Below are 72,089 nucleotides of genomic sequence, written 5' to 3' on the forward strand. Positions count from 1 at the left end.
CTAGGTAACGCGGAGGGCAAGTGAAAATGGTAGGAAGAGTGCAGCACCTCCCAAACAAGCCACTCAACCATCTGCACCATTATGCATTCCTTGCTTAAGATGGGGGCAGTCTGTGGATCCCATTTTTGCTTTGTCAGGCCACTCAAAACCCACTAAACGAGTGGGAGCAAGTCATCCTTGATCCTAAAAAGGCGCATTCCCAATGCAAGGGGTATATACTTGTGTGTTTTGTGGCACCTTATGTGATAAACTTTTCTTTGATGCTTTCAGGAGACACGTGCAACTTTCAGCTGCCTACCTTCGAATGCAAGTGCTCACTGTTCCATTTACCGACCTGTCTGGTGCAACAGCATGGCCCTCACTGTGCACCTACTGGCTTGTATATTTGGCATGGGCTCATGGATTGCCATCAATGGACTTTGGGTGGAGCTGCCGCTCATTGTGAACGTGCTCCCCGAAGGCTGGGACCTCCCCTCGTACCTCACTGTCATCATCCAGTTGGCCAATGTGGGACCTCTGTCAGTCACCCTCATGCACAAGTTTGCACCAGGGAAGATGAAAGAGATTATTGCCATATATGTCATTATCAGCATCGGGATACTGGCCAGCTTATTGCTGGTGTTCTTTTGGAAGGAAACTACACTCCTGGCAGGTAAATTACACAGCACAGCATTTCTGATCTTGACGTTTTTCTTATCGTTGGTGGACTGCACGTCTTCTGTGACCTTTCTCCCTTTCATGATGAGACTCCAGACAATGTACATCACCACTTACTTCATTGGAGAAGGTCTAAGTGGCTTTGTCCCTGGCATTGTGGCCATAGGCCAGGGCGCTGGGATGATCAAGTGTGTGAATGTCTCGAAGGCAGCCAACATGACCATGGAGAACCTCACCGATGGAGCGAGTCTCTACCAGACTGAAGCCCATTACTTGCCTGCTAACTTCTCCACTGAAACGTTCTTGATTTTCCTCATGGTCATGATGATTTTTTGCCTGGTGGCTTTTGTTTTCCTCACTCGGGTCGCCTGTATATCTCACAAGAGTCCCAGTGAAGAGCAAGTCTCAAATCAAGCAGTTCATGTCTCCACCACTGAACCAGAACTGAGTAAATACTTCTCCAAGCGACCAGCGGATGCCCAAGGCCCCAGTCTAACAAGTCTTCAGAAACAGGTGGCCAATTCTAAGTTTGCAACTGAAGCACAAAATTTGACAATCTGTGTGCTCACGGGGTATTCCAGACATCAGCTCCTGTTCCTTTACCTTCTGGTAGTCTGGGTGAATTCATTGACCAATGGCTTTCTACCATCAGTGCAGAGCTACTCATGCTTGCCTTATGGGAACACCGCCTACCACCTTTCGGCTGCCTTGAGCTCCATGGCTAATCCTGGTGCCTGTATCATTGCTTTAGTCCTGCCCAACAGGTAGGTCACAAAGAATAGTATGGTTAGACCATTGTTGTGATCCATTCTAATGGGTTTTACTGAAATGACTTGAAATATACTGTGAGTAACATAGTGATGTCTAAAAACTTATTCCCAGTTTATTGGGGCATTCTTTATTTAATTTATATGTTCACAGGATGCCCATAAATTGAGGAGATAGTTAAGAGTCAACCAGCATGATGGGTCCAGACTGAATGAGCTGGGAAGATTACCTTCCCTGAAGGGCATTAGTGAACCCAGATGGGCTTTAATGACCATCCATTTTGGGGTTTCTGTTACTGAAATGAGTTTTTTTTTGACATTGCAGTTTAGTTTTAATATGATGGGATTTGAACTTATGTCTTTGGATCAGTGGTTCAGAACTTTGGCTGGAAGTCCTGTAACTTAGAGCCATAGAGCATGGAAACTGGTTACCTGGACCATCAAGTCCACACCAACCATCAACCACCGTTTACACTAATCCTACATTAATCCCATTTTTTTATTCTCCCCACATTCCCCTCAATTCACCCCAGATTCTACCACTCGTCTACACACTAGGGGACAATTTACTGGTCAGTTAACCCACCAACCTGCTCATCTTTGGAACGTGGGAGAAAACAGGAGCTCCCAGAGGAAACCCATGCGGTCACAGGGAATACGTGCAAACCCCACAAACACAGCACCCGAGGCCAGGATTGAACCCAGGTCACTGGAGCTGTGAGCCAGTGGCTTTTTTAGCTGTGCCACTGTGATGTCCACTGAACCATCTACCTAACATCCCGGCAAAAATTCAGAGGTAAATTTTTTTCTAATGATCCTCTGGATGAATAGACCAGGAATGGTATTTCTTTGATCTCTTCAGCCAAATTTCTTCCTTCCCCCACACCTCAGGAAGATGTCAACCAGTGTGATCCCACGAGTAAGAGCAAGCCAATGGGGTAAAAATTCAGTGGAGCAAAAAAAAAAATGCAGATGCTGGAAATCCGAAACAAAAACAGGAAACACTCAGTGGGTGAGGCAACATCAGTGGGGAGAGAAACAGGGATGTTGCTTCAGGTCAAAGACCTTCGTCAGAACTGGAAATGTTATAATGTAGAGAGGGGGACGAGTGGAGAGAACACAGGGAATGTATGTGATAGGATGCAGACCAAAGTTGTCAAGGTAACAATGGATGTAGGGTCTTGACCCGAAATGTTGACAATTCCTCTCCCCCCCCACAGATGCTGCTCGACCCACAGTTCCTCCAGCAGTTTTTTTTGTCAAGGTATCAATTGCTTTAAGAACTGGCAATTAGAGATGTAAAAGTAAAACATTTGAAAAGAGGGGGTGCAGCTGTACCTGTGGAGAAAGAGAAAAATTATAAATCAAAGAATATATAGTAAACTTTTAAATTTACTATTCAGTCCTAAGTGCCTCAGTGCACCCAAATGAAAGGCAGCAAGGCCTTTGACAAGGTCCTTCATGGCAGGCTAGTCTGAAAAGTTAGATCGCATGGGATCCAGGGAGAGGTAGCTAATTGGATTCATAATTAGCTTGATGGTAGAAAGCAGAGACCGATGGTCGAAGGTTGTTTCTTGGACTTGAGGCCTGTCACTGGTGGTGTGCCACAGGGGTCGGTGCTGGGACCTTGGTTGTTCATTAATTATATAAACGATTTAGATGAGAGTGTACAAGGCGTGGTTAGTAAGTTTGCAGATGGCACTAAAATAGGTCATTTCATAGACAGTGAAGAAAGTTATCAAAAATTACAGGGGCAGGGGGTCTTGATCGGCTGGGTAAGTGGGCCGAGGTTTGGCAAATGTCAGATAAGTGCAAAGTGTCGCATTTTGGGAAGTCAAACCAGGGTAGGACATACAGTATACAGTGAATGGTAGTTCCCTGGGGAGTGTTATTGGAAGAGAGGGACCCAGGAGTACAGGTACATGGTTTGCTGAAAACAGTGTCACAGGTAGACAGGGTGACAAAAAAGGTGTTTGGCATGCTGGCCTTCCATCAGTCACGGCACTGAGTGTAGGAGTTGGGATGTTATGTCGCAGTTGTACAAGATGTTGGTGAGACTGGACATGGAATATTGTGTACAGTTTTGGCCGCTCTGTTATAGGAGAGAAATCATTCAACTGGAAAGAGTACAAAGAAAATTTACAAGGATGCTGCCAGCATTTGAGGGCCTGAGTTAGAGGGAAAACATTGAATGTAGAACATTACAGCACAGTACAGGCCCTTCGGCCCACGATGTTGTGCCGACCTTTTAGCCTACTCTAAGATCAATCTAACCCTTCCCTCCCACATACCCCTCCATTTTTCTATCATCCATGTGCCCATCTAAGAGTCTCTTAGATGTCCCTAATGTATCTGCCTCCACCAGCACCCTAGCAGCGCGTTCCGCACACCCACCACTCTCTCTGTAAAAAAAACTTACCTCTGACTTGCCCATCTAAGCTAGTCCCATTTGCAGCAGGTTCTGGGGGGTGTTGTAGACCAGAGAGACTTAGGGATAGAAGTACATAGTTCTCTCTTAGTGGTAGATGAGATGGCATTTGGCCAATATCCCTCTAAACCTTTCCTATCCATGTACCTGTCCAAATGTCTTTTAAACGTTGTTTTTGTACCTGTCTCAACTACTTTCTCTGGAAGAAAAACAAAGGACTGCAGATGCTGGAATCTAGATGAAAAACACGATGATGCTGGAGGAACTCAGCAGGCCAGGCAGCATCTGTGGAGAAAAGCAGACGGTCAACATTTTGGGTCAGGACCCTTCCTCAGGACTCAGAAAAGGGGAAGCCCAATATATAGGAAGGAAAAGCAGAGCAGTGATAGGTGGACTAAAGAGGGGAGGCGGGGTGGGCACAAGGTGGTGATAGGTAGATGCAGGTAAGAGACAGTGATGGGCAGGTGTGGGGAGGAGGGGAGAGCAGATCCACCGGGGGATGGGTCAAAGGTAAGGAGAGAAAGGGGAAAAAAGAGAGGCTGGGAAAGGGAAGAAGAGGAGAAGCATGGTGGGGGGGGGGGGGGTGGGGGGGTGTAGGGAAGTGGGTGTGGGGATTACTTAAAGTGGGAGAATTCTATGTTCATGCTGTTAAGCTGCAAGTTTCCAAGAAGGAAAATGAGGTGCTGTTCCTTCAGTTTGCGCTTGGAATTCTCCTGGCAGTGGAGGAGGCCGAGGACTGACATATCAGTGATGGTGTACTTCCTCTGGCAGCTTGTTCCATATGCGCACCACCCCCTGCATGAAGAGGTTGCCACTCAGGTCCCTTTTGAATTGTCCTCCTCTCATCTTACACCCATGCCTTCTAGTTTTTGATTCCCTTTCTCTGGGAAAAAGTCTGTGTGCATTCACCCTATACATGCGTCTCATGATTTTATACATCTCTATAAGGTCACCTCTCAGTTTCTTATGCTCCAAGGAATAAAGTCATAAACTGCCCAACCTCTCCCTATAACTCAGGCCCTCCAGTCCTGGCAACATCCTCGTAAATCTTCTTTGCACCCTTTCCAGCTTAATGACATGTTTCCTACATTAGGGTAAGCAAAACTGTACACAATACTCCAGGTACGGCCTCACCAACATCTTATACAACTGCAACATAAGGTCCCAACTCCTGTACTCAATGCCCTAATCTGTTAGGTGACGGTATTAATAGGTGTGGAGTTAAATGAGGTTGAGGTACAGAGTAAAACAATGACCAATTTGAACGATGCAACTTGTTTCAGGGACTAAGTAACCTGTTAATGTTCCAGATTTTCCCCTCTCTAGTCTTGATGGTTTGATACCCTGTAAGTAGTGCATCTACTGAGCTTGTAATTTTCAAAAGATATTCTGTCAGAAGAGCCAGAAAGGGAATGCAATGGAATTCGGCTCCAAGCAAATGTGCATTTTAATCAGAATAAATTGTTCTGCTTTGCAGAAAGTTTAATAATAGGCCTGTTATTGTGAAAGAGAGATGTTGACCTGCTATTTCCCAGCCCTTAGGAAGATTTTTTATGGATCAGTAAGTATCTGCTTGCAAGTATGATTGACAGTTTTATTGGTAGGAGCAAGAGAGAGTCTAAGCAGCTCTACATGACATTCAACAGCAATGCTGTGTCCCCAAATATCAACATTCTCGGAGCCAATATCACCAGAATTTTTCAATTGCATTATCCAGCATTTTGAATCACACTGGCCCTCTTTATGCACTAGGCTGTCTGTAAGGGAAGATTTTTTATATTTAATAATATTCTAATCAGAGATTAGCAATAAACACTGGCCTAGCTCACATCTCGTAATTGAATAAAGCTCTTCATTAAAAAGCAGATAACAGTGCTGTTAAAAGAATGGCTTGCATTTATATATGACTGCTCATGACATTTGAGGGTACTTTATGGCCAGTGAAGTACCTTTGAGGTGTCTTCAGTGTTACGTTGGAGTCATGGCAGCCAGTGTGTGCATAGCAAGCTCCCAGAAAAAAGGAATGTGATAATTACCAAACAACCTGTTTTTAATAAAATTAAGAAAGCACAAGGAAACCAGAGACACAAGAGATTCCGCAGATGCTGGAATCCGGAGCAACATACAAAGTGCTGGAGGAACTCAGCGGGTCAGGCAGCATCTGTGGAGGGAAATGGACAGTCGACACCGGGCTGAGCTCCTTCACCAGGACTGGAAAGGAAGAGGGCAGAAGCCAGAATAAGAAGGTTGGGGGAGGTTTTCCGCCTTGGGAGTCTCCAACCTGACAGCCTCAACATCAATTTCTCTAACTTCCGGTAAACCCTCCCCTCTTCCCCCCCCCCCCGCTTTGTCTTCCCTCATTCCTGTTCCCCCCCCCACCCCTTCTTTCCCCTCCCCGCCCTCATGACCTGCACATCTATTCCCCACCGCCTTCCCCATTTTCCATGGTCCATTCTACTCTCCTACCGGATTCCTCCTTCAGCCCTCTGCCTCTTCCGCCTATCACCTGGCAGCTTCTCACCTCACTCCCTTTCAGCTCTCCTCCCCCACCCACCTACCTTCCCCCTCTCACCTGGTCTCACCTCACCCCTGCCTGCGTGCGCTCCTCCCCCTCCCCCCACCTTCTTGTTCTGGCTTCTGCCCTCTTCCTTCCCAGACCTGATGAAGGGTCTCGACCCGAAACGTCAACTGTTTATTCCCCTCCATGGATGCTGCCTGACCTGCTGAGTTCCTCCGGTATTTTGTGTGTGTTGCTCCGGATTCCAGCATCTGCAGGATCTCATGTGTCTCAGGACTATATCCTCTATGCCTTGCCTATTTAAGTATCTGTCTAAGTGCCTCTTAAATGTAGAGATTGTATCTGATTCCACTATCTCCTCTGGCAGCGCTTTCCAGATATCAACCGCTCTCTGTGTAAAAATCTTACCTCTCGGATTCCCTTTTAAAACTCCTTCCTCTCACCTTCAACCTATGCCCTCTTGTTTTGATACCCCTATCTGAGAAAAAAGATTCTGACTATCTACCCTATCTGTTCCTCTCATAATCTTGTACACGCCTATCAGGTCACCCTTCAGTCTCCTTATCTCCAGGGAAAACGAGCCCAACCTATCCAATCTCTCCCCATAACTAAAGTCCTCCAATCAGGCGATATCAGAGCAGTGCAGTGGAAATGTGCTGGGCCCATAACTATCCTCTGCTATTCTTCAGCTGAATATTTTAGGCAGACACGGTAGTGTAACGCTATTACAGCGCCAGTGACCCGGGTTCAATTCTGGCCACTGTCCGTAAGGAGTTTGTACGTTCTCCCTGTGTCTGCGTGGGTTTCCTCCGGGTGCTCCAGTTTCCTCCCACATTGCAAAGACGTACGGGTTAGGAAGTTGTGGGCAATGCTATGTTGGCGCTGGAAGTGTGGCGACACTTGTGGGCTGCTGCCACAACACTTCACGCAAAAGATACATTTCACTGTGTGTTTCGATGTACATGTGACTAATAAAGAGATCTCATCATGGTGAGTCTCCTCTGCACTCTCTCCAGCCCGGTTGATGGACATGTGAGGGAATAAGTTACTGGGAAGTAAGTGGGGTGGGGGAGGTGGGAATGATAGGATTACTCCATAAACTTGATGGGCTGAATGGACGCCTTGTATTTAGCTAGGAAATATATATTTAAAAATAGGCAGCAAACTGGAGTTCCAGCTGTTTTTTGTTTTGCATTTCGATGTTTCATGTTTCAGACAGGGAGCCTTGTGAACACATCACTTGGCGTTCACTCTCCTGTTATAAATAAAATATTGATCAGCAAAGTGAGAGACCAGGCAGTAGTGCTTGCTCAACAAACACAACATCAATCTTACACAAATCTGTCAGATCAGTAGGAGCAGCAGAATGATCTTTCACACCAAGCAGCAAGAGAACAAGAAAATTGCTCATTGCAGATACGGTCCATTTACACCATCCACACTGCTGTCTGAGCCTTTCTCACCCATCTTCCCCGTCCTTGTCGACCTATATACAGGCTGCTGATTAAGCCATGCCTCAGTTTTAAATTTCTCCCACCATGGTCTCCCCCCACTCCCTCCCTCTGTAGCCTCGTCCAGCCCCACCGCCCTCTGAGACGTCTATGCTACTTCAATTCTGGCTTCCAGATCATCCCCGAATTGAATTGCAATTGGTTTATTAAAGTTCAAGTTTATTGTCATGGGCAAACATACACAGGGTATAAATGCTATGCAAATTAGCTTTTTGCAGCAGCCACTCAGTATATTACAAATATGACAAACTTAAATTGCATAAATTTAAATTAACATAAATTATACATAACTTACACAACAAAACAAATATAAGCAACGAGATCAGTGCAAGTTGAAGGAAATATAGTCCGAGGTAGAATTAGGGTTTTTGAGGTGGGTTCAAGAACCTGATGGCAGTGGGGAAGAAGCTGTTGTTGAACCTTGAGGTGTGGGGTCTTCAGGCTCCTGTACCTCCTGCCTGATGGCAGCATTGAGAAGAGGGCATGGCCCGGATGGTGGGGGTCCCTGATGATGGACGTCATCTTCCTCAGACATCGCCTCTTGTAGAGGTCCTCGGTGGTGGGGAGTGCTGTACCCGTGATGGAACTGGCTGCGTCCACCACTCTCTGTAAACTCTCGTGTTCCTGTGCAATGGAGCTTCCACACCAGGCCCTGATGCAACCAGTCAGAACCAGTCACATGTACCAAGATACAGTGGAAAGCTTTTGTTTGCGTGCCATCCAGACAGATCATTCCATATATAAGTACATCAAGGTAGTAAAAAGGAAAACAGAATGCAGAAAATAGTATTACAATTACAGCAGATAGATAAAGTGCAAGGGCCTCGACGAGGTAGATTAGGAGATCAAAAGTTCATCTTTTAGCGTATGAAAGGTCCATTCAAGAGTCTGCACTGTGACCGCTGGTATACCTTTTGCTGCCACAATTCAGTGTGGCCCAGTGGTGCAGCAAGTAGTGCTGCTGCCATACAGCTCCAGCGACCCCGATCTGATCGTGCCCTTGGGTGTTGTCTTTGTGGAGTTTGTACATTCTCCCTGCGATCGCTCTGCTTCCCTCCCACATCCCAAATCTTGCTGACTGATAGGATTATTACATCAGCTTATTACATCTTCTCCCCCTCCCCCACTCACCTACCAACCCTTCCCCCCCCCACCTGGACTCGACTATCACCTGAACTCACCAATCCCCTGCCAGCCTGCGCTCCTCCCCCTCCCCCCACCTTCTTATTCTGGCTTCTGCCCTCTTCCTTTCCAGTCCCGATGAAGGGTCTCGGCCTGAAACGTCAACTGTTTATTTCTCTCCATGGATGCTGCCTGACCTGCTGAGTTCCTCCAGCACTTTGTATTACTCCAGATTCCAGCAACTGCAGAATTTTTTGTGACTGCTAGGATAATTGACCAGTGTAAGTTACCCCTAGCTAAGTGGGTGGGAAGTTGGTATAGGGAAATGAGAGTGAATGGGTTACAAGGAAATAGGATTGATGGGATTGCTCTGAGGACAGCATACACTCAATAGGGTGAATGGCCTCCTTCTATGTAGTAAAGTAATATGAAAGCAAAACCATATTCTTGTCCCACCCCAGAGGCTTGAGCACAGAGGCTTAGGCTGACAGTAGGGGCATGGTCGGCCAAAGGGCCTGTTTCTGTGCTGTACGACTATGACACACCAGGAAGGCTGCACCATGGCGTGAATCCAATGGCCTTCTGTTCACCACCATGGATGGGAATGGGCAACCATGGGAGTTATTCATGGTGCCTGCCCACTATTCATGCCTCAGTGTATATTGCAAAACCAGAATGTTTGCTCTTTTTGTTGTTCTTTGTGGGAGCTTGCTCTATACTAAAGGATGCATGTCTCTCGCACGATAACAGTGGGAAATTGGTAACTTTGGTTATTTATTGTCAAATGTACCAAGGTACAGTGAAAAACTTTGTTTTGCAAGCCATCGATACAAATCATTTCATTATAACAGTGCATTGAGATAGTACAGGGGAAAACAATAACAGAATGCAGAATAAAGTGTTACAGTTACAGAGGAGGTGCAGTGCAGGCAGACAATAAGGTGCAAGGCTATAACGAGGTAGATTGTGAGGTCAATAGTCCATCTTATTGTACTAGCGGACCGTTCAATAGTCTTATAACAGTGGGATAGAAGCTGTCCTTGAGCCTGGTGGCACGTGCTTTCAGGCTTTTGTATCTTCTGCCTGATGGGAGGGGGGAGAAGAGAGAATGTCTGGGGTGGGTGGGGTCTTTGATTATATTGGCTGCTTTACTGAGGCAGCGAGAAGTGTAGACAGTGACTGTAGTCCAAAAGTACTTCATTGGCTGCAAAACCCTTTGAGAGGTCATGAAAGGTGCTAAATAAACGTAATCCTTTTATTGTCATTCAACTCAGGTTCCCTGTCACTTGGTAACACAGGTCTACGTCCACTGCCTTTTCCTCCTTCCTTTCCCAATCCATGAACATACAATTTTTTTCACCTGGATAAATTATTTCTTTGTTTGCTCTGCGAACTTCCAAAAGAAAATCTTTACTTTTTAGTTGAGGAAAGGGTTTTAAAAACTATAAATGCTGGAAACACATGCCAGGTCAGGCAGCATCTGTGGAAAGAGAAACAGAGTTAATATTCCAGAATTAGGAAAGAGAGAGAACAAGTTAGGTTTAGGTTCATAGAAGGTGGGGGAGGGGTGGATTAGACAAAGGAAATATCTCTGAAAGGGTGAGACCAGGGTTGCCGTGGGGGTAAATTGCAGAGATCATCCAGTTGATGGGTTAATGGGGCAGATTACCCATCACTCAAATGGTCTCTATAGCTTATCTCCACGCATTCCAAACCTCACCCGATCAGAGATAAGCTCTTGGAAGAAAACTGTTTTCGGACAGAGTGTGGAGTGGGTCCAACTGCATGTTCTTTTAGAAAGCTGGCATGGATTCAATTCCTTCTGTGCTCAAAAAATCCATCCCATCAGTATATTTTTATATAAAGCAACGTATAACCAGGGGGTTGTAATTTATCTGAGAGTGCTTACTGGTGCAGGTCAAAATACAGCTTCTTTTCAAATGCTGTGTCTTGATGGAGAGCAGAGACTTGTGCAAATGTTGAGAAAGTTGTGCAAATGTTCTTGGCTCAAACCCTCTTTATGACTTTTGGGGTGGTTTTAATCTTTTCCGATGCTTTGCTTTCTTTTATAACTTGTACCCCACAAACTCTCCTGGACAAATCCATTATCAGGAGTGAAACAGATCAAACTTCAGTCAGTTAAAAAAAGCAAGAAGGAATTTAGAAGAAACCTCTTGGAGAGTGCGGTATGCCAAAGATTTTTTAAAAGGAAAAACTGACTGAAATCACAAATTAAAAATGGGATGATTTACAAAGGACCACAGGAACCGTGGACACAGATTTGGGATGTGGATTCTGCCAATCCAGTGCCATATCACCCGTTCAAACATTGAGAGTTAAGCAAGAGCATTAGCTTTCTGATTGGTTGACCCCTCAGTGGAATTGTTGCTCACTCCAATTGCTTTCTGGAATGGATTCACTTTGGATCTAAATAGGATTGGCAATTGCAATGGTGAGGGCACACAGATATATAATTCTGGGCAAAAAGATACAAGGAGGTGTGTGGGGACAAACATTTTTACTCAGTGGTAAACTGTGGATAGTGCAGTGACACAGCTGGTAGAGCCACTGTCTCAGAGGTCCAGTCATCTGGGTTTCATCCTGAGCTCCGAATCTGTACGTGTTCTCCCTGTGACCGTGTGGGCTTCCTCCAGATGCTCCAATTTCCTCCCACATCCCAAATACATGTGGGTTATCTGCCAACCGTAGATTGTGTGTAGGTGACTGATGTAGGGAGAACTGATGGGAAGGTGGGAAAAATCAAATGGGGTTAGTACAAATGGGTGCTAGATGGTCGGCAAGGACTTGGTAGACCGAATGGCCTGTTTGCCTGCTACGTGACTAGCGATTAGCATAACACTATTATGGCGCCGGTGACCCAGGTTCGATTCCGGCCACTGTCTGTAAGGAGTTTGGACGTTCTCCCCGTGTCTGCGTGGGTTTCCTCCGGGTGCTCTGGTTTCCTCCCACATTCCAAAGACGTACGGATTAGGAAGTTGTGGGTGTGCTATGTTGGCGCCGGAAGAGTGGCGACACTTGCGGGCTGCCCCCGGAACACTCTACACAAAAAGATGCATTTCACTGTGTGTTTCGATGTACGTGTGACTAATAAAGATATCTTATCTTATCTGGAATTGACTGCCCACAGGGATAATGGAAACAAACTCAATAAGGACATATGCAGGGACTGGAACAGGACTCGAGGGAGAATAATTTGCAGGGTTATGGGGAAAGAGTGGAGGAATGGAGGTAAAGGGATTACACTGCTAGGATTGACCAATGGGCCAAATGGCCTCCTTCTGTGCTGAAACAATTCTGTGAAGAGCTGAATGTGTCATAAATACTTATGCTTCAAAAGAGCTGCAAAAGTTAAAATGTATTTTAATGCAAAGCAGCCTCAGATTGGCAAGAAATTATCATTAATAATATGACTTATTTTCTCCTTTCCCTGAGGAAGACACTAATTTATGTTTGTTGGCTGCTCTTTGCTCTTTGCCTTCCTGCTGCTGATTTTCCCTTCCATCAGCCCTTTCTTGTTACTTTGCAAGTCACAGTAATCTCACTGCATTCTGTATCTTTCTCACTCACTCCAGGATCGATTTAGGACATAGAACAGTACAGCACAGGAACAGGCCCTTTGGCCCACGATGTTGTGCCGAACTAATTAAACTGGTAATTAAATGCCTAACTAAACTAATCCCTTCTGCCTACACAAGGTCCATATCCGTCCATTCTCTGCATAATCATGTGCCTATCTAAGAGTCTCTTAAACACCTCTATTGTATTTGCCTTCACTACCACCCCTGGTACTGCATTCCTGGCACCCACCACTCTCAGAGTAAAAGAACTTGCCCCACACATCTCCTTTGAACTTACCCACCTCACCTTAAATGCATGCCCTCTAGTATTAGATATCTTGACCCTGGGGAAAAGATACTGGCTATCTACTCTATGCCTTGCATAATCTTATAAACCTCTTTCTGAGCTGTCCTCAGCCTCCGCCGCTCCAGAGAACACAACCCAAGTTTGTCCAACCTCTCCTCATAGCACATGCCCTCTAATCCAGGCAACATCCTAGTAAACCTCTTCTGCACCTTCTCCAAAGCCTCCACATCCTTCCTATAATGGGGCGACCAGAACTGAATGCAAGACTCCAGATGCGGCCTAACCAGAGTTTTATAAAGCTGCAACATAGCTTTCTGACTCTTAAATTTAATACCTCGACTAATAAAGGCAAGCATGCCGTATGCATTCCTTACTGCCCTATCAACCTGTGCAGCCACTTTCAGGGAGAAATTGTATATGTATATACAATTTATGTTTTTGTATATTTACCTATTATAGCACTTATATAGATGAATTCATGTCCCTTTAAACTAATGCATGTCTACCTGACCCTATCTTGACTAACCCTGACTGCATGTGTCAGAGTCAGGTCTGGTTGGGTGTACATTCTGATAAAACATTTGTGTTTGGGTTGGGATTGTCTGGACCTTATTCATGTTGGGATGATTTTCTCAGTATTGCTGTGTATGTTCTCTCTTCGTGATCAATATTTGGTGTTTAATTCTCCAATAGATATTTATGATTACTAAATTGAAAGCTTGGGTCATGTATGAAAGATATTATAAGTCTGCAGGTGCTGGTAAGGTTTTAAGTTCATATCTGTCAACTCTATGTCAAAACTATGGTTCACTCCCTTCTTGTCTACACAGCTGAATAAGGAACATACTTGCTGTTCTTGCTGGTTGCTATCAGTGTAGAGACTCACTTTTTCTGTGAAGGTGCCAGGTTCACAGATACGGGAACACACAAAATTATGACTGGGAGAGTGTTGAAGGCACAGGAAGATTGTAAATCCTGCAACTATTCACTGGATGGAGCTGATACTGGGTTTGTAGAAGTGGATGGTCCAATCTAAAAAGCAAAGGGTTGTAACTAGACCAAGAGTACAAAGTTGTCATGGAAAGAACTGGAAAGATTACATGACACTGTGAATACACTAGGCATGAAAAGGCCAGATGACTATCCCAAGCCATGATCAGAATTCGTCGAATTTAAAGCTCGGACACACTACCTCTGGCCCAGTTGGTCCGCATCAGCTTGCTCCCACTCCACCACGCTATCAGCATGTCCTCCTATTCCTTTCTTCTTATGTGTTCCACAAATGTTACTTAATTTAAATACTTCCAGGGTAGTCAATTCCAATGCACTAATCACACCTGAAGCTTAATGACTACCATATTTATGTTCACTAGGTTGGACTCTCTAACAAGTGGAAATATCTACTCTACATCCAGACTATAAGACACTTTCATTCTTCTAAAGACTTCTGTTGTAAGACTATTGAACGGTTCCTTAGTACGATAAGATGGACTCTTGACCACACAATCTACCTCGTCATGGCCCTTGCACCTTATTGTCTACCTGCACTGCACTTTCTCTGTAACTGTAACACTTTATTCTGCATTCTGTTATTGTTTTCCCTTGTACTACCTCAATGCACTGTTGTAATGAAATGATCTGTGTGGATGGCATACAAAGTTTTTCACTGTACCTCTGTACATGTGACAAGAATAAACCAATTCCAATTCTTTCTGGTCATTCATTGACATTGTGACTAAATCCTTGCATATCTCCTACCATGCATCTCCCCCATCCTCTCTCCTGCTCACCACTACTGTGTTGCAACAACATAGGAGCAAATAGCACAGTCTCAGTAAGTGAAAACGGAACTCTGAAAAATTCCCCTCTATTCCCTCCCTCTAAATCAGGCCAGGAGATTTGGTCAATGTGGACATTACAAAGGTGATAGACATCACAAAGGTGATAGTCATCACAGGGATATGATGGGCAGAGTGGCCTCCTTGCTGTGCTGTAAGTTTCTATGATTCTGGCATGCCGGGTTGGTGAACAGATTGCCTATGTGGTAAACTATCCATATCACTGCGTCACTTTGGAACATTCTTAGGTACATTGCATAACGGAGAAAGACTTTCTGATAGAAACCTTGCTATAGAGTCATACAGCATAGAATGGGCCCTTCGGCACACTATATTATAAAGATGTACTGCACTCTTTCTATTCGATAAGTATGCATGAAGACCTTCTTCTTTGGAAAGTGCTCCACCCATATCTCCTGGAACCAGGTGCCCAAACCTTTCATATCTTTTCTTCAATGTGATAACTTTGATTGGCATCTTATTGGACCAATTCCCTCCCCTGTGTAAAAGAGGCCAGGAAAGCAGAGTAGCATAGTAGTTAGCATAATGCTATTACAGCGCCAGCGACCTGGGTTCAATTCCCGCCACTGTCGGTAAGGAGTTTGTACGTTCTCCCGGTGTCTGCGTGGGTTTCCTCCGGGTGCTCCCGTTTCCTCTCACATTCCAAAGACGTACAGGTTAGGAGCTGTGGGCATGCTATGTTGGCGCCAGAAGAGTGGCGACACTTGCAGGCTGCCCCCAGCACATGCTTAGCAACGCAAAAAGAGGCATTTCACTGTGTGTTTCGATGTACATGTGACTAATGAATAAATATCTTATCTCTTTAAATTTTATTCTCTTACTCCTTCTCCTATCCTTTCTTTTATCTCTTTTTCTCTCTCTCTCTCTCTGGATCAGTCCATTTCATCCATGGCGTGTGACAAAAATGTTTAATAAACCCAGCCTTTCCGGTCTCTCCTTATAAGTAAACCCCTCCGTTCCAGGCAACATCCTGGAGAATCTCTACTGCACTCTCTCTATTGCTGCATCTTCACTGTAGTGTGGTGGCCAGAACTGAACAGAATACTCCAAGTGTGGCCTGACCAAGGTTTTGTACAGTTGCAACATGAGCTTAACACCAGTGAGAGCTAATGGAGACTCCCTGATGGTCTTGGAAGCTTATTGTCATCAAAAAAAGATAAATTTAAAAATATTAAAATATTAAGACATTTAAGTGATAACAATGTGTTTCTCATTCTAATTTTAAAATGTCACTCCCTCTCTTTCCAATCTAAAGATTATATCATTACAAAGGTGTGTTCTTGATCGACATTTGTGTCAGCGTGGATTTTCAGAATACCTGGATCTATAATTGAAGAAACAGTTTGTTCGCAAGTGTTGCAAGGAAAAGTTGACGAGCTTCTTGCCTTCCCCTTTCCCAGGTCCTTGTTGCTGCTGGGGTCTCTGACTCTGCTTGGAACGACATTTGGTGCCTACAACATGGCCATGGCTGCCCTGAGTCCCTGCCCCTTACTGCAGCATTCTTCAGCTGGCTCTGCCCTGATTGTGAGTATGGGGGTAAGAAGGGGAATATGCAACGTCGCGTCATCTTGCACATGTAGTTGAAGAGCCTGTTGAAAGGATTCTAGATATCTCGCAAAGGAGTTATAGGGAGAGGTTGAACAGGCTTGGGCTTTATTCCTTGGAGTGAGGGAGACTGAGATAGAGGTGTATAAAATCATGAGGGGCATGGATAGGGTCTTTTTCCTGGGGAAAGGGAACCATAACTGGAGGGCATAGACTTAAGGTGAGAGGGGAAAGATTCAAAAGAGACTTGAGGGACAACTTCTTCACGCAGAGGGTGGTGGATATATGGAACAAGCTGCCAGAGAAAGTAGGTGCAATAATGACATTTAAAGGACATTTGGATAAGTTTATTGATAGGAAAGGTTCAGAGGGACATGGGCCAAATGCAGGTAAATGGGACTAGCTCAGGTAGGCACCTTGGTTGGCATGGACAAGTTGGGCCGAAGGGCCTGTTTCCATGCTGTATGACTCTATGACTCTACCTGTTTCCATCTCCTCCTCCATGTGGCTTCAGTGAGCAATGTTGTCTTCTAATGTGTGCTCTCTCTGTGGATTCCTGATAGAGTCCATTGGTGGAGTGTGCAGACAAACTTACTGATGAGAAAGGAGCCCCCTATAATAAAAAGCTTAAGATAAGATTTCTTTATTAGTCACATATACATCAAAACACACAGTGAAATGCACCTTTTGCATAGAGTGTCCTGGGGAGAGCCCGCAAGTGTTGCCATGCTTCTGGCGCCAACATAGCATGCTCACAACTTCCTAGCCCATACGTCTTTGGAATGTGGGAGGAAACCGGAGCACCCGGAACAAACCCCGCAGACACAGGGAGAACGTACAAACTCCTTACAGACAGCGGCCGGAATTGAACCCGGGTTGCTGGCGCTGTAATAGCGTTACGCTAACTGCTACACTACCGTGCCTGCCCTTTATTCAAGCATTCCTCACAACTTGATCCCGGGAATGAAAGGCTTGATGTATGAGGAATGTTTGTTGTCTCTGGGCCTGTACCTGATGGCGTTCAGAAGGATGAGGGGGGATCTCATTGAAACCTTCCTGTTACTGAAAGGCCTGGATAGAGTGGACGTGGAGAGGATGTCCCCATCAGTAGGAGAGTCCAAGATCCGAGGGCACAGCCTCAGAATAAGCCTTTAGAACTGAGATGAGGAGGAATTTCTTCAGCCAGAGGGTGGAATTCGTAAGCACAGACAGGTGTGGAGGCCAAGTCATTGGGTGTATTTAAGGCAGAGGTTGATAGGTTCTTGATTGGTAAGAGGGTTTAAAGGTCATGGGGAGAAGGCAGGAGAAGGCGATTGAAAAAAATCAGCCATGATTGAATGGGCATGGATGGGGGTGGAGGGTGGTTGGCGAAGGGCCTGTTTCTGTGCTGTACAATTCTATGATAGAGTTATCATAGAATTGTACAGCACCTATGTACACCTGGCCCCACCCACAAGAATGTCAGTGCTTCACTGCAAAGCTCAATGGGAGTACATCTGTTGAACCGGAGTTTGGATGCACTGGCATCTGAGCTTGTCTTGTGTTGGGCTGTGAGTTTAATCGGATGATTTCAGCTGTTAAAGTCTCTGCTTTACGATAGCCAATTATTCAGAGTCCTTCATTCCACCCCTACTCCCTTGTGTTCGCTCCTCATTCTCACTCCTCTTACATTCACAGTTAGAAATCTGAACACTTCCTTTACTTTCTCGACTCATGTAGGCGAGAGGTCGTGAGAACTGACCTGAGTTTTTAACATGTGGATCAGTTTCTTAGTACAATTGTTAAATCAATAATGGGCTCACTCAGAGCTGTTGGCGCAGTCCTGCTACAGTTCAGAAACTGCAAGTGTAACTTTAACTCTGGACTGTGGTCAGGAGTGAATGTGGCCCTAATAAAATCTAAAGAAGGATTTCACATTTGTACAGTGCTCTTTATAACCAAGGGCACCCCAAAGCACAGCTAATAAGTCAAGTCGAATTTATTGTCATGTGCACACGTATGGTGAGGTACAGGTGCAATGAAAAACTTGCTTGCAGCAGCATCACAGGCACGTAGATTCAGACAACGCACAAAACTAAATTATACATAAATTGTACATGAATTATACAAGGCAGTCAAGGAAAAGACTACAAAACAAGACATTAGTACACAAACACAATTAGAAGCAAGTCCACGGTAGAGCAAGTGTTCCGTTGCTGAGGTAGGGTTAGGGTTGGGCAGGTTGGTTCTAGAACCTGACGGTTGTAGGAAAGTCGCTGTTCCTGAACCTGGTGGTGTGGGACTTCAGGCTTCTGTACCTCCTGCCCGATGGTAGCTGCAAAAAGATAGCATGACCTGGATGGTGGGGATCTTTGATGATAGATGTTGCCTTCTTGAGGCAGCGCCTCCTGTAGATACTACCGATGGTGGGGAGGGATGTGCTCTTGATGTCCACTCCTCTCTGCAACTTCTTCCGTTCCTGCGCATTCGAATTGCCATACCAGACCGTGATGCAACCAGTCAGGATACTTTCAACAGTGAACCCGTAGAAGTTTATTGGAGTGTTTAGTGCCTTCTCAAAGAAGCCAGACCTCCAATGTAATCACCTTAGCCTGTGTTAGGTGAGGAACCTCAGCAGAGCAAAGACTGAACCCATATGGGAGAAATAAAACACCAAAGGAATTGGTATTGGTGTTCGTTTATTATTGATACATGTACCGAAATACAATGAACAGCTTTTGTTTGCATGCTATCCAGACAGATCATTCCATACACAAGTACATCGAGGTAGTGAAAAGGAAAACAGAATGCAGACTATCTTAGAATTGAGATTTAGAAGAGTAGAACGATGATAATAAATGTAATGGGTGGATCTGCTGAGAGAAGCTCGCTAAGAGTCACCACTCCTTGACACCTTCTTGGACGAAGGAAGACTAAAGTTCGCAAAAAGAAAGGCATAGAGAAACTAGAGAGGGTTACCAAGGCGACCAAAGGACCTTGTAAAATGCTATTGTTAAAAACAATGGTGTAAGGTAATGTGGACCCTTTGAAAACAGAATCAAGGGATATGTGGTTAGTGTATGGCTGTGTGAATGAGCAAAAGATCAGTCACACTTCTAACGAATCGCACAGGAGACTCGATGGGCTGAATGTCTTGCAGCTGGTTTTTTGCTTTTGTTTTTATGGAACATTGTAATTGAAAGTAAGGAAACGAAGACATATTGAGTAGTTTTATGTTAGACTTCACAAGTGAAGGGAATAATAAAACAGGCATTGCAGGGATACCACAACAACAGGGTGGATGGTCACAGCCTTTTTCCCCAGGGTAGGGGAGTCTAAAATGAGAGGGCGTGGGTTTGTGAGTGGGGAAAAATTTAAAGGGGACCTGAGGGGCAAGTTTTTCGCACAAAGGGTGCTGGGCATATGGAATGACCTGCGAGAGGAAGTGGTGGAGGCAGGTACAATTACAATGTTTAAAAGACATTTAGACATGGATAGGAAAGGTTTGGAGAGATATGGGCCAAACACAGGCAAATGAGATTATCTTAGATTGGCTTCTTGGTCGGTGTGGATGAGTAGGGCTGAAAGGCCTGTTTCCGTGCTATATAACTCTATGACTCTACAACAAGGGTATGTATTAATGTCGCACCTTTATTGTGGCAAAATGCCTCCCTCACAGATGTGTACGAAACAAAAATATTTTGACATCAGCAATGTGAGGAGGTATCTGGGCAGACGAACAAAAGCTTGGTTAAGGCGGTAAGTTTTAATCAGCATCTTAAAGATGGGAAGAGAGACAAGGTGATGTGGCAAGGTTTAGGGACAAATTCCCAGGGCTTAGCGATCTTATCAGCTAAAGGCACAACTGCTACTGAAGGAAAGATTAAATGAAGGGTGATTCCGAGGCCAGTATTTCAGTGGCTGGAAGTTACCGACATCAAAGTAAGCAAGAAAAAAAGTTAAATTCTGTCAAATTCCCAGGTTTAAAACTGTGAGAAGATAGAGGTTATTTAACCACAACCTTCTGCCTGTCTCATGATTGAAGAATTATCCCTTTAGATCAGAAAGCCACACAGGTAACTCCACGGTAGCATAGCGGTTAGTGTAACGCTATTACAGCGCCAGCGACCGGGGTTCAATTCCCGCCGCTGTCTGTAAGGGTTTTGTATGTTCTCCCTGTGTCTGCGTGGGTTTCCTCCGGGTGCTCCAGTTTCCTCCCACATTCCAAAGGCAAACGGGTTAGGAAGTTGTGGGCATGCTATGTTGGCGCCAGAGGCGTGGCGACACTTGCGGGCTGCCCCCAGAACACTCTACACAAAAGATGCATTTCACTGTGTGTTTCGACGTACATGTGACAAAGAAATCTCGTCTTATTATTTGGGAAAGGTGAGAGGAACAATGGAAACAGGACAGGAGTAGATCATTTGGTCCTTTGAGCTGGCTCCTCCATCCTTACAGGTTGGTAGATAAGATAAGGTATCTTTATTAGTCTCACGTACATCGAAACACACAGTGAAATGCATCTTTTGCGTAGAGTGTTCTGGGGGCAGCCCGCAAGTGTCGCCACGCTTCCGGCACCAACATAACGTAGGTTAATTGGCTGCTGTACGTGCCCCAGGTGTGTAAGTGAGTGGTAAAATCTGGGGTAAGTTTATGGCATTGTGGGAAGAATAAAATGGGACGTGTGTAACTGGGTTCTTGAGGGTCAGTATGGGCTAGGTGGGCTGAAAGGTCTGTTTCTGTGCTATGCAACTCTATGGCTCTATACTGTACTCATTAAGACTATGGGTGATATTCTACCTCAGTTCATTATTCGGCACTATCCCCATATTCCCTGATTTGTTTAATATCCATAAACCTATCGATCTCTGTTCTGAACGAACTTAGTGACGGAGCCTCCCCAACTGTCCCGGGGAAGGAGTTCCAAAGATCCAACAAACTCAGAATCAAGAATCAGGTTTATTATCACTGACGTATGTCGTGTGGCAGTACAGTGCAAGACATAAAAATTACTGTAAGTTACAAAAATAAATAAATAGTGCAAAAGGAGAATAACGAGGTGGTGTTCATGGATTCATGGACCGTTCAGAAATCTGATGGAGGAGGGGAAGAAGCTGTTCCTGAAACATTGAGTGTGGGTCTTCAGGCTCCTGTACCTCCTCCCCAGTGGTAGTAATGTGAAGTACTCTACGTAGAGTTTGTTGGACCTTTGGAGATGGCCTAATCTTTATTCTAAAATGCTGTCTCCATTTCTAGTCTCCAGAGCAGGGGAAACAACTTCCTTGCACTTAGCCTGTGAAGCTGGAAAGGCAAAGAAATTATCAACCTATTGATCTCTTCACCTTTCTTGTGAGGAAATTATCAGAACCAATAATTAAGGACAGAATTAATGGGCTAATTTATTGTAACGGTAGGTTATCTAGAAAAAATAACTGGAGTAGTAATTAGAGGAGGGATCACAGATGTTTTATACAATATGTCCCCCTTAGCTGCGGGTTTAGCATCCATGGATCTATGTACTAGTGGGGTCGGGGTTGGGAACACGAGGGTCAGGAACATGGATAGGTTTGCGGCTGGAGCCAGGATCCAGAGTGTGTGGTCAGAGTTGGAGCTGGGGTCAGGATTGGCATTGGAAAAACTGGGGTCAGGAATGTGGGTAGATCTACATGCATGGCGAAATTGAAATTTACAAGCTGAAATTTACATAGAAGTTGTTATATCAGTGCAGGGATTGACTGTTGGATCTGATAGCAACCTAGTGTCATTGTCATTGGCCTTAGTGGTATCTGTATTTTTTTGTTTACTGCAGCAAGTTCATGTCCTATTCCTCATGAATGATGAGGACTCTGTGTACACCAACTTTCAAAGGCATTTGATAAGAATCTACAATAACAAACACAAAATGCTGGAGGAACTCTGCAGGCCAGGCAACATCTATGGAGGGAAATAAACAGTCGATGTTTTGGGTCGAGACCCTTCAGGACAGGAAAGGAAGAGGGCAGAAGCCAGAATAAGAAGGTCAGGGGAGGGGGAGGAGCACAGGCTGGCAGGTGATAGGTGAGTCCAGGTGAGAGGGGGAAGTTACCTTGTGGAATTGGAAGCAGGTTAGGAGATTAATTGGATGGTTGAAGTCTGAGAGTGGGGTTAATGGATGTGCACAAGTTGAAATGAAGTGACCAATGTTGTCCCACTGGGCTTGTGCTGGCTTTGCAGCTGTTTAGTAAACTTAATGAGGACTTGGTTACTGCAATCATGCATCATATGATGTAGGACCTGGCAATGATGTAAAGGCTTAAGGTAGAGTTTTAGTAGAGCATAAAATTAGACAAAACGTAATGCAGTGAAGTGAGAGGATTTCAACAAAAGTCAGGGTGAGGACATCCATTTTGGTTCAAAACCAGATAGCTCTGCACATTAATTGGGGCAGATCTTTGGTTGACTTGGGTTGCTGACCTCTGAGAGCTCCCGTGTGCAGTCAGTTGCACCGTGACATGTGCAAAGCATTCCAAATCACTCCGTACCTGTAATAGAATAAAAATATGCTAAAAGAATTATTTTTTAAAACATTTAATGAATTAGAATCATATCCATATGCTAAAAACACAAATCAAACCATAAGCTGAAGAAATAATAAAAAGTGATTGCACTCACCTTTCTCCTGCAGCTAAAGTCTCCTATTTATTTGAATGGGGAGGCTTCAATTGGCCTGGGCTTTCCATGCACCATTTGAAGCTCATGTCCTAAGACAGCTGACGGTCAGCTCACTAGAACATTCCCAGGTTTGTCTTTCCATGTCTCAGCTCCATTCACCAGACTTCACTCCAGCGACAGAATTGAGAATAATGGACTGTAGTCATAATGGGGAAGGCAGGCCTTGGAGGAGATACTTTGTATGGAAGTTGCAATGGGAATCAAGATCTCCCTCAATCTTCACTCCACCTCCAATGAAATACGTGGATACCAGGGCTTTCAAGACCGAGATCCCCTCTCCATCTTTACCCCACCCCCAGTGAGATACATCGATGCCAGGGCTTTCAAGACCGAGATCTCCTCTCAATCTTTACCCCACCCCCAATGAGATACGTTGATGCCAGGGTTTTCAAGACTGAGATTTTATTTGGGTCAGGCCATCAAAGAATATGCAGTTAACATTTCAGGTCAATGATCTGAACTGTTCATATGAAAGGTCATTATCTTGAAGTATTAGCTGTTTCTTTCTCCAGAGATGCTGCCTGACGTGCTGAGTATTACTAGCATTTTCTTATTTTCTGCATTTTTTTTGCTTTCCAAATATTAAGAGTTAATTAAGGGGAGGTTTAATATTACATAATTTACTGGCATGGTAGTGCGGCGGTTAGCATAACGCTATTACAGCGCCAGCGACCTCGTTTCAATCTCCGCTGCTGTCTGTAAGAAGTTTGTACGTTCTCCCCGTGTCTGCATGGGTTTCCTCCGGGTGCTCTGGTTTCCTCCCACATTCCAAAGATGTACAGGTTAGGAGCTGTGGACATGCTATGTTGACGCTGGAAGAGTGGCGACACTTGCGGGCTGCCCCCCCAGCACATTCTGTAACACAAAAAGACACATTTCACTGTGTGTTTCGATGTACATGTGACTAATAAATAAATATCTAAACATTTTGAATAGTAGAAACTGCTTTCGGTGATAAAAGACATAAATTTAAGGAAGTTGTCAAAAAAACCAGAAAATGAAAGCTTTGCAGTGTAGTGAGCTGTTAATAAGAGGATACTGGAAGTAGGTTCAATGGTAAATTAGTAAATTAATTTATTATTGTCACATGTACCGAGGTGCAGTGAAAAACTTTGTTTTGCATGCTTCTGTACAGATCATTTCGTTACATCAGTAATCGAGGTAGTACAAGGGAAAAGCAATAACAGAATGCAGAATATGGTGTCACAGTTACAGAGAAAGTGCAGTGCAAGGCCATGATGAGGTAAATTGTGAGGTCAAGAGTCCAGCTTATCATACAAGAGGTTTGTTCAATAGTCTTATAACAGCGGAATAGAAGCTGTACTTGTTACCTGCTGTAAGTGGTACGTGTTTTCAGGCTTTTGTATCTTCTGCCCAATGGGAGGGGGGAGAAGAGAGAATGTCTGGAGTGGGAGGGATTTTTGATTATGTTGGCTGCTTCACTGTAGCAGTGGGAAGTGTAGACATAGTCCATGGAGAGGATGCTGGTTTCCATAATGTGCTGAGCTGCATCCACAACTCTCTGCAGTTTCTTGCGGTCAAGGGCAGAGCAGTTACCATACTAAGCTGTGATGCATCCGGATAGGATGCTTTCCGTGGTGCATCGATAAAAATTGGTGAGGGTCAACAGGCACATGCTGCATTTCTTTAGCCTCCTGACGAAGTAGAAGCGCTGGTGAGCTTTCTTGGTCATAGCATCTACGTGGTTGGACTAGGACGGGCTATTGGTGATGTTCACTCCTCGGAACTTGAAGTTCTCAACCCTCTCAAGCTCAGCACAATTATTGTAAACAGGAATGTGTGCACTGCCCTGTTTCCTGAGGTCAATGACTAGCTCTTTTGTTTGGTAACTTTCAAAAGAGAATTCAATAGATTCTTACAGTGTAGGTATTTGCATGGGTGTGCAAAACTGTGGGGGAGTGGCACAAGAGCTGGCACTGGTAGAGTGGACAAGATGCCTGCCAAGTTCTCTGCTCCTTCACTCTACGAAGGCAGACACAGTGAGATTGCTGTTCGCCTTCTCTATTCCTTCTAAGTATCTCTTGATACCATGTTGTGTGCCTCAGTAGATTAATAGCCAGTTAAACTAGATCCAGAGAGACTTTTAAATCAACACTGTGGCTGGGGTTGAGAACCTGACTGCTCCCCTGAGGCTAGGTTTGTAGAATGTAAAAACATTATTCCAATTAGTTTCTGCTTAACGCATTTATATATCAGCACTTTTGTGGTTTAAGGAGATATTACTTCTTGTCATAAAATAATAATTATATAATCACACTTGCCATTATATGGTGATTGCTGAAATAATATTGTTCTTTCTTTATCCCTAAGTGCTAATTTTTGTTACAGCAACAACTTATATTTTAATTCTTCATTTTTGTGGCACCACTATTGTGCCTGAGTTTTGGTGACATTCTTCATGTAATTTTACTGTTGTAGTGAATGAGGCCAAGCAAGGCTCAGTCTGCTCAGGCTTCCAGCTCTCCTTGTCGCTCAGGTCAGGTATCCAAGGACATAAGGAGCAGGAGGGTCTAAGCACAGGGGGCTGACTTTCACCTGGAATCTCTGGTTCCTTGGCAACTCTGAAGCAAAAGCAATTGGCTGGAAGAACTCAATGGGTTGAGCAGCATTTATGCGAGAAAGGAATTGTCAAAGTCTTGGATCAAAACCCTGCATCAGGTCTGAGAGTGGAGATGGCCAGTAGAAAGAGGGGAAGGGGAGTGGTGTGACAGGAGCCTGAGGTGATTGTTGGAATGGGGAGGGGTGTAAGATGGCCGGCAGGGTGTGGCAGGTAGAGGCAGAGAGGAGGGGTGGAGTTGGGAGAGAGTGGCAGGTGGATGGAGGCAGACAAAGAGAGAGAAAAATGAGAGGCAGGTGGAGTGAGGTGGGAGGAGGGGAGGGTGAACTTTGGAGACAGTTGCTGGAGGGAGGTAAGCAGGACCATAAAGTACTTCCAGTGCTGGGATCTGATAAGTAAAGGAGGCGAGAATGGGAACCGTTAGGGGAGAGGTGTCTGGCAGATGGAACCAGAACCAGGTGGGGGGGGGGGGGGGGGTAGGGAGCAGATGGAACTCTGAACCTAAGTTTGAGCCTCCTGATTTCAGGTCTATAGATTGGAAACTTCAATTAGCCTGGGCTTTCCATGCACCGTTTGTAGCTCATGTCCTAAGACACGTTATGGTCATTTCATTAGAACATTCACAGGTTTGTCTGTCCTTGCCTCAGCTCCGCTCACCCAACTTCACTCCAATAAAATCTCAGTCACGAAAGCCCTGGAGTCGACGTGTCTCATTGGGGGTGGGGTGAAGATTGAGGGGAGATCTCGATTCCCATTGCAACCCTCATGCAAAGTATCTCCTCCAAATCCTGGCTCCCGTGCTGTGATTACGTTCCATCTTTCTAAATTCTGCCGCTGGAGGGTATTCTCATTTCTATGTTACCAGACTGTGAAAATTTTGGATACATCATTCAAATCACTCTCAGTTGCTGGGGAATGTAAGGCCAGTCTAATCGACAGCGATGACTAACAATGACTCTGGAAGTCAGTATAGTTTCATTCTTTTCTTCTCCTTCTGAGGAGAGGCATCATTTAGTTTGAAAATTACTTCTGTGAAACACCACTTGAGGATAATGAATCTCATAAACCTCACTTTGATATATTCGAAGTACTTTATAAATGCAAGTTGTTGTTGTTGTGCAGTACTCCATTAAGCGTGACCTAATATCACCGTATAAAGCTCAGTGTTGAGTCTTGCCTGAATACATTCCTGTGAACTGCCCCAAGAAGGTTTACAACTGTGAACGTTCGTGTTGCCGGCAGTGAACATGGAAGGATCTGTGGTGGCTGCCTGCTTTTCCGTGAGGCAGAGTGCTCTGGTTATACCCTCTGCACAAGTTCAGAGTCAGTCAGGCAAAGGAGACAAGAGAACCAACCCATCAAGACAGGGTGGTGAAGGCAGCATGCATGGCCCTCAGCTTCTCCTGACGTGATGCCTCATCAGCAAGCACTTTGGGCACAGGTCTCCCATTTTCACCTTGAATTTTTGCAGTGCCTTTTGCAAACCCAGCATGTCTCAAAGTGAACCAGCCACTGAAGTGCATCTTTATTGTAGAAATTGCAGAGCGGGAAACACAACAGGCTACGGCTGCACAGTATGACCCCAAATGCATGGATAATGTTTTTTGGAGTTCTTGGCTGATGGATAAATGGCCAGGACCCAAAGATAATTCTCTTGCTGCTGCTTGAGGTACAATGGGATCTTTGACATCCACCTCAGATAGTAGAATTGGCCTAAATCTTACGTGAATTGGCATCTCTGACAGTGCGGTCCTTGCTTGGTATGGCTTGAGCTTTACGCTCAAGGCTTTGGAGCGAGATTTTAACACCCAGCCATCTGGATTGAAAAACAGAGCATGCCCTTAGCTGACACAATGGATGGCTTCCAAACTCCCACTGGCACAAGGGTCCATGGCATCTTGCTGTGCCCAGATAGACCACCTCATTTCCTACGTTCCAATAGCTAAAATACTTTGAAAAGTAATAATCTCTCTTCATCAGATAGTAGAAGTTCATGCTATGGGAGGACAATCAGCCCATTGTATCCTTAGTGGCAAATGAATTTGGAACCTCCGATGTAACAAAAGGTGCTATGTAAATACAAAAAACAGAACACTGGAGGAACTCAGTGGGTCAAGCAGCATCTGTGGAGGCAAAAGGCGTATGTTGACATTTCAGGTCAAGAACCTGCATCAGGACTGAGAGGGAACCCTTTGGCCCACAATGTCTGTGCTGACTATGATGCCAAATTGGAGGAGGAAAGATTGCCAGTGGACCGGCTATCTTCCCTTTACATTCTCAGTCGTGATGAAGGATCTTGACCTGAAAAATTGACTATCCCTTTCCCTCTGCAGATGCTGCTCGACCCACTGAGTTCTTCCAGCGTTCTGTTTATTGTTCTAGACTTCGGCATCTGCAGTCTCTTTTGTCCATGTAAATACAAGACTTTCTTTTAAGGTTAATCTTCAACCATTGTATATTGTGTCTATTTCTTGATTATTCTGTGTGCTTTTGTATAACGAGCTGTGCTTCCTGTTCACACAGGTCGTTTCATGGATTTTATTTACTGGGACCTTGTCCTATGTCAAGGTGATGATTGGAATCATTTTCCGCGATGAGAGCCACAGCGCCCTGGTGTGGTGTGGAGCAGCAGTGCAGTTTGGCTCCATGATTGGAGCACTGACTATGTTTCCGCTTGTAAATGTGTTTGAGGTTTTTCAAACTGGGGACAACTGCAATACAAACTGCCCCCTCTAACCAAAAAAAAGGAAGGATTAGAGACGCCAGCAGTGAAGAAAGCGAAGAGAAAGATTCCTGCTGTCCAAAAATTGACTGGATCTCCGCGATAATCTACTTACTGCTTCCAAGAGTCATTTAATGATTTACATCTCACAGTGTCATGTGCACCTCTTCTAGACCAACTTTTTGTTTCTTTACTTGTCTAATTGCTAACCTCTAAAGCTACAGTTGCTGGAAATCTAATATAAGGTCTAAATAGTTGCTGGAATTCTAAAATAAAATGTTGGAAACACTCAACAGGTCAGGCAGTATCTGTAGGAAGAGAAGCAGAGTTAACATTTCAGGTTGGTGACTGTTCTTCAGAATGGGGAAAAAGAAATGAACTAAAGAGCAAAGGGAGGATAGAAAGGAAGGACTGTGCTTGGTTGGAGATCAAAAGGTAATGAATGACACAAGTGGAGTTGGAACTGGCTGAGAGAGGGAGGGGAAGGCTTGTCTTGTGATAAAGAAGACGTATGGCACGCTTGCTTTTATTAGTCGAGGCGTTGAGTTCAAGAGTCTAGAAGTTATGTTGCAACTTTATAAAACTCTGGCTAGGTCTCATCTGGAGCATTGTATTCAATTCTGGTCGCCCCATTATAGGAAGGATGTGGAGGCTTTGGAGAGGGTGCAGAAGAGGTTTACCAGGACGCTGCCTGGATTAGAGGGCATGAGCTATAAGGAGAGGTCGGGCAAACTTGGGTTGTTTTCTCTGGAGCGGAGGAGGCTGAGGGGAGACCTGATAGAAGTTAATAAGATTATGAGAGGTATAGATAGAGTAGACGCCGGTATCTTTTTCCCAGGGTCGAAATGTCTAATACTGGATGGCATGCATTTAAGATGAGAGGGGGAAAGTTCAAAGGAGATGTGCGGGGCAAGTTTTTTTTACACAAAGAGTGGTGGGTGCCTGGAATGCACTGCCAGGGGTGGTGGTGGAGGCAGATATGATAGAGGCACTTAAGAGGCTCTTAGATAGGCACATGAATGTGCGGAGAATGGAGGGATGTGGACATTGTGTAGGCAGAAGGGATTAGTTTAGTTAGGCAGTTAATTACTAGTTTAACTAGTTCAGCAAAGCATTGTGGGCCTGTTCCTGTGCTGTACTGTTCTATGTTCTATGTTCAACAACAAAAGGTGTGTCTGGGGAAGGGGTAGTGAGGAGATGAATAAGATCTAGTTATTAGAAGAGGAGAGAAAGAAAACACGAACAGTGTGAGGTACAACACTGGATGATTAGTTAACTTTGTCAAATTCATTGTTGGACCTTGAGGACTGTAACATGCCAAGTTGGAAGGTGAGATGGGGTTCCTCCAGTTTGTGCTGGGCTTTGTTGGAACAGAGGAGGAAGTTGATGACGGGAGTGGAACAGGGATGGAGAATTAAAGTGAGAGGCAAATGGAAACTCAGGGTCACCCTTGTGGAGTGAACAGCAGTCACCAATCTCTCATAGACTAATACAGAGGTACAGCACAGAAGCAGGCCTTTTGGCCCACTGAGTCCCTGCTGACTGTCAACAACTTGTTCACGCTAAGCATCCAGAATACTTTTTATCTTTATTCCCGTCAACTCCCCCCAGATTCTACTGCTCACCTACACACTCGGGACAATTTACAGCAGCCATTTGGGATGTGGGAGGAAACCAGAGCACCGCAGGAAAACCCACGCATCATAGGGAAAATGTGCAAACTCCATGCAGCGACCAGGGTGAGGATCGAGTTCCGGTCGCAGGAGCTGTGAGGCAGCAGCTCTACCAGCTGTGCCACTGTGCTGCACATCTGCATTTGGTTTCCCCAGCGTGGAGGAGACCGTGTCACGAGCTTTGAATACACAGTGCACTAAGTTAGAAGTACAAGTGAATTGTTGTTTCATCAATCGTGGAATTGAATTTAGGAGCTGAGAGGTATTGTTGCAACTATATAGGACCCTGGTCAGACCCCACTTGGAGTACTGTGCTCAGTTCTGGTCGCCTCACTACAGGAAGGATGTGGAAGCCATAGGAAGGGTGCAGAGGAGATTTACAAGGATGCTGCCTGGAATGCGGAGCATGCCTTATGAAAGCAGGTTGAGGGAACTCAGCTTTTTCTCCTCGGAGCAAAGGAGGATGAGGGAGGACCTGATAGTGGTGTATAAGATGATGAGAGGCATTGATTGGATAGATAGAAGCTTTTTCCCAGGGCTGAAACGGTTGCCACAAGAGGACACAGGTTTAAGGTGCTGGGGAGTAGGTACAGAGGAGATGTCAGGGGTAAGTTTTTTACTCAGTGGTGAGTGTGTGGAATGGGCTGCCGGCAACGGTGGTGGAGGCGGATACGATAGGGTGTTTTAAGAGACTTTTGGATAGGTACATGGAGCTGAGAAAAATAGAGGGCTATGGGTAAGCCTAGTAATTTCTAGGGTAGGGACATGTTCAGCACACCTTTGTGGGCTGAAGGGCCTGAACTGTGCCGGCGGTTTTCTATGTTCTATGTTTCTATGGAAGGAGAGTTTAGCTCCCTGGTAGGGAGAAGCCGAAAGGGCAGGTGCATATGCATCGTATGGTGGCATGCGGAGGGGAGGGATATTAATGGAGATGTAAGAATGATCCAGAGTGTCCCAGAGGGGCTGACCCCTTTCTACTGCTGAAAGGGGAGGGGAAGGGAGGACGTCACTCTGGAGATGTTGGAAATTGTGGAGGATGATCCATTGTCTGGAGGCTGGTGGGGTGGAAGGCGAGCGTCAGGGAAAACCGTATCCTTGTCCTGGGTGGGAGGAGAGGAGTGGGAGTAAATGTCTGGGAAATGGACCACACATGTAATTGGTTCATTATTATTGTCACAAGTACCGAGGTGCAGCGAAAAACTTTGTTTCGCATGCCATCCATACGGATCATTCCAAAACATAAGTACGTCAGGGTAATACAAAGGGAGAAACGATAACAGAATGTGGAATATAGTGTTACAGTTACAGAGAAAGTGCAGTGCCGGCAGACAGATAAGGTGCAATGGCCACGACGAGGTAGACTGAGAGATCAAGAGTTCACCTTAATTGTGTTTGGGAGCCCTGTTAACTGTTACAATCACACCTTCAGTCATTCGCTGTGCACTCTAACACTAACCTGCCTTCTTGTTCCAGCTGCCTCCCTTCACTTTCTCTAATCTTGAAACTTCTTTTATTTTCACCCAGTTTTGATTAAAGGCCATTGACCCTTCATGTTAACTGTTTCTCCCTCTACAGGTACTATCTGACCCAAAGATTTCCAGCAATTTCTATTTTTTACTTCAAATTCCCAGCAGCTGCTGCGTTTTGTTTTGCATTTATTAATTTTAGTCACTGAGAGGAAAAAGTAGATTTTAACCTGCAACTTTTGTACTCTTGATTTACATTTTGAAATGTCTCCTTTCTTAAGCATGATGCTTAATGGCAATGCACATGCTCTAGGTAAACAGACTGCTTTCCAATGGGTGAGTCACCTACTATAATGGAACACTGACATATGATTTAGGATAGGGAGCAGCAGAAGATTACAAGGAGTCGTGAGGTTGTGAAGTGCTGTTGGAGTCATTGTTCTTTGTTTGATAACGCTTTGAAATGCCTTGCAGTTTTTACAACCTTAAAGATGCTCTAACAACAGAATTTGTTTTAAATGAAAAATCATGTCAACTTTAAGAATATGTTGGATAGTGTTTTGCTGAAAAGCAAAAGAGCTGGCGAGAGGCAACTAATATGGAATTAGGATCACTGCTTGGTTGGATCCCTGTACGCTGCTAAAAATCACATTTATAACAAAACACATTAAAAATAAATTACCCATAAAATTGTTTTTTCTGTATTAGGGGTGGCTGTGAGACCCATATTCGGCTAACCTGTGTCTAGATCATTGGGTTCTAATTGAAAATTTTGCCTAAGCCTTGAATTCTCAGAGTTTCCAAATGCCATTGACAATTTTAGTGTGTGGGAGAGTTGCCACATTAGAGATGCAGCCTGGCTGTTTTATTCTTTGATGATGTCGGTATTGCTGTTCGCCATGAACTCTCCTTGAGGAAGTGTCGGTGAAATGCCTTCTTGCACTCCTCCCGGGGAAGATGCTCCCATAGGTGCTGTTGGACAGGGAGATCCAGTGATGATGCAGGAATGGCGACATATTTCCAAATCAGGATGCTGTGTGACTTGGAGGTGATGGTGTTCCCATGCACTTGCTGTCTTTGCTCTCCTTTACAGCATGGGTCAGGGGTTTGGCAGCTGCTGTCTTGGTTGCCCAGGTGAGTAACTGCAGCATATTTAGTGCATGGTATACACTGCCAATCAAGCTGGCTGCTTGGTTCAGGACGGTACCAAACTTCTTGAGTGTTATTGGAGCTGTACTCACTCAGGCAAATGGAGGCTACTCCATCAACTCCTGGTGCCTTGTAGATGATAGAAAGGCTTTGGAGATTTTGGAGCTGAGTCCAATACCCAATTACTGACCTGCCTTATGACTGGTCCTATTAGGTAGCTAGACAGGATGTCACATAGAACATGGAACAGTACAGCACAGAAACAGGCCCTTTGGCCCACCAGATCTGTGCCAAGCATGATGCCAATCTAAACCAATCCCAACAGCCTGCACATGGTCCATTTCCCTCCATTCCCTGCTTGTTCACATGCTTGTCTAAATCCTCTTCAACGTTGTTATCACATCTGCATCTAGCACCTCTCCTGGCAGCCTGTTCCAGGCACCTACCACTGTCCATGTGAAACATTTGCCTCACAAATCTTCTTTAAGCTGTCCCCCTTTCACGTTAAAACTATGCCCTCTTGTATTTTACATTTCCACCCTGGGAAAAAGACTATCTACACCGGCTATGCCTCTCATAATTTTATATATTTCTCTCAGGTCTCCCCTCAGCCTCCAATGCTCCAGGAAAAAAACAAACCAAGTTTGTGCAACCTCTCCTTACAGCTGGTAGTCTCCAGTGCAGGCAACATCCTGGTGAACCTCTTCAGCACTCTCTCCAAAACCTCTTTGTCCTTCTTATAGTGTGGCGACCAGAACTGCACACAATACTCCAAATGCGGCCTAACCATAGTTTTATACAGCTGCAACACGACTTCTCGACTTTTATACTCAATGCCCCGACCAAGAAGGCAAGGATTCTGTACACCTTCTTCACCACCCCATCCATGTGTTGCCACCTTCAGGGAGCTATGGATTTGCCCCCCCCCCCCCCAGGATCCCTCTGTATATCAATGCTTGTGAGGGTCCTGCCATTTACTGTACACGTTGGTGGTAGGGAAATTGGGAATGGAAGATGGTTGGCACCAATCCATGAGGAACACAATACCTAAACTGTACAGTAACAATAAAACAAAAAACTTATCAACGTTCATCTTGAGAGGCAATTCACAAAAATAATCAAAAGGTTGTTCTTTCCATTATTTTACATGCTTTCAACCAATAACAATGCTTGGTTGAAGACGTGCTGTTATTGGAAAAAGTTGCTGGTACAAAGATCAGGGAAGATGCTTTGAGGTACTTGGGTACTAACTTTGATGCTGAATTCAGCTTGTTCTGTTGGCCCTGGTCAAAGATAAGATTTTTTTATTCATCACATGTACATCAAAACACACAGTGAAATGCATCATTTGCATAGAATGTTCTGGGGACAGCCCGCAAGCGTCGTCACGCTTCTGGTGCCAGCATAGCATGCCCACAACTTCCTAACCCGTACGTCTTTGGAATGTGGGAGGAAACCGGAGCACCCGGAGGAAACCCACGCAGACACGGGGAGAACGTACAAACTCCTTACAGACAGTGGCCAGAATTGAATCTGGGTCGCTGGCACTGTAATAGCGTTACACTAACCGCTACGCTATCGTGCCGACCACTTGTTGGATGCTGAATATGAGAGTTGCTATTGGGAAAATAATCCAACCGTTTAACTTTACTCATCCATCCAGGCCAGGCCACATGACTAACATCCCACAGCCAGAGGTGTCGCTTTGCAGCTGCTAGTCCTTTCCTCTTTGTGCCTGAAGGTTTTGCTCATGACGTCAACCATCTAAGCTCGAAGGTTTTGGAGGGGGATAAGGTTAGATTGCTCCTTCTGAGCTGAGTGGACTGAATGGATTCCTTCCATGCCATACATTTCAAGTATCAGTATCAGAATCAGAATCAGAATCAGGTTTATTATCACTGACTTAGATGACGTGAAGTTTGTTTTGCAGCAGCAGTACAGTGCAAAGACATAATATTAAAGTAACTTATAAAAATAAATAAATAGTGCAAATAAAAAGGAATAATGACATAGTGTTCATAGGTTCATAGACCATTCAGAAATCTGATGGCGGAGGGGAAGAAGCTGTTCCTCAATCATTGAGTGTGGGTCTTCAAGCTCCTGTACCTCCTCCCTGATGGTGGTAATGAGAAGAGGGCATGTCCAAGATGGTGAGGGTCCTCAGTGATGGATGCCACCTTCTTGAGGCACCAACTCTTGAAGATGTCCTCGATGGTGGGGACGGTTGTGCCCGTGATGGAGCTGGCTGAGTCTACAACCCTCTGCAGCCTTTTGCGATCCTGCACATTGGAGCCTCCATACCAGGCAGTGATGCAACCAGTCAGAATGCTCTCCACCGTACATCTAGAGAAATTTGTAACAGAAGTAACGTGAAACTCACTGAAACTTCTCAACCGAGAGTTATTAACCATCCACTAATATTCCCTGGGGTTAATTGATCAGAAAATCAGTCTGAAACTCCATCAATGAGAAATAAGGGTAGATTTTTCACTTGATACCGCTGCCAAGCCTTTACCTTCTTACTTCCACATGCAGGCGTAAGGGTTAACAAGCCACCTGTGCTCATCGATCCATGGTTCCATAAGGATGCATCTCAGCTGCTGTATTTGATGACTGTATTTTTGATTCTGAATGAATAGAACACATGAAGGCAAGTAAATAGGAGCAGGAGTAGGCCACTCGGCCCCTCAAGTCTGCCCTATGGTGGTAATGAGAAGAAGGCATGTCCCAGATGGTGAGGGTCCTCAGTGATGGATGCCGCCTTCTTGAGGCATCACCTCTTGAAGATGTCATTGATGGTGGGGACGGTTGTGCTCGTGATGGAGCTGGCTGAGTCTATAACCCTCTGCAGCCTCAGTTCAATATGTTCATGGCTGATCTACAGCAGCCTCAACTCCTCTCCTGTGCCTATTCCCCATAATTCTCAATTCCTCGATCTTTCAAATATTTATCCATCTTCACCTTAGATCATTAGATATATTTAATGATCTGGCCTCCAACACCCTTGGAGGCAGAGAATTCTGGAGATTCACTACACTCTGAGAGAAGAAATTTCTCTGCATCACAGTTTTAAATGACTAGCTCCTTATCTTGTAACAATGTTCCCTTGTTTGTGATTCTCCCACTAGTGGAAACGTCTCAACATCTACCCTGTCAAGCCCCCTTAGGATATTATATGATAAATTATTGATAAATTGGTTTATTATTGTCACATGTACCGAGGTGCAGTGAAAAACTTCGTTTTGCATGCCATCCATACAGATCATTTCATTACAACAGTGCATTGAGGTAGTACAAGGGAAAACAATAACAGAATGCAGAATAAGGTGTTAAAATTACAGAGGAAGTTCCAGACAGCAGACAATCAGGTGCAAGGTCATGACAAGATAAACCGTGAGGTCAAGAGTCCATCTTATCATACTTGGGGACAGTTCAATAGTCTTTTAACGGCGGGATAGAAGCTGTCCTTGAGCCTGGTGGCACATGCTTTCAGGCTTTTGTATCTTCCGCCCGATGGGAGGGGGGAGAAGAGGGAATATCCGGGATGGGTGGGATCTTTGATTGTGTTGGCTGCTTTACTGAGGCAGCGAGAATAACACTACCCTTTACTCTTCTAATCTTCAAGGAACACTGACCCAAACTGTCCAGCCTCTCTTGAAAGGACAACCCTCTCATCCCAGGAATTAGCCTGGGGAATCTCCTTTGGGCTGCCTCCCAGTGCTCCTGTATTTAAAAGACAGTTGGACAGGTACATGGATTGGAGAGGTTTGGAAGTTTATGAGCCAAATTCTGGCAAATGGGACTAGATTGGATGGGGCATCTTGGTCCATCCATTTAGGCTGAAGGTCCTGTTTCTGTGCTATGACTCTGTCATTTTTTGGGGAGGGGACCAAAACTGGGAACTGGGGCACCTGGATGAATCCTATGCAGTCACAGGAAGAACGTGGAAACTCCACACAGACAGCACTGAAGGTCAGGATTGAACTCAGGTCTTTGGAGCTGTGAGTCAGTATCTCTATGAGCTGCACTGCTCTACTGCAAAGTTGTTCTCCGACTCTTTCAGCATTCTCTGCAAGACATCTCTAAATCCTTTTTTTCAATGGTTTCTTAATTCCTCTTCACCCAAGCCTTAGAGTGTTTGCCTCGTAGAGGTTTACCAGGATGCCGTCTTGATTAGAGGGTATATGCAACGTGAATATGCAGGGAAGGGAGGGATATGGATCATGTGCAGGCAGAAGGGATTAGTTTAATTTGGCATCGTGTTCGGCAGAGACATTGTGGGCCGAAGGGCCTGTTCCTGTGCTGTTCTATATTCTTTGTACATAGCAGAATGACAAATAGTTTGAAGTGTCCTTGGGGTGTTTGCCATGTTAGAATTCTTCTGGGCTTGGGATGATGTTTCCCCTGGCTGGGGTGTCTACAACCAGAGGTTACAGTTGGCTATTCATAACTAAGGCGAGAAGAAATTTCTTCACCCAGGGGAGACTGTGTATCTGGAATCCCCCAACCAAAAGGGCTGTGGGGAGTTGAGTATATTCAAGACAGAGATCGACAGATTTAAGACATTAAGGGACTCAGGAGATATGGAGCTGATGCAGGAAGATGGAGCTGAAGTGAAAGGTGAGCCATGATCTTGCCAAGCGATGGGGCAGGCAGTTGGGGCAAATGGCCAACTCCTGCTTCAATGTCTTATGTTCTTATATAAAGATGCTCTAGAATTTCAAGTTATTGTTAATTTTTCTAGTTTGACCATCTCAGTACACAACATTTCAAGCTTGGAGAGCAGTTAGACATTAATGACTTGCACGGTATTAATTTGATATATTTTGGTTATATTTCTTTTGGAATGTGAGCATTGACGGCAGTGTCTTTTATTTCCATCCCCGAGTGCCCTTGTGAAGGTGGCAGTGATCGCGAAGTTTAAGGCTCCCCATGGTGATGCTGCATCCAGGATTTTTGCCGAGGTCAAGAAATGGTGATACAGCCTGGTGTGTGTCTTGGAGGGGAAGCTTCAGGTAGCAGTGTTTCCCCCGTTCTCCCTGCACTAGTCCTGGGTAGTGGAGGTCATGGTGGGTATTTAGTCAGGTTGCTACAGTGCATCTTATAGATGCTACTCACTGCAGCCATACTGTAGGGCGCACTGTCAAACTCCTTCACCCCCGCTCAATGTAGAACACAGATTTGCTACCTCATTCCTCTCGCTTTGGTCAAAGCCACATGCTCTGTAATTGCTGTCATGGTGTCTTGGCAGTGCAGTGGCAGGGACGCCCAACAGGGGGCACCCATACCCTACTGCACGAGGGAAGTAGAAATGGCTTGGCCCAGCGATTAAAAAAGTCTTCAGTGAAGAGTCTGCTTCAAGGTTTCACCTTGCAATTTTTTTGTTTGCCATTTTCACTCTGTATTTTATCCCTCATTGCTCTGCTACCCCAAGTAAACCCTTGAACCTTCTCCATAGCTGGTCACAGAGTTAAACCTGCTTGTTCTATCCCCACACATCAGAATAGATAATGGTCAGGAGCAAGGGTTGGTGGGGTGGGGGTGGAGGAGGAGGTGGTTACAGAGCGACATTTCCCGACATCACTCAAGGGGCACTGAGGCCAGTTGGATTAGCCAAGCTAAGAAAGACTGAACAAGGGGATCAAACTGAGACGTTCCCACTCTCTCCAGCTCACCCACCTCCTGCAAATGGAGGAAGATGGTATTGGTATTCGTTTATTATTGTCACCTGTACCGAGGTACGGTGAAAAACTTATCTTGCATACCGATTGTACAGATCAATTCATTACACAGTGCAGTTACATTGAGTTAGTACAGAGTGCATTGATGTAGTACAGGTAAAAACAATAACAGTACAGAGTAAAGTGTCACAGCTACAGAGAAAGTGCAGTGCAATAAGGCGCACGGTCACAACAAGGTAGATCGTGAGGTCAGAGTCCATCTCATCGTATAAGGGAGCTGTTCAATAGTCTTTTCACAGTGGGGTAGAAGCTGTCCTTAAGCCTGGTGGTACATGCCCTCAGGCTCCTGTACACAGTGCACAGAATTACTTTACCTCTGACTAACTCCCAAAGACAAGTGATTCAGCAGCCCATACAGAGAAGTTTCAGTTAAAGGCACTGAACACCATCCCACCTTTTTGTTCAATGTTCAGAGTGAACATTGTGGATTTTCTAGTATTATTCAGACATTGATTCTGTTTTTTATTCTCCCCATATTCCCATCAACTTCCCCCAGGTTCTACCACTAATGTCCTCCATCTGCCAATCACCGCTCCTCACCTGGATCCACCTATCACCAACCAGCTGTTGCTCCACCCCTCTCCCTCACTTCTCTACACTGGCTAACTCTTCTAATGTACACAACAGTGGCCAATTAACCCACCAACCCGCACGTCTTTGGGACGTGGGAGGAAACCGGAGCACCCGGAGGAAATCCATGGGAGAACGTGCAAGCTCCACATAGACAGTACCTGAGGTCAGGATTGAACCTGGATCTCTGGAGCTGTGAGGCAGCAGATCTTCTAGCGAAGCTCATCCTTGATCCCAAGGGACTACCCAAAAGGTGGTGGGAGGAGTCTGTCAGCAATCCAGGATAATTTACCCTCTGCTGTCTCGCCGTACAATCATCTTAGGAACCATCTGTGTCGGGAAGAGCAAGGACTGACACATATCAAGTCTTATCATCCACAACTTGGCATTATAGTGACTTGCAATGTAAAATATTCAGCCACCTGTCTGACACTTGAGGTCTTGAAGAACCTCCCAAATTCAGAGACACAAGAGACTGCAGATTATGGAATCTGAGGTAAAAAAACAAACTGCTGGAGGAACTCAGCAGGTTAAACAGCATTTGTGGAGGGAAATGAACAGTTGATGATACAGGTCGAGACCCTTCATCTAGATTGAAAGAAAGAAAGGAGATAGTATAAAAGGAGGGCTGCAGCAAGAGCTGGCAAGTGATAGGTGGATCCAGATGAGGAAGGGTGATTGGCAGATGAGGTCAGGAAGGGGGAGGGAGGGGTGGAAATAAGTCACATCACGTGACTGCTGTAAGGACAGACCAAAAGAGAAAGTAAAATGGAATGCATCAAAGTGGGAGGCTTGATCAACTTTGGGAGAACAGATTACACTTTACTCTGGTGGTCTTCACATATAACATTAATCCAAGCATCCTACAATACATGGGGTCATAGGAGCTGTACAGCAGGGAAACGGGCCCTTCAGCCCAACTCATCCATGCCAACCAAGTTGCCTAACTGAACTAGTCACATTTGCTGTATTTGGCCCCTATCCCTCTAAACCTTTCCTATCCATGTACCTGTCCAAATGCCCTTTAAATGTTATATTTGTACCCACCCCTACCACTTCCTCTGGCAGCTCTTTCCATATACTCACCACCCTCTTTGGGAAAAACTTGCCCCTCAGGTCCCCCTTAAAATTTCCCCTCTCATTATAAAGCTATGCCCTCTAGTTTTGGACTCTCCTACCCCGGGGAAAAGTCTTTGGCTATTCACCTTGTCTATGCCCCTCAGGATTTTAGAAACCTCAATAAGGTCATCCCTCAGCCTCCTATGATCCAGGGAAAAAAGTCCAAGCCAGTCCAACTTCTCCTTATAATCCAAGCCCTCCAGTTCCAGTAACATCCTCAAAAATATTTTTTACACCCTCACCTCTCAGCCTCTGTCGTTATTTCCACCCTTCCCTCCTCCATCTGCCTACCACCCCTCCTCACCTGGATCCATCTCTTGCTTCCCAGCTCTTGCCCCACCCCCTTCCCCTCACCTCTTTATACCAGCTGTCTCGCCCCTACTCTTCCAATCCAGATGAAGGGTCATGATCCGAAACGTCGACTGTCCATTTCCCTCCACAGATGCTGCCTGACCCGCTGAGTTCTTCCAGCAGTTTTTTTGTATTCATTGTAATGTCATAGGCAGCTAATTGTCATTGGCAGAATGTCACTGGCAGAAAATTGGCAGCCAATCTGTGTCAAGCTTGCTTCCACATCAGTGTTTTTGTAATGTTGCTTGAGGGATCAAGACCGTCAAGGACACATAGGATAGTTCCCCTGTTGTTTCTCAAAAGAGGCTCATAGATCCATAACATCTCAGAGGGCATTTAACATCCCTCCCACAGAATAGCGCTCTCTCAGCACCACAATGGAGTAGGAGGACTCTTGTGCCTAGTTCTCTGGAGTCGGTTTGGAACCCTAGATTGTTTTGGCTCAGAGAGACACCAGTGCAAGCCATTGAGTCATAGTTGACACTATAAGGAGGGTGTCATATAAATGCACGATTTTGTTACTGAATATTATATTAGAGGAATGTTTTATTGTAGTTTATATTTCCCACTGCCTCAGGAAACCCAACAATGGACATATTGGCCTAAGAACACCTGGTATATAATCTACTTCATCTGGTTGGTGTAGTGAGGGATTGGATACAATTACATATGCTGTAAGTATCTTGGTTTTTAGTATTTTTATTAATTAAAAGTTAGATGTCTACAGTCGCCTGGTGGTGGCCCATTTTGTGTTAGAAGCTTCTGAGCTCAAGTCACATTCCAGTACCCACAGCAAACACCCTGGGCTCTCTGACGACTATTGAAGCAGTAAAACCTGAAGATAATCTGGGTCGACAGCAGCCCAGTACAGAGGGAGTGCCACACAGTTGGAGGAGACATCTTTCCCATATCCACCCCCATCTGAGCATAAACGATCCAATGACTGTCCTGTGAGGTGGACATTGACTTTCTTGCACCAGCTTGTGGGTTGTAAATTAACTGATGATTCCCGTGTGGGGTTATGCTGTCTCTGCCGCTGGGGTGTAGATGGCAGTGGAAGGAAGGGTGGGGGGAGAGGGAGTGGCTGGATTATTGTGAAGTCATTCTGCTGCTGGCTCTGGCTGCTACTGTTGGAGAGATTCCAGGTCATGGGGAGACAGGTTCGAGTAAACGGCAAGGGGGGATCTGGAACTCGAGTGGGTGGTGGATGGAAAAACCCTCAGCGTTTGGGGACAATTTCTGGATGAAATTCTACAAGGCTACGGACTGAGAGCGGAGAGCTGAATGGGAACGGTCCTAAACACAGTGTTGTTGTCCCCCACCCCACACACTGTGTTGACCCCACCCCACACACGGTGTTGTCCCCCACCCCACGGTGTTGTTCCCCACACATGGTGTTGTCCCCCACCCCACACACGGTGTTGTCTCCCACCCCACACATAATGTTTTACTGTCCTTCCAGAGATACAGGGCTGCTGGCAAACTTGGTGAGGACACATCACATTCTCTCTGTGACCATGTGGGTTTCCTCTGGGTGCTCCGGTTTCCTCCCATGTGCTGGTTGGTAAGTTAATTGGCTGCTGTAAACTGCCGAATGTGTCAGTGAGTGGTCAGATCTGGGGCGAGTTAATGGGAATGTCAGGGGAATAAATTGGTATCAGTTTAGGATTAGCTTGAACAGGTGGCTCATGGTTATACGCACCTTGGGCTGTTGGACCTGTTTCCATGCTGTGCCTCTCCCACTCCATCACTTATCTGCAGATTTTTGCAGTAGTTCTGTATTTCATGAAAGATGTTTTCATAAAATTGAGGCACAAAAATGAGGCAGCAACTTATTCACCGGTGTGGCTTATATACTGATTTTTTGGTAGCTCTTATTTGGCCAGCATTGACAAGATGGGCCAAGTGGCCTTCTGCTGTGGCATAAATTTCTGTGATTCTGGGTATCACAGGATCTGAACTGTTCACAATAAATGGTGAAAATGTAGGGAACTTCCCCCATCATGTCTTCAATGTTTGGCAAATTAATTCATTCGTCAGAATCAGAATCACAATCAGAATGGTGAGGGTCCTCAGTGATGGATGCCACCTTCTTGAGGCATCACCTCTTGAAGATGTCCTTGATGGCAGGGACGGTTGTGCCCGTGATGGAGCTGGCTGAGTCTACAACCCTCTGCAGCCTCTTGCGATCCTGCGCATTGGAGCCTCCATACCAGGCGGTGATGCAACCAGTCAGAATGTTCTCCACCGTACATCTATAGAAACTTGTAAGAGTCTCTGGTGACATACCAAATCTCCTCAAACTCCTAATGAAGTAGAGCCACTGGAGTGCCTTCTTTGTGATTGCATCAATGTATTTGGAGGACAGATCCTCCGAGATGAATGCTGTCCAAATGTGAAGATATAATCTTGTTTGTGTCTCATACCACTACAGTAAGAATTGGAATTGGAATTGATTTATTATTGTCACATGTACCGAGGTACAGTGAAAAACTTTGTTTTGCATGCCATCCATACAGATCATTTCAAAACATAAGTACATCGAGGCCGTACAATGGAAAAGCAATAACAGAATTCAGAATAAAGTGTTACAGTTACAGAGAAAGTGCAGTGCAGGCAGACAATAAGGTGCAAGGCCATGATGAGGTGGATTGTGAGATCAAGAGAAGGCTCACCGATTCTCTCAGTAATGGAAGCAAAAGACTGTAGATGCTCGAAGTCTGAAACCTCTTTCTCTTCCTCCTCTACCTACTTCATAAGATACAGGAGTAGAATTAGACAATTCAGCCCATCGAGTCTTCTCCGCCATTCAATCATGGTTGATTTTCTTTTCAACACCATTTTCCTGCCTTCTTCCCGTAACCCTTAACCCCTTTACCAATCGAGAACCTGGAATTAGCATTAGAATTGGTTTTGTTATTGTCATGCGTACCGAGCAGGGGGCTGAAGATGCAGCCTTGTGGGGCACCAGTGTTGAGGATAATTGTGGTGAAGGACTGGATGCCTATCCTCACTGGCTGCACTCTGTTGGTCAGGAAGTCAAGGATCCAGTTGCAAAGGGAGGTGTTCAGTCCCAGGTCTTGGAGTTTGGTGATGAGTTTGCTTGGAATTATAGTATTGAAGGCAGAGCTATAGTCAATAAACAATAGTCTAATGTAGGTGCCTTTACTGTCCAGATGCTCCAGAGCTGAGTGTAGGGCCAGGGAGATGCCGTCTGCCGTAGACCTGTTTCAGCAGAAGGTGAATTGCAGTGGGTCGAGGTTGTGTGGGAGACTTATCAATCTCTGCCTTAAATGACTTGGTCTCCATAGTCCTCTGTGGCAATGAATTCCACAGATTCACAACCCTCTGGCTGAAGAAATTCCCCCTCATTTCAGTTCTAAAGGGACCTCCCTTTATTCTGAGGCTGTGCCCACAGATTCTGGACCTACTAATGGAAACATCCTCTCCACATCCACTCTATTCAGGCCTTTCAGTATCCGATTGGTTTCAATGAGATCGCCTCCCCTCATAGAACCATAGAACACTACAGCACAGAAAACAGGCTGTTCGACCCTTCTAGTCTGTGCTGAAACTTTATTCCATTGACCTGCACCCAGCCCATAACCCTCCAGATCTCTCCCGTCCATGTATCTATCCAACTTATTCTTAAAACTTAAGAGTGAGCCCGCATTTACCATGTCAGATGACAGCTCGTTCCACACTCCCACCACTCTCTGAGTGAAGAAGTTCCCCCTAATGTTCCCCCTAAACCTTTCCCCTTTCACCTTAAAGCCACGTCCTCTCGTACTTATCTCTCCTAATTTAAATCCCATTCTCCCTCACTCAGTGTTCCTTTAAGAGTGGCTGCTTCTGCTGATGGTGGGATATTCAGAGGGAAGATTTCAGCTCAGCCTGGCTCTCTTTGTATTACTGCAGGCAGATAGTCAGTGAAGCTCCGTCAGATGGTCAGAGCCACACAGCTGGTTGGGTGGTGCTGTTGCCACCTGGCACTTCCCTCTCCTTCCACAAGTTCAGTCCCTGCCACGAGGAATGCTCTGTGAGAGAGGCTGCTCCTCCATCTGCTCAAAGCTTTAACCCTTGCCTGTCTGCTTCTCCCCATCGGGCTGCAAACTGTACCGAGTCCCTATCCCTGACCCCGTGAGAGACTGGCAAGGCGATCCTGTGAGCTGTTTGATTCCTCAAAACATACAGCACAGGAGCAGGCTGCTCAGCCCATCATATTATCCTAGCTCTGCTCAAGATCGCAAAAAACTGCAGAAAGTTGTGGACACAGCTCAGCACATCACGGGAAGCAGCCTCCCCTCCATGGACTCTGTTCACATTTCTCGCTACCTCGGAAAAGCAGCCAGCATAATCAAAGTCCCCACCCACCCCGGACATTCTCTCTTCTCCCCTCTCCCACTGGGCAAAAGATACAAAACCCTGAAAGCACATACCACCAGGCTCAAGGACAGCTTCTATCTGACTTATAGGACTATTGATAAGATGGACTCTTGACCTCACAATCTACCTCGTGATGACCTTGCACATTATTGTCTGCCTGCACTGCACTTTCCCTGTAACTGTTACACTGCATTCTGTATTCTGTTACTGATGTGATGAAACGATCTGTATAGATGGCATGCAAAACAAAGTTTTTCACTGTACCTTGGTACATATGACAATAATAAACCCGTTTACCAATTTACATGGTAGGGACTCTGTCAGAGTGTCTGCAGTCAGAGCTGATTTCACTTGTGTTCATGGTATGTCCCATCCTTAATTGCCTTGGAATTGAGAGCCAGTTAAGAGAGGATGGAGTTATTTTGAGCCAGACTAGGAAAGGACAGTAGAATTCCTTCCAGAGACAACCACCTGGGTTGTTACAACAATCTTGGTTGACGGTTACCGTTGCTGACATCTGCTTTGTTTTTCAAGATACCCATAGAGTCATACAGTCACACAACACAGAAACAGGCCCTTCAGCCCAACTGGTCCATGCTGACCAAGGTGCCCCATCCAAGCTAGCCACATTTGCCAGCATTTGGCCCATAACCTTCCAAATCTTTCCAATCCATGTACCTGTCCAACAGTCTTTTAAAAATTGTTATGGTATCTGCCTCAACTACTTCCTTTGGCAGCTCATTACACATACATACTACCCTTCGTGTAAACAATTTGCCCCTCAAGTTCCTATTAAATCTCTCCCCTCACCTTAAACCTATGCCTTCTAGTTCTTGATTCCCCAACCCTGGGAAAAAGACTGAGTGCATTCACCCTATCGATGCCCTCATGATTTTATACACCTCTATAAAATCACCTCTCAGTCTTCTACGCTCCAAAGAATAAAGTCCTAGTCTGTCCAACCTCTCCCTATAACTCAGTCCCTCAATTCCTGGCAACATCCTGGTAAATCTTTTCTGCACTCTTTCCAGTTTAATAACATCTTCCCTATAGAAGGGTGACCAAAACTGAGCACTTCTTTTAATTGAGTTTGAATTAATTCTCCCTGCTCCTGTGGTGGGACTTGCCCGGATCGAGAGTCCAAGATTCTCCCTACTGGTTCACTAACTAAACCTCGACACCACCCTTTCCCCATTGATTGCACCAAGTGGACAGAATAAACACTGATGAGGAGCAGTGTTCATCATAGGAAGAGAAATTTGTGTCAACACATTCACCTGGGTGGGAGTGGAGTGGCAGGAGCTCATATATATTCCTTTTAATAAAGGCAAATAATCCCTGAAGATCCCATCTCTGCTGAATCCTTGCATTTATTGTACTTAAGTTAGGATGGCTTTCTTTTAAATTGTGCCTTTAATAAGACCTTTTTGTGAGACAGAGAAGCACTCAGTGCATCTGTGGAAAGAAGCGTCTCCTTCAATGCCTTGCCTGATAAGCTTTGCTGCAGATAATAATGAATTGGACAGAATTAAAGGTCTGACTGAACCATATTGTTTTTTATGCTCCATGGGAGATCCCACCCAAACATCCTCATCTTGCTGACCAACAAAACCAATGTGGCATTTTAAAAGAGAAACAAAGGACTGCAGATGCTGAAATCTAGAAGAAAAACACATTGATGCTGGAGGAACTCAGCAGGCCTCCCCTCTTTTGTCCACCTATCACTGCTCCGCTTTTCCCTTTTCCTATCTTCAGTCCTGAAGAAAGGTCCTGACCCGAAACGTTGACCGCCTGCTTTTCTCCACGGATGCTGCCTGGCCTGCTGAGTTCCTCCAGCATCACCGTGGAATTTTTAAGGCAGGAATAGAGTCATAGAGTCGTGCTGCACTGAAACAGGCCCTTAGGCCCACCATGTCCGTGCTGACCATTGCACTTATCTATATTAATCCATCACTCCCATCTGCTATGTAAGCTTCTAAGCCTTTGGTTGCCTCAACAATCTTGATTCAGGGTAATTGGTTTCTTATTGTCACAAGTACTGAGATACAGTGAAAAACTTTTGTTTTGCATTCCATCCAGACAGATCATTTCATACATAAGTACATCGAGGTAGTACAAAAGGAAAGAAAACCAGAATGCAGAATATCATGTTACAGTTACAGAGAAAGTGCAGTGCAGGTAGACAAATAAAATGCAAGGGACATGACGAGGTAGACTAAGAGATCAATAGTTCATCTTTATTGTATAAGAGGTCCATTCAAGATTCTTATAACAGCGGAATAGTGGCGCGTGTTCTCAAACCTTTGTATTTTCTGCCTGATGGGAGGGGGGAGAAGAGAGAATGACTGGGGTAAAAGGAGTCCTTGATTATGTCGGCTGCTTTCCCGAGGCAGCGGGAAGTGAGGTGTATTTTTAAGCTCACCAAAATGATGAATGGTTGTAAAGAATGGAACATTAACTTTCGATTGCTGGGGTTGACAGAGAGCTCAATAACCAGGGGTAAACAATTTAAGGTAATAGGTAGAATAATTCAAGGGCAGTTAAGGAGAAAAGTTTTCCACCCAAAGAGTTTTGGGATTTGAAACTCACAGTCTGAAAGAGTGGTGTATGTAGAAACCCTCATTGTATTACAATATAGTACCTACAGCAGGCATCTCAAGATGGAAGGAGTATCACCATTGCTGTCTCTAGATATACTTTAACCCATGACGCAATGACTGTGAACTCCCATGTTGGATTAGCAACTAGTTCTCTTTGGCTTGCAAGGCTATGATGGGCCAAATGGCCACCTTCTGTGCTACAAGTATCTGGTTCAGCTTCAAAATATTCACAGATGAAGTAAGTCATCTGGATAGTGTAAAAGAACAATATATTATAGCATGCAAGTCCTGCCACATCAACAACAAACTTCATTTATATAGACCCTTTAAATACAGCAAGATGATTCAAGAAGAACACAATCAACATAAAGACTTTTCTTATGCAGAGCCACAGAAGGAGATTTAAGCAAAAGACAGTCAAAAAGCATCTTAAGGGAGGAGAGATATAGAACAAGGTGATAAGATTTTGGAAAGGAACTACGCCAAGCTAGTCAAAAACTGGCTGCCAATGGTGTCGCACCAAACTCCTCCCTGAATCATTCCTTTCATTATCATTAATGGGAGAAGAATCTTTGTGCTTCCTTGGACCTGTTGTGGAATCCTCTGGGGAATTTGTAAGTGTTAGAGAATTTATCTAAGTTCTCATTCCTTTGCTCAGCTTGACTGATGCGCCCAGTGTCAGACCACTCACTGCTGGGTCACACGAGGCACTCATAGAAACCTCTGGATTTCTGAAATAAAAAGAAAAAATGCTGGAAACACTCAGAAGGCAGTGTCAGTAGAGATCCTTTGTCTGAAATGTTAATTCTGTTTCTCCCTCCCCAGATGCTGCCTGACTTGCTGAGTGTTTCCAACATTCTCTGTTGTAACACTTTATTCTGCACTCTGTTATTGTTTTACCTTGTATTACCTCAATCCTATCAACCTCTGCTTTAAATATACCCAAAGACTTGGCCTCCACAGCCGCCTGTGGCAATGAATTCCACAGATTCACCACCCTCTGGCGAAAGCACAGATTTAAACAGGTTTTCCCGATCGCCCGACAACTAACGTGGCCAACGCAATGCACATAGTGTTGCCTCATCCATTAATCCCGTTATAACCAATTCACCTCATGCAAAGACGTGTTATAACTTAACTACCTGTACCTTAAACCTGTCCCATTATCCAGTTAAACCTTCTGCAGAATGGAATTTCATCTCTCACTGGGAGCAATGGAAGAGTGATGGCTCAGATACTTGGTCTACTTCAACGGGATCATACGTGCAGTCCTGAGTACGACTTCCTGAGAGAATTGTACCTGCAGTTAACACCGGCAACCAAAGGTAAGAATTTGGACCAGATGTCAGCCATTCAGCCCCTCTCTTGCTCCACCATTTAGCTGACCTTTTTACCTCAACACCACTTTCCTGCACTGACCCCCTGCCTCTTTGTCCCTTAATACCCAAAAATCACTCATTCCCACTGTATGAAGAGGTGCAGATTCCATCAGGTTCTTTTAAAAATCAGAAAATAAACAGTTTAGGGTTGACAGGGTAAGAGTTTCCCCATTAAAAGCAGAGGTAAATGCATTCTTTATAAATTATATTTCCCTTGTGCTACAGATGGTAAGTGTGGAAATCTTCATTAGAATTAAATTTGACTTGAATTTTAATAAACCTGGAATATATTATTCAAGCCTCCTGTCACCCTTTGGCGATGAGAGGCAAGGGGCTGATAATGGCCCCTAACCTTGCTTTGAATTCCGAGCGTGCCTTGCAGTCACCAGAATAAGACTTCAGGATAAATTACTCCAAGGTCACTCACAGACTTCAAGCCCCTGTTTAGATCAGAACAGAAAATGCCTGCTGGATCAGACTGGCCTATAAATTTCTGTCCACGTTGTCCTGCTCTTCACTGAGTGTGATCAGTGACATTCCGCACATCCTCTGCATGACGCAGAGGTGAAAGGAGGTCACTGTCGTAGCAACATGAAAACGGAAAATATTGGGAATACTTGGCAGGTCAGGCAGCGTCTTTGCAGAAAGAAACAGAGTTAATGTTTCAGGTCAATGACCTTTGATCAATGACCTCACTTATTGATTCCAATGACTTCCTCAAAACAAGTTTCAAGTTTCCCAGTTCAAGTCAAGTCAAGTTATACTTTATTGTTATTCACCCATATGCTATAAAGACACATGGAGGAATGAAATGTCGTTTCCCCCAGACTCACACAACAGAGGGCATACATAGAACAGAGGACATACAATAAACACAGACAAAAAAATTTTGCAAGTACAAACAGTGCAAAAAACAGTATATACAGAATACAAAATTAGTGCAGGGTTAGTGCCAAACCCAGTTGGACGAAGAAAATACAGAACTCAGTGTGTTGCACTAAATGTATAAACATGTTCCGCGGCAGCCAAAGTTCTTATACGCCGTTGTGCAAACCAGGGCTTTTGATGCGGCATTTGTCTAAAACTGCCTCCAGGGTATTCAGGAGCGTGACAGCCTGGGGGAAAGAACTGTTATACAGTCTAGCTGCCTCACAGCTCCAGGGAACTGGGTTCAATCCTAACCTTGCGTGTTGTCTGTGTGGAATTTGAATGGTCTCCCTGTGATACCCTCTGGGTGCTCCGGTTCCCCCCTTCATCCTAAAAGCCGTGCTGGTTGGTAGGTTAATCAGCCACTGTAAGTTGCCCCAAGTGTGTAGGTGAGTCGTAGATTCTGGGGGGAGTTGATGGGAATGCCAGGGGAATAAAATGGGATTAGTGTAGGATTAATTTAAATGGGTGGCTGATGCTCAGCATACATTTGGTGGGCTGAAGAGCCTGTTTTCATGCCCTATGACAACTCTACATGGAGGTAAACCAGATGAAAGCAGTCTCCCTCCTCTCCTAAAGAGGTCACCTTGTACAGGGTACATCATGTGTGCAGCTTTGGTCACCCTATTGTAGAAAAGACATGGTTAAACTGGACAGATTGCCAAGAAGGTTTTACGAGGATGTTGCCAGGACTTGAGGGCCTGAGTTATAGGGAGAAGTTAGCCAGGCTAGGTCTTTATTCCTTCGAATGTAGGAGAATGAGGGGCGACCTTACAGAAATGTTTACAATTATGAGAGGCATAGATAAGGTGGACGGTAACAGTCTTTTCCCCAGGGTAGGGCCATCTATATCTAGAGGGCATAAGTTTAGGATGAGAGGGGAAAGATTTAAAAGGGACCCAAGGGGCAACTTTTCCACATAGAGGGTTGTGAGTATATGGAACGAGCTGCCAGGGGAAGTGGTTGAGGCAGGTACAACAGTATCATTTAAGAAGCACTTGGATAGGTACATGGAGAGGTGGGGCTTGGAGGGATATGGGCAGAACGCAGGAAATTGGGACTAGCTGGGTGGGCACCATGGTCGGCATGGACTGGTTGGGTCGAAGGGCCTGTATCCGTGCTCTATTGCTCTATGACTTTATCTCTTCAAAACTGAAGGGCTCTCCTCTCTTGCCCTAAAAGCTATAGCTCAAACAGTAGGGATCAGTGGGCTTGCAAACAATCTACTGGAGGAACTCAGCAGGTCGAGCAGCATCTGTGAGAGGAAAGGAATTGTCGACGTTTTAGGTCGAAACCCGACTTGTACCACAGGGATACCACCATTAGCCCAGGATGTGACAAGTCATCCATCATTAACCAATGGCCAAACACACCTCGTTTACTCAGTAGAAGGCATTTAGTGGGACATCCCCCGGTCTATGGAAACTGAGCCCAGTAGCAACCCATCCAGTGGCAATCCTACTGAGAATGGCTAAGTCAGCCAAGGGGAACAATTTATGAAAAGGGTAGGTTTTAAAGAGGATCTTAAGAAAGGAGAGGGGGATAAGTTCAAGTTTATTATCAGAGGCATAATTACAGAGGGCATAAATCCCATGAAAATTAGCTTTTCGCAGCAGCAGCACAGTACGTTACAAACATGACCAACAGAAGTTAACATGAACTTAAATTAACATAAATTATACATAACTTACACGACAAATTAAATATAACGACATTAGTGCAAATTGAGAGAGAGAGAAGAGTTATAATCCAAGGTAGAGTTAGGGTTTTTCAGGTCAGGTTCAAGAACCTGATGGCAGTGGGGAAGCAGCTGTTGTTGAACCTTGAGGTGTGGGTTGATAGAAAGGGGGAAAGATTTAATTGATGAAAGTCTGTTCAAAAGCACCAGTACAGATTCAAAGGGCTGAATGGCCTCATTCTGAATGATGTTATTCTCTCCTATACAGAGTTTCAGTGTGAGCTGGAACGCTACATCTAGGCGTGTGAATTAAGAAATATTTTACTCTGCATGGAAGATGTCCCTTTGTAATATAAAGTAGAAATGAGCATCAGTTGATCTCTCTCTCTCTCTGGTAATGAAATGGAAAGGTAACAGCTGTATACAGAGCTGACAGTCTCACCGATAGCAGAGTGAAGCTTTTATCTCTTTGTGTCTGAGGCAGTTCTCGGTCTATAAGCCCATTCTGCCAACTCATAATAAATGGCAAGCGGTAGTTTCCTGACACGCATGGCATGATGTTCATTGCGATTTTTTGATGAGCAGCATAATAGCCATGTCCTATCTCAGCAGTTAATGTTAACACTGTGACTGTCAAGACCTATCTGTTCTCAGTAAAGGATGACGGGTCTCTGGAGTGAATTCGCTCAATACCCCAATTTTACACTTCACTGCAGCGGGGACAATGGATTGCTGTCCTCAACAGCTGTGTGCGGGGGGTGGGTCTGCCAAGATAAGGGAGCAGGGTGACGGTACAGACGGCAGGGAGGATGAGGGAATAGATCTCAGGCAGCGAAGGGAAATGGAGCCAATTCCCTTTAAGTGACTCCCCGCTCGGCCTGTGAGTTCTTCTTAAAAGGACAAAGCGAAAGAGAAAAAGGAACATAGCAAGAGAGTAAGAAAAGGAGGAAGGAAGGAAGAGAGGGAAAGAGAAAAGAAAGGAGAGGAGAGAGGAAAAAAAGGAAGACAGGAAGGAACGAAGGAAGACAGAAAGGAAGAACGAAATAAAGAAATAGAGGAAGGAAAGATATTACAACTTCATTCTTGTTTTCATTCGTCCTTGGGATCTGGGTGACGCTCACAAGCCCAGCATTTGATTCATATCCTCTTACACCCCCCGAACTGAGTAACTCTTGGACCATTTCAGAATCAACAAGATTCTCGGAGGTCAGGGGTCTCAGATCAACCGAACCAAGCACAAGCAGCAGCTGTTGAGAATCGGGAAATGTATTATTGAAATGAAGGTGCTTTTAAACAAAATCCAGCAGTTTCGTGGACACTTAGTGACACTGGCTTTATATTTCATATCATTTACCTTTGAATTTAAATTTCCCTAGTTGCCATGCTGGGATTTGAACATCTTCTCGTTAAGGGGAGACATCAAAAATAAAATAAGCTACATTGGTTTGTTAGTCCAAGCTCAAGGAAAGACTTAAAGTCTTAAACTATGAGAGGAAGATAATGAGGTTTAGGAAGGGAATTCTCTCTGGGTTCAGTCTACTATATAACATACCCATAAGCACGAGCCTGGTGTTTTCTCTGTATGCTCGTGTGTGCTTGTGTCATTATTCTGCGAGACAGCAGAGTTGCATCATGTGTCTGCTTCTCACAGAATGTCACCGTTTCACAGACATTCAGCTTACACCAAGAGCTTAGAGACTCAACTTGTAAATGGTTAGTGTGCTGTCTTGCAAATAAACATTACCTTTTTGGATGTGTACTTTCTATGTCTCAATGTATTCTGAAAACTTTGTCGCTTGGTGACAAGAACCTCGAAGGGTTTGTTAACAACTTAACATGTGAATTGATATTGTTGCAGACTGCTCAGCACTGACTCCAGGCACTTCCTCCAGCAAGTTCACCCAGATAACAGTGACAGAAAGTACCATCAAATTGAAGACATACTCTGGTGTGATTTTACACAAGTTGGGCAAATGGATTGCATGGTGTAGGGCAACAGACAGCAAGTACAGCTACCTGTCATTGTTAGTAAGTCTGAAAACCGGATGGCTTTAACGGGTGAGATATCTCAAGTTAGTCGTATCTCAAGTTTATCAGTATGGGCTAAAAAAAAATGTCGGACGAACTTGGATTTTTAACAAACCTTTCAAAGTTCTTGTCACCAAGTTTTCAGAATACATTGAGACACAGAAAGTACACATCCAAAAAGGTAATGCTTATTTGCAATACAGCACACTAACCATTTACAAGTTGAGTCTCTAAGCTCTTGGTGTAAGCTGAATGTCTGTGAAACGGTGACATTCTGTGAGAAGCAGACACATGATGCAACTCTGCTGTCTCACAGAATAGTCACACAAGCACACACGAGCATACAGAGAAAACTCCAGGCTCATGCTTATGGGTATGTTATATAGTAGAATGAATCCAGAGAGAATTCCCTTCCTAAACCTTGTTATCTTACTAGAGGGTCGGAGGTTGAGGGGAGACCTGATAGAGGTTTTTAGAATTATGAGAGGCAGAGATAGAATCAGAATCTTTTCCCCAGGGTAGAAATGTCAAATACCAGAGGACGTGCTTTTAAAGTTAGAGGGGGGAAGTTTAAAGGCGACACAAGGGGCATGTTTTTTATGCAGTGAGTGGAAGGTGCCTGGAACAAACTGCCAGGGGTAGTAGTGGAAGCAGGCAGTTTGGTGGAGCTTAAGAGGCTTTTAGATGGACACATGAATATGAAGGGAATGGAGGGATGTGGATGGTACACAAGAGGTGGACATTTAGTATTAATTGGCATCAACATCAGCACAACATCGTGAGCTGAATGGCCTGGCCAGTTCTGTACTGTTCTTTCTATCTATCTATCTATCTATCTATCTATCTATCTATCTATCTATCTATCTATCTATCTATCTATCTATCTATCTATCTATCTATCTATCTATCTATCTATCTATCTATCTATCTATCTATCTATCTATCTATCTATCTATCTATCTATCAAGCCAGATTCAAAGAATATTTTTAATACTGACATTTCAAAGTTGTACTTTGAAGCGTTGCTGGAAAGGTACAACAATGTGTTCGAAGGAGCTCTGCGGCATGACAGGATACAGTACACACATCTGAGTCCACCCAGATGAAAGCCAATGAATCTATTGCAAGTCCAGTTGAGTCGAGTTTATTGTCATCTGCACAAGTCCATGTGTACACAGGTACAATGAAAAACTTGCAACAGCATCACAGGCCCATAGCTTCACATAAGCAACATTCACAAGGAAAGGATAAATTAAACATAAATTATACACAATTTTTACAAGAAAAAACACAATTAGAACAAAAAAGAACAAAGTGATCAAAGTGGTCATTGTGTTGCTAAACTGTAGTGATTAGGGTTGTGATGGTTGGTTCAAGAACCGAATGATTGAAGGGAAGTCGTTTTTGAACCTGGTGGTGTGGGACTTCAGGCTTCTGTAACTCCTGCCTGATGGTAGCTGTGAGAAGATGGCCCAGATGGTGGGGATATTTGATGATGGATGTTGCCTTCTTGAGGCAGCACCTCCTGTAGGTACTACCGATGGTGGGGAGGGATCTGCCCGTGATGTATTGGGTTGAGTCCACTACTCTCTGCAGCTTCTTATGTTCCTGTGCATTCAAATTGTTGTATCAGACCATGATGCAGTCAGTCATGATGCTTTCAACAGTACATCTGTAGAAGTTAGTTAGAGTATTTGATGACAAGCCGAACCTCCTAAGAAAGTACAGACGCTGGCGCGCCTTCCTTGTGATTGCATCTATGTGCTGGGCCCAGGACAGGTCATCCGATATGTTAACGCCCAGGAATTTAAAGCTGCCGACTCTCTCCACCTCTGATTCCCCAATGTAGACTGGCACATGTTCATCCTTCTTCCCCTTCCTGAAGTCAACAATCAGCTCTTTAGTTCATAAGAACTTCTTTGCAGATTAGGCAGGATCAAAGGTATTTTCAAAATTTGATCTCTCCCGTGACCTTACCTAATAGAACATCAACAAATAGAGTCAGCAGTCCCTGATCATCAGTACGCACAAAAGTCTCTGCTCATGCTCAAGGTCACCCTATAGATTTCCCAGACACCGGAAAAGGAGTGAATCATTGCTTGAACAACCAAACCAATCTGTTGATTGCCCAGGAGAAGATCATATGAAGCTAAAGCAAAGCAGTTGTTGACTTTTGCAATGAGATGTAGTTTGCCTTGGTTTGAAGGTTGATTCCATTGGACCTAAAAGCAATAAAGTAAAAATTAGAGGGCATGAACAATGCAGCTGAACATGCAGCTGGCTCACCGTTGTTTCCAGGGATTACGCAGTATTACATGTGATTCCTTCCAGATCTTGCAATGGTGCACAGACTTTACACCAAGGATGTGAGCAAGGAGCAACAAGGTGCGTATGATGAATGAGGTTTATAAGAATGAAAGGGTTAACACATGAGGAGTGTTTGATGTCTCTGGGACTGTACCTACTGGAGTTTAGAAGGATAAGGGGGGGATCTCATTAAAACCTACCGAATATTGAAAGACCTGTATAGGGTGGACGTGGAGAGAATATTTCCAGTGGTGGGAGAGCCTAGGACCAGAGGGCACAGCCTCAGAATAGAAGGACATCCCTTTAGAGCAGAGATGAGGAGGAATTTCTTTAGTCAGAAGGTGGTGAATCTGTGGAATTCATTGCCACAGAGGGCTGTGGAGGCCAAGTCACTGGGGACATTTAAAGCGGAGGTTGATAGGTTCTTGATTAGTAAGGGTGTCAATGGTTACGGGGAGAAGGCAGGAGAATGGGGTTGAAAGGGAAAAATAAATCAGCCATGATTAAATGGCAGAGAAGACTTGATGGGCCAAATGGCCTAATTCTGCTCCTGTGTTTTATGTCTTAATGCAAGAAAAGATTAGCAAATGAATCTCTCCTTGCATGAGTTGAAGTTGGCATATGATGTGCCAAATTATGGAGCAAGTGCAGTGACTGGTGAGATAAGTGCTTGGCAAAAGAAAAAAACCATCAGCCCCCACCTGGCTCCATCTACCCATCACCCCTTCCTCACCTAGATCCACCTATCACCTGCCAGCTCTTGCTCCACCCCTGCCCCTCACCACTTTATACTGGCCACCACCCCTCTGCAATCTCAACCCAAACACTCAACTATCCCTTTGGTCTTGGTTTGTTAACGTCACATGTACCAAGATACAGTGAAAAGCTTTTGTTTTGCGTGCCATCCGGACAGATCATGCCACAAATAAGTATATTGAGGTAGTAAAAGGGAAAATAGGATGCTGAATATAGTGTCGCAGTTACAGACAATGTGCTGTGCGGGTGGACAAGTAAAGTGCAAGGGTCACGATGAGGTAGAATGGGAGAGCAGAAGTTCATCTTTTACCGTATGGGAGGTCTGTTCAAGAGACTGATAACAGCGGGATAGAAGCTGTCCTTGGGCCTGGTTGGACGTGCTTTCAAGCTTTCCATTTCATAAGACCTCGTGGTAGAGTAGCAGCATCAAAGGTAAAATTCGACCTCTCCTGTGCCTTTGTATACTAGACCATCAACAAATAGATTCAGCAGTACCTGACTATGACTCCACAGATACTGCCTGACCTGCTGAGTTCCTTTAGCAGTTTGTTTTTTCCAGATTACAGCACCAGCAGTCTCTTGTGCTTCCAGAAAGCCATCACACTCATTTCCCACACACTCACAAGGAGTCTTGTAGAGAGCTGAGATCTCAGCTGATTTGTTGTTACTGCAATCTGCATTCAGAGCTAATGCCTGTAATATGCTGTCAACACAAAAATATAACACATTGTAGAGAGAGACAAGGAGTCTAACTGCATTCTGCTGCTTGGTCACATCTCAGTGAAGACAGTTCAGTAGTTAATAGGTAAGGGTGGGGATTAGAGTAGCACTGGGGTTCTCTCCTCCAGTTGGATGTCCTCCTGGATGTTTTGTCAAAACCTCCTGCCTGGTCAAAGTGGCTTTTCTCCCGGTCTCCTATATATTATTAACAAATGGATGAAATTTCTCTAAGAGATACACATGTATGACTTTTCTCCTCAGTGTTGGAATTGGAATTGTTTTATTATTGTCACTTGTACCAAGGGACAGTGAAAAACTTGTCTTGCATACCGTTCATACAGATCAATTCGTTACACAGTGCATTGAGGTAGTACAAGGTAAAACAATAACAGAATACCGATTAAAATGTCACAGCTACAGAGAAAGTGCAATGCAGGTAGACAACAAGGTGCAAGGCCATAACGAGGTAGATTGTGAGGTCAAGAGTCCATTTTATAGTACCAGGGAACCATTTAATAGTCTTATAACAGAGGGATAGAAGCTGTCCTTGAGCCTGGTGGTATGTGCTATCAGGCTTTTGTATCTTCTGCCTGATGAGAGAGGGGAGAAGAGAGAATGTCCCAGGTGGGTAGGGTCTTTGGTTGTGTTGGTTGCTTTACCTAGGCAGCAAAAAGTACAGATAGAGTCCATGGAGGGGAGGCTGGTTTCTGTGAAGTGCTGTGCTATGTCCACAACTCTCTGCAGTTTCTTGTGGTCCCAGGCAGAGCAGTTGCCGTACCAAGCTGTGATGCATCCAGAAGGCTTTCTATGGTGCATCGATAAAAATTGGTGAGTGTCAAGGGGGACATTCCAAATTTCTTTAGCCTCCTGAGGAAGAAGAGGTGCTGGTCGGACCAGGACAGGCTATTGGTGATGTTCACACCCAGGAACTTGAAATTCTCAACCCTCTCGACCTCAGCACCGTTGATGCAGACAGGAGCATGTGCACTGCCCCCTTTCCTGAAGTCAATGACCAGCTCTTTTATTTGGCTGACATGAGGGAAAGGTTGCAATGTTGCTCACAGCAGTGTCTGGGAAGTGAAACTATTAATTCCTGGAAACTCCAGGAGGATTGGGAACTCCCAGCCACAGCTTCAATATGAGGTAATCACTGTATTGTAACCATCACAATCAGAATCAGATTTATTATCACTGATTTATATGATGTGAAATTTGTTGTTTTGCAGCAGCAGTACAGTGCAAAGACATAAAAATTACTATAAGTTACAAAAAGAAATAAATAGTGCAAAATAAGAGGAATAATGAAGAGATTCATGGACCGTTCAGAAATCTGATGGCGGAGGGGAAGAAGCTGTTCCTAAAATGTTGAGTGTGGGTCTTCAGGCTCCTGTACCTTCTCCCCAATAGTAGTAACGAGAAAAGGGCATGTCCCAGGTGGTGAGGGTCCTTAATGATGGATGCTGCCTTCTTGAGGCACCGCCTCTTGAAAATGTCCTTGATGGTGAGCAGGTTTGTGCCCGTGATGGAGAAATGTTTAGTCCCTGTGCCCTCCCATTGTTTTGAATCTCTCTGAAGTAAAGAGATTGAGAAGTATTAGTCGAAAATAAATTCAACACATCGTTCCCTAAAAGGATAAAAGGAAGTGTAATAGCTTATCTATAATGGCATGTGTAAACTAGATGTGTTTTAGTTTGTTGATCTAATTTTTGACTGGTCCATTGGAGCGATCTGCATACAACAAAACTGCTGTTAAAGATCCACCTTCCTTTTCACTGTGGTCTAATGAACTTGTGTCACAGCAAATGGAGTTGCAGTGAAACCTTGGAATTGTGGTGGATTATGCAAAAACGACAGGGGGCAATGTGACACCTGTGATTAATTGGTAATTGGCAATTGGTTTGTTATTGTCACATGTACCGAGATACAGAGGAAAGACTTTGTTTTGCATGCCATCCATACAGATTATTCCAAAGCATCAGTACATTGAGGTAGTACAAAGGGAAAAGTAATAACAGAATGCAGAATATAATGGTTACAATTACAGTTACAGTACAGAGAAAGAAGACAACTTCTCTTATTGTCTTTTAAAATTATATATGGAGGCACTTTCTTGGTCATCACCAGAGCCTCCCCACTGTGACTTTGCCATTGATGGTAAATTTGTAGATTGTGTTTTATGCAACAGAAAATTCCTTGTTCATTGATTGGAATGGATTGCAGGGAAGATTAGTGAGGAATGGCATTGCTCAGTGAGCCAGCATAGACTCGACGGGCCAAACTGGCCTCCTTCTCTCCCTAAGGAGATAAGGATATTAGGAAGAACAAGCAAGAGAAGCAAAATATCACACCTACTGGTTCCTCACTGGGAGACTGACCGAGGATGGGTGGAGGCAGATTGATGAGTTTGGCTTGGTACGTTTTAAACTGATGGAAATTAGCCTTTGTTTCTACAGATCAACATCTAGGCAGAGGAGAAATTTTGGCTGAGGATGTCTAGTAAACCTGTAGAGCTCAAAGATACCCAGGACCCACATGTGAAGAATTGACCATTGTATCAGAGAGATGCTGGTCTCTGTGCAAACTATCCCCAGCAACAGTCTATACCTCAAGGAGAAAGGCAAGCACAGGGGTGTGCACACGTAAGAAATGGTTTCAATATGTGGGGGGGGGGGTAACGATTGCAATAGCATCGCATCAAGGAAAGGTACTTGGCTGCTCATTGATTGAAATCAGTAGTGGTCAAAATAGGGAGGGGATTTATAACAGGTTGCTTTGCTCATGTCACACTCAAAGTCAACACGAGCAACGTTCACGTCCAACTCAAGCACAAATACCTACCATGTTTTTAGATGAATTTGGAAATTAAACCCAGTTCTGCTCAACAAGCAATCTGCTGGAGGAACTCAGTGGGTCGAGCAGCATTTGTGGGAGGAAAGGAATTGCTGATGATCTGGGTTGAAGCCCTGCATCGGGACAGCTCAATTTGTAGGCTCAGGTTTGGATTTGAGTGAAGCCCCTTGCGATTAAATTATTCATTATGCCAGAGCTCCACCGAAGAATTTCAAAGGCCTGTCAAGAAAACAATGAGCAAAAGAGTTTACCTCAAACAAACTTTAAAGTACTTCTTCTCTCACAATGCAAGATAGAGGGAACAGGATGATGCTGGAGGAACTCAGCAGGCCAGGCAGCATCCATGGAGAAAAGCAGGCGGTCAACGTTTCGGGTCAGGCTAGGTCTTTTTCTCCTCGAATGCTGCCTGGCCTGCTGTGTTCCTCCAGCATCATTGCGTTTTTCATCCAGATTCCAGCATCTACAGTCCTTTGCTTCTCTAGAGGGAACAGTTTTAACATGTGGATAAGGGACTTAAACCATTTCACCTCCTGCTTTAATTAGTTCCCTTTCCCCTACTGGATCAGTCTGTTCTTACAAAGTCAATGAACAAAACTGTGCAGGGGGCCATTGGCCCATCAAGCCTCTGCTGGTTCTTGGAAAGGGTGATCCAATTCATTCCTTTCCGATGATCCCTCCCCATATCCTGCGATTTTCTTCCCTTGGAGTTCTGGTTGCCACAATATAGGAAGGATGTGGTTAAGCTGGACAGGGTGCAGAAAAGATTCACAAGGATGTTGCTGGGACTGGAGGGCTTGAAGCGTGGCGACACTTGCGGGCTGCCCCCAGAACACTCTACACAAAAGACGCATTTCACTGTGCATTTTAGTGTACATGTGACTAATAAAGATATCTTATAGAGAGAGATTGAGTAGGCTGGGACTGTTTTCCCTGGATCGAAGGAGGCAGAGGGGTGACCTTATGGAGATTTTTTAAATCGTGAGGGGCATAGATTAGGGTAGATGGTCACATCTACGAGTAAACAGGCTCATCTCTGCATAAGATGGAGTGGGCTTGATGTGCTGAATGGCCTTTTTCTCTGTGGTAAAAAAATAAGAGGACAAAAATCTGGTGATTTTAAATCTACAGATCAACAACAACTACAAACTATGCTTCCCTGATTATTACTTCAAACTGTTCATAAGCCTCTATCAAACCTTGCCTTATCCTTCTCTGATCTCTCGTCTCTCCTTACAAGTGGATTCTCATTGTGGTAAATCTCTTCTGCATCAAAATTCCATTGGAATTATAAAATCACTGGAATTTTTGGCATAGGAGGAAGCTTTTCAGTTCTTTATGCACAGAAGGATCCCACTTTCTGGCTCTTGATCAGTGGCCTTTTTTAATATTAATTCATGGATTGAGGGCATCTCTGGCAAGGCTGGCACATTGCCCATCCCTAATTGCCCTTCAGAAGATGATGGCAGGCCAATTTCTTGAACTGTGGCAGTACTTACTTCGTGCTATTGAGTGGGGGAATTCCAGGATCTCCCAGTGATGCAAAAGGAACCGCAATGTATTTCCAGGTCAGGACAGTGTCTTGGTGTTCCCATGTGTCTATTGTCCTTCTAGGAGAAGGTGCTCATCCTGGTCCATTTTAAATGCAGAGTTTCCTGCTCCTACTGCCTTTCCAAGCAATGAATTCCAGATCCCTTCCATGTGCTGGATGAAAAGAAAGTCTTCACACAGTGCCAGGGGAAGTGGTGGAAGCAGATACAATAGCGATGTTGAAGAGGCATTTAGACAGACACATGAATAGGCAGGGAATTGAGGGATATGGACTGTGTGTAGGCAGATGGGATTAATTTAAATTGACATCGTGGTCAGCACAGACATCGTGGGCCAAAGAGTTTACCTCAAACAAACTTCAAAGTACTTCTTCTTTCACAATGCAAGATAGAGGGAGCAGTTTTAACACATGGATAAGGGACTTTCACCTCCTGCTTTAATTAGTTCCCTTTCCCCAAATGGATCAGTCTGTTCTCACAAAAGCAATGAACAAAACTGTGCAGAAGGGGACCATTTGGCCCATAAAGCATGTTCCTGTGCTGTACTGTTCCATGTTCTGTTCTATCACCCTCTCCCACTGACTTTACTTACTCGTTAGGTGATGTTCTTCCAGAATTAGACGTAAAACTGGAGCTGTGCTTTACCAAGTGTTTTTTAAATGTTGCCATAACTTCCTTAGCTTTGTATTATATTGGCAAGAAATTAGGTTTTTTTTATTTACAAGTGCTAATCTGTCTTCCATTTTCTGATATTTGGCTCCTTCGGAGTTTTGTGCCTGGAAACATTGTGTGTAATGATCATCCTCTAGTACTTCGGCTCAATAGAACCAATAACATTGTTACACGGCATGAGGAGGCTGTTCAGCCCCTTGCTGTGGAGAAATTCATTCAGTCCCATTCCCCGACTCTTTCCACGTAATCCTGCAAATTATTTTATCTCAAGTGATGGTCCAATTCCTGATGGAAGGCCTTTCTGTTTCCACCATCCTTACAGGCAGTGAGTTCCAGATCATCAGCACACACCCTTATATTTTCTCCCCATCACTTTAAACAAACTTCCTGTTCCTTGAATCGTCCTCTATTGGGAACAGATTCTCTTTCCTTAACCTGTCTAAACTTATCATGCCCTGCACCTCTCTGTCAAATCTCCTCCTAGCCTTCTTTCCTCAAGGTGAACAACCCCAGTTTCTACGTCCAGTCCTGAAGCTGAAATAATCAGGTCATTATCAGATTGTGGAATCTTGCTGTGCACAAGTTGGTTATGGTGTTTCCTACATTACAGAAAATATATCATCTCTAAAACTTGTAAATGGAAGGCATTTGTTGACAGCACAATACGTGCAAGGTGGTGGTGACCTGCAAGGAAGGTTTAATGAGTGGATTAATTACTGATGGCAATTATTGGTCAACAGATGGTTCTGAGATGGCTGTTTTCAGATTTCAGGGGCTCTGTAACTGACTTCAGTAACTCTGGGCAGTGGACACTCTTCAATATTGAGGTTGTGGGATTCCGCAAGCAGTGTGTTGAAAAATGTATGTGTGCAGTATTAATGATAAACTCGTTAATGCATTCCTATCAAATTCCTTTGTGTACTGTGTTACTGAAGGTGCTAGCTGACTGTACTAATATGACACAGTGCAATTTCTATTCATTCACTTCAGTACAACAGGGACAAAGTTACTCAATTCTAACCAGCAAGTTGAGTGTCTATTGTTTTAAATGAAGTGCTGGACTCACTGTAGCTTTAACCATTCACTTATCAAATATTCAACTGGTGCAGATGGACCTGGCTGATAACATCAGTAGAGGGTACATTAGTACAGACAGGAAGGGAGTTCTTAATCCTTGAGGGATTTAGCTATGACATTTCTGATGTAGTTACGCTGCCTCATCCATCAGTGGAATGTAAAATAGCTGCAGAAACCCCAAGAAATAAAAATAAAGAAAGCATGAAAGATATGCATTTGGATAGTGCTGTCTCTGGAAGAATTATTGAGTTTTCAACCATTTTGAACAACATCAACCCCTGAGCCGAACTTTATTCTAAATTTATGATCAAGTACAAACTCTTCCATTAACAGTACATCTCAGGGCTATCAGAGTTGGTTTGATTCAGTGAAGGAGTTATTTCTAACTTACTGTGTAAAACCAAGGTGCATTGCAATGACTGTTTAATTTGTTTCCATGGGCATAGGGCAGAGAGTGTATTGGGACACTCGCAGGATTATGGTAAATATGAGGGGAATGTATAGGGGGGGTGGTCACCAGCTTTTCATCCCCACCAAAGATGAATATAATCCCAGAAGTGAGCATGTTGTCCCCTCCATTTCACTGTATGAATCATTTCATTGAAAGAACTCATTACCCAAAGCAATGTGGCCATCTTGTCCAGCCTATCTGCATAACTAAAGTCCATCATCCCTGGAGTAAACAAAAACAAGCTACTGGAGGAACTCAGCGGGTCAGGCAACATCTGTGGAGGGAAATGGACAGTCAACATTTCAGATTGAGACCCTTCATCCGGACTGAAAGAGCAGAGGGGAGTTAGCCAGTATAAAGAGGTGAGAGAGAGGGGAAGGACAAGAGCTGGCAAAGTGGTAGATGGATCCACGTGAGGAGGGGTTGACTGGCAGATGGAGCCAGGTGGGGGTGGAGGTAGCATCTGCAGTCTCTTGTGATTCCATCATCTCTGGAATCGTCTTAGTAAATCTCATCTACGTCCTCTCTAAAGTCTTTGCGTTTCTGTGGCACCCAGAACTGTTCACAATCCTCCAGTTGTGACCAATCCAATATTTTATGAAGGTTCATCATGACTTCCTTGCTCTTGTACTCTGTACATCTTGTTTGTTGAGTCCAGCACCGTGTATGTTTTTTTTAACCACTCTCTCAGCCTGTCCTGCTACTTTCGACAATCAACGCACAAATGCCCCAGACCTCTCTGCTCTTACACCCTTTCAGAATTTTTGTTTTCATTCTTCCCAACTAATGTAACACTTGGCATTTCTCAGCATTAAACTTCATCTGCCACCTAACTGCCCATTCCACTGGACTGTCCATTCCTATCTCCTTGTAAATCATTATGCTTCCGAGGTTTGTGCTATTTGCAGATTTGGAACTTGTGCCCTGTACACCGAACTCCACCATTCACAATAGCAGCAGCCAGTGGAGTTTGCAACTGCCTGGGATTTGCACCAAGGCTGATAGGAAATGAGACACCCTCTCGGGAGATGTAGTAACAATGCAATAACCATGCAATATGTTGCTATGGAGAGAAAACAGAGTGAGGGGAGACACATGTTATAACATTGTCTGGCCACACCATCTCCAGTACGCAGCTATCCCAAATTATGTCCATGTACCTATTTCTTGGCCTCAACCCCTTATGTGTGGGATTATATAAGAAGATTTAAGATGCTTTTATTACTCACATGTACATTGAAACACACAGTGAAATGCATCTTTTGCGTAGAGTGTTCTGGGGGCAGCCCGCAAGTGTTGCCACGCTTCCGGTGCCAACATAGCATGCCCACAACTTCCTAACCCGTACTTCTTTGGAACGTAGGAGGAAACCGGAGAACCCAGAGGAAATCCACGCAGACACGGGGAGAACGTACAAACTCCTTACAGACAAAGGCCGGAATTGAACCCGGGTTGCTGATGTTGTAATAGCGTTACGCTAACCGCTGCCCTACCTGTAGAGATAGGAATGTAAGAATTAGGAGAAGTATGCCAATTTACTCTTTAAGCCTGCTCCACCATTCATCAAGATCATGGCTTATTTCTATCTCTGCTCCATTTTCCTCCACTGTCCCATCTCCCTAGATTCCTGCAACATCCAGGAATCTATCAATCCCTGTTTTAAAAGAACTCAGTGACTGACCTTCCACACTTCTCCAGGACAGAGAATTCCAAGTATTCGCCACCCGCCTGGGTAAAGAAATTTCTCCTCATCTCAGTCATAAATGGCCTACTCTTTATTCTGAACCTGTGATCTCGATTTCTCAGCCAGGAGAAATATTATACACCCCTTTGTAGACCTTCTTGGCAAATGCACAGTCCAGACGGAATCAGTCCTCCCGGAATGGTTCCAACTTGAAAAGCGAGAAATTCCAGATGCCGTAAATCATTAACAACAAGCAGAATGATTGGAAATACTAGAGCAACAAACGATCTGCTGGAGGAACTCCGGGGCCAAGCTGCATCTGTGGGAAGAAAGGTATTTTTGGCTTGATGCAGAGTTTCGATCCAAAACGTCGACGTTCCTTTCACCCCCCTGATGCTACTCGACCCGCCGAGTCCCTCCAGTTTGCCCCAGATTCCAGCATCTGCAGTCTCTTGTGTCTCCATGCTGGAAATATTCATCAGCGCAGGCACCATCTAGAGAGGGAGCAACAGAGTTAACTTTTTAGATCAATGACCTGTCACCAGAACTGGGGAAAGTTACATATCAAACGTGCTTTAAGTGGCAGAGAAAGAGAAAAGGTGGAGAGATCAAGGGGAATTTCTGTGAGGTGGGGGAGACCAAGAGAGATTGAATGATCCAAAAGTTGGTGCTGGCTGAGAAAGTGGTGAAGACTTGTTCATTGCAATTGATGTGTCCAGAGGAGGTGTGAACAGTAGAACGTGAATGATAACAGAGGAGGGAGATAAAACCACAATACAGTGTGAGATGCACCTATCTGAACCACCCTGGAGACTTACATCTCAGGATAGGGCAAACGGCTTATTATAGTGCCTGCTGATTCTTCTGCAACTTGTAAGAAAAGCATTGTGCTCGTAGTATTAACCTCATTGAGGGGTCAGCGGTGGAAGTGGTGAGCAGCTTTAAGTTCCTGGGTGTCAACATCTCAGAGGATCAATCCTGGGCCCAACACATTGATGCAGTCGTGAAGGAGGCACTCTGGTTTCCTCCCACATTCCAAACTCGTACGGGTTAGGAAGTTGTGGGCATGCTATGTCGGTGCCGGAAGCGTGGCGACACTTGCGGGCTGCCCCCAGAACACTCTCCACAAAAGATGCATTTGACTGTGCGTTTCGATGTACATGTGACTAATAAAGATATCTTATCTTATTTTATCTTACCTTGAGGAAATTTGGTATGTCACCAAAGGTTCTTACAAATTTCTGTAGTACGGTGGAGAGCATTCTGCGTAGTTGCTCACTGCCTGGTATGGAGGCGCCAATGCAGAGGATCGCAAGAGGCTGAAGAGGGTTGTAGACTCAGCCAGCTCCATCACAGGCACAACCCTCCCCACCATTGAAGATGTCTTCAAGAGCTAGTGCCTCAAGAAGGCAGCATCCACTACGAAGGACCCTCACCATCCAGGACATACCCTCTTCTGGCTACTACCATCAGGGAGGAGGTACAGAAGCCTGAAGACCCACACTCAATGATTTAGAAACAGCTTCTTCCCCTCCGCCATCAGATTTCTGAACAGTCCATGAACCCATGAACACTACCTCATTATTCCTTTCATTTCGCATTATTTATTTATTTTTGCAATTGATAGTTACTTTATGTCTTTGCACTGTACTGCTGCCGCAAAACAACAAATTTCACGTCACCTAAGTCAATGATAATAAATCTGATTCTGATTCTGATTAACCTGGATGTCATTGCAAGGAGGCTCATTTGTTTGATTCATGCCAGGGCTTTCCAGGCAGGCATTCCCAATATCCTTCTGCTCTCCAGTGCATTAGCATGAAGACTGGCTGACTCAGCACCAAAGTGTCACAATGTGCGCTTATGATGTTTGAAATCTCTTCAGCAGCTCACTTGAGGCAAAATGCAATGCCACAGATTCATTGCAGAGGCTGGCCAAAGAAAAAAGAATTCTCTTGGCAGTTGGATTAGAAAGCTAGTGTGTGTTTCTTCTTTGCTGAGTAGAGCTGCAATGAAACTGAGAATGTGCAAGTGCATCATCATGCATGTCTGAACCACTCCAGCCAAGGTACAATTACTAGATTGGAGAGGTCAGTGTGTGGTCCGGACGAAGGAAATTCTGATTTGTTTTTTTTTGCTTTCCTGGTGTTAGGGTGTGAATCAATTGGTGGGATTTTCTCCCCAGAGTTAGGAAGTTCAAGCCCAACTCCAGAGAGTTGAGTTCACGAGTCTGGGGTCTCATTCCAGTGTAGTTTTGAGTGTGCCACTGTGGGAGGTGGTGCCTTCCCCAGGAGGTATTAAACAGAGGACTTGTCTACTACCTCAAGTGAATTTAAAAGATGTAAAGATGTCTCATGACCTTTATTTCTAAGATTTGCAGGAGAGTTATCCTTGATATCCCAGCCAATGTTGGTAAACTGGTAAATTGGTTCATTTTTGTCATGTGCCGAGGTGCAGTGAAACTTTTGTTTTGCATGCCATCCATACAGATCATTTCATTACAACAGTGCATTGAGGTAGTAGAAGGGAAAACAATGACTGAATGCAGAATAAAGTGTTACAGTTACAGAGAAAGTGCAGTGCAGGCAGACAGTAAGGTGCAAGGCTATAACGAGGTAGCTTGTGAGATCAAGAGTCCATCTTATCGTACTAGCGGACCGTTCAATAGTCTTATAACAGCGGGGTAGAAGCTGTCCTTGAGCCTGGTGGTACGTGCTTTCAGGCTTTTGTATCTTCTGCCCAATGGGAGGGGGGGAGAAGAGATAATGCCCTGGGTGGGTGGGGTCTTTGATTATGTTGGCTGCTTTACCAAGGCAGCAGGAAGTGTAGACAGAGTCCGTGGAGGGGAGGTTGGTTTCTGTGATGTGCTGAGCTGTGTCCACAACTCTCTGCAGCTTCTTGCAGTGTTGGGCAGAACAGTTGCCGTACCAAGCTGTGATGCATCCAGATGGTGCATTGATAAAAATTGGTGAGGGTCATTGGGGTCATACCAAATTTCTGTAGCCTCCTGAGGAAGAAGAGGTATTGGTGAGCTGTTGGGTCCTTGTTCATCACTTAACCAACATTGATAACACAGATTATCTGATTTTTTTATTGGTTCGCAGGATGGAAATGTGAGTGGCAGTACCAGTGGTTGTAGCTCATCCCAAATTGTCTCTGTACTGAGGAGGCTTTTGCACTGAACCACACTCCTGGCCTAGAATTGTTCCGACAACATAGAAGTGAATGTGGTGGGTTTTTACAATAATCCAGTGGTTTCATGGTCACTGTTATTGAGACTAGCTTTTTGTTTTGCCAATTGAAAAACAAAAAAGAACAATCTCAGAGGCTTACTTGGAAAAATCTTTTTGTTAACTGATGAACCTGGCATTGCCTCAATGAGTGCAGCTTCAACAACTCTCATGAAGCTTGAGACCGTACAGGACATAGCAGCGTACTTGATAGGCACCCCATCCACAACCATTCAGGTTTGACCACATTTGGAGTATTGTGTTCAGTTCTGGTCGCCTCGTTATAGGAAGGATGTGGAAGCTTTAGAGAGGGGGCAGAGGAGAGGATGCTGCCTGGATTGAAGACCACGTCTTATGAGGATAGGTTGAGTGAGCTGGGGCTTAAGGAGAATGAGAGGAGACTTGATAGAGGTGTACAAGATGATAAGAGGCATAGATCGAGTGGACAGTCAGAGACTTTTCCCGGGGCAATATTGGCTAACATGAGGGGGCATAATTTTAAAGTGATTGGAGGAAGGTATAAGGGGGATGTCAGGGGTAAGAATTTTACACAGAGAGTGGTGGGTGCGTGGAATGCACTGCCAGCAGAGGTTATAGGGGCAGATACATTAGGGACATTTAAGAGGCTCTTAGATAGCTACATGAATGATAGAAAAATGGAGGGCTACGTGGGAGGGAAGGGTTAGATAGATATTAGAGTAGGATAAAATGTCAGCACAACATTGTGGGCCGAAGGGCCTGTACTGCGCTGTAATGTTCTATGTTCTATGTTCACTCACTCCACCACCAACACACAGTAGCAGCAGTTTGTACCATCTACAGGATGCACTGCAGTAACTCACCAAGGCTCCTTAGGCAGCATCTTGCAAACCCACCACCTCTACAAGCCAGAAGGACAAGGGCAGCAAAAGCATTGGAATACATGGGAAGCCACACATCATCCTGACTTGGAAATATATCGCCATTCCTTCACCGTCACTGGGCCAAAATCCTGGAACTCCCTCCCTAACAGCACTGTGGGTCCAGCCACACCTCAAGGACTGCAGTGGTTCAAGAAGGCAGCTCACCGCCACCTTCTCAAAGGCAATTAGGTTCAGGCAATTACATGCTGGCTCAGCCTGAAATACCTGGGAAGTTCACATCCCTTAAATGAATAAAAGAAACTCAGTCCAATAAGTAGCAACCACGCAAGCTTAGCATTTTCATTCATCCTGCTTTAAGAAGCCAAACCTTTCAAAATGCTCATCCATATACAGATCAATCTCATTTGTTTGTGTGTGATGTGGTGACCTCATCGATGACTGTAAAATTTTAATGTTAATAGGACCTTGAATGTATTCATTTTGCTACCATTCCCAATTTCATTTCCGTTGCATTTGAGGGACACTCTAAGTTGATGCATCTTTTAACCGAAGTTTATGTAAACATCAAAGCACTTGTTTCTGATGAACACTGATAAAAGTCAATGACACATCTCCAGACTGAATGGAAAATCTAACTCCTTTCTACGTGTGTTATAACACAAAGCTTCAATTTGAAAAAAACAAAAAGGTTTCTTACTGGGTAATTTCTTTAACTCCACCAGCAAATGAACTCTTGTCAAAACTGATATGTTTTCTATTATAAGTAGCCTTTTCAAAAATTTGTGCAACTTGCTGACTTTTAGAAGTCAAATTTAAATATTGTTGGAATGCACAGGATGAAAGTCTACCCATAATCCACAGCACTCATTAAATGCAAAGCAGGGCAGCCTTTGTTATTTATTCTCCAATTATCTGCCTTCTCCCTAGTCCATTAGGGAAGCTGAGTGCTAATTTTCACAAATGTTGGTGCTGGTCATGTCTAAGCGTGTAAATTCTACTTTGAAAGACTGTAGGCGTTGCAAGCTGAAACTGTTGCTAACCTTGCTCTAAGTTGTGGATTTCAGATGAGTATTGGTACAGAGTTGGGATGGTGCTTGGGAGGTCAGAGGCAAAGTGCTGTTAGCTGGGGTCACCAGGGGCAAGGTTGGTTTTGGGTGATGCTACAAATTGGGAAAGAGCAAATCGGCAGCTCTGTTTTACTGCTTAATCAACAATAACAGTGAAAGAGATTTGGATAAAGTGCATAACATTTGGTTAATTTAATCACCATTCAGATATCAGCTACAGGGAGTCTGCATTATCTATGAATTAGGGGATTATGGTGAATAATCAAGAAAACACTGTAAAGAACTGTCCTCTCAGTAGACTCCTGATGTTGGTGCAAAAGTGTTCTTCGAGAGCTAACATCCTTTTCTTAATGTTTGATGAAGTTAATTGGTAAATTGGCTTAATATTGTCACAGGTACAGTGAAAAACTATGTTTTGCATGTCATCCATACAGATCATTTTATCACATCAGTACGTTGAGGTAGTACAAGGGAAAACAATAACAAAATGCAGAATAAAGTGTTACAGTTACAGAGAAGGTGCAGTGCAGGTAGACAATAAGGTGCAAGGTCATTATGAGGTAGATTGTGAAGTCAAGAGTCCATCTTATCATACTAGGGAACCGTTCAATAGTCTTATAACAGCGGGATAGAAGCTGTCCTTGAGCCTGGTGGTATGTGCTTTCAGGCTTTTGTACCTTCTGCCCAGTGGGAGGGGGGAGAAGAGAGAATGTCTGGAGTGGGAGGGAGTTTTGATTATGCTGGCTGCTTTACCGAGGCAGTGGGAAGTGTAGACAGTCCATAGAGGGGCAGCAGGTTTCCATGATGTGCTGAGCTGTGTCCACAACTCACTGCAGTTTCTTGCGGTCTTAGGCAGAGCAGTTACCATACCAAGCTGTGATGCATCCGGATAGGATGCTTTCTATGGCGCATTGATAAAAATTGATGAGGGTCAAAAGGGATATGCCAAATTTCTTTAGCCTCCTGAGGAAGTAGAGGTGCTGGTGAGTGTTCTTGGCCGTGGCGTCTATGTGATAGGAACAGGACAGGTTATGGGTAATGTTCACTCCTAGGAACTTGAAGCTTTCAACCCTCCTGACCTCAGGGTCATTGATGTAAACAGGAGCATGTGTACTGCCCCCCTTCCTATCGTCAATGACCAGCTCTTTTGTTTTGCTGACATTGAGGGAAAGGTTGTTGTCGTGACACCATGCCACTAGGCTCTCTATCTCCTTCCTATACTCCAACTCACAGTTATTTGTGAGCCAGCCCACTACAGTGGTGTCATCTGCAAACTCGTAGATGGAGTTAGAGTACAATCAGGCCATGCAGTCATGAGTCTATAGGGAGTAGAGTAGGGGGCTGAGGACACAGCGTTGTGGGGCACCAGTGTTGAGGATAATCATGGTGGAGGTGTTGCTGCCTGTCCTTACTGAGAAAGGTTCTTCTGGTATCTTAAAGATAAAGGTCTGGACACACAATCTTTGTAATTTAAAGATGGTTTATTAACAAAGACAAATGCGGGGACAGAATGAAT

At 44.6% G+C, this 72,089-nt stretch overlaps 1 protein-coding gene across 1 annotated transcript; it reads left to right on the forward strand.

Moving 5' to 3' along the window:
• Positions 1-345: 345 nt before the first annotated feature.
• Positions 346-28,296, forward strand: slc52a3 (solute carrier family 52 member 3). The gene is made up of 3 exons (XM_052031454.1): positions 346-1,421; positions 16,148-16,271; positions 28,084-28,296. Exons 1-3 carry the CDS (start codon positions 352-354, stop codon positions 28,294-28,296), a joined length of 1,407 nt encoding a protein of 468 aa, XP_051887414.1. The 5' UTR covers positions 346-351.
• The last annotated feature ends 43,793 nt before the right edge of the window (positions 28,297-72,089 follow it).

The sequence above is a fragment of the Pristis pectinata genome, chromosome 16, assembly GCF_009764475.1.
Source record: "Pristis pectinata isolate sPriPec2 chromosome 16, sPriPec2.1.pri, whole genome shotgun sequence".
Lineage (NCBI taxonomy): Eukaryota > Metazoa > Chordata > Chondrichthyes > Rhinopristiformes > Pristidae > Pristis > Pristis pectinata.

Excerpts from the sequence above, each read along its gene's own strand:
- slc52a3 (XM_052031454.1), top strand. The coding sequence starts at position 352 with ATGGCCCTCACTGTGCACCTACTGGCTTGTATATTTGGCATGGGCTCA. Across the intron at positions 1,422-16,147 it reads GCTTTAGTCCTGCCCAACAG|GTCCTTGTTGCTGCTGGGGT; the intron begins GTAGGTCACAAA and ends CCCCTTTCCCAG. Across the intron at positions 16,272-28,083 it reads CAGCTGGCTCTGCCCTGATT|GTCGTTTCATGGATTTTATT; the intron begins GTGAGTATGGGG and ends CTGTTCACACAG.